Source organism: Dipteris shenzhenensis, chromosome 10, assembly GCF_047967505.1.
Source record: "Dipteris shenzhenensis isolate YYH24624 ecotype China chromosome 10, Dip_SZ_1.0, whole genome shotgun sequence".
In the NCBI taxonomy this organism is placed as follows: Eukaryota; Viridiplantae; Streptophyta; class Polypodiopsida; order Gleicheniales; family Dipteridaceae; genus Dipteris; species Dipteris shenzhenensis.
The window spans coordinates 43,867,399-43,939,487 of NC_141605.1; the positions used below are offsets into that span (position 1 = coordinate 43,867,399).

At 40.3% G+C, this 72,089-nt stretch overlaps 2 protein-coding genes across 2 annotated transcripts; one reads left to right on the forward strand and one right to left on the reverse strand.

Moving 5' to 3' along the window:
- The first annotated feature begins 14,183 nt into the window (after positions 1–14,183).
- LOC147897873 (F-box/kelch-repeat protein At3g61590-like) lies at positions 14,184–15,254 on the forward strand. The gene has a single exon (XM_087380138.1). It carries the CDS (start codon positions 14,184–14,186, stop codon positions 15,252–15,254), a length of 1,071 nt encoding a protein of 356 aa, XP_087236264.1.
- Positions 15,255–26,897: 11,643 nt separating this feature from the next.
- Positions 26,898–27,920, reverse strand: LOC147897874 (uncharacterized). The gene has a single exon (XM_087380947.1). It carries the CDS (start codon positions 27,760–27,762, stop codon positions 27,154–27,156), a length of 609 nt encoding a protein of 202 aa, XP_087237073.1. The 5' UTR covers positions 27,763–27,920; the 3' UTR covers positions 26,898–27,153.
- Positions 27,921–72,089: the final 44,169 nt, after the last annotated feature.

A 72,089-nucleotide genomic window follows, 5' to 3' on the forward strand; every position in this document is an offset into this window, starting at 1 on the left:
TGAATAATCTCACCAACCTCTTAGGGGATTGAATTTCAATAATCATAGGAATTAATCCATGAAAATTGATCCATGGCATTTGCATACACAGACTTCACCTTTCTTTGCTCTTCTATCCCTTATTTGAAGATGCATGTGGACGATGCTTCATTGAGATAACTTGACATGGCCAATGACATGAATGATCATGGAGGCATCAATAGCAAGGAAAGCTAGAACTATTCAATACCATCAAGGATAATGGAGGCTCTACTAAGCCAACTTGACCTGGTTCATGACATGAATGACCATGGAGTGGAAGCTGAATACCCATTCAACACTGGACCATTTTTAGAGGTAGCTTATTTCATTCGCAAATCATCAATCTATTGGGAGGAAAATCATATTCTACATGAGAGAGATTTCAACCCAAGCTATGTTTATGACTGAGTGGCTTCAACACTTGGGCAACATCTTTGTAGCAAATTTTGAAAGATGATAAAAATGCGGTTGGGCCCCAAGCGAAAAATGTGGCTTTCCCTCCTCTCCTTTCCCCTCTCAATTCCCCTCTCCTTTCCCTCCTCTTCTTTTTTCCTTTCCTTCTCTCCCATTTCTTATTTGTATTGTTTTGTGTTCAATTTTTTTCACCTTTCTTTCTTCTCTCCCCTTTTCTTTTCATCTTTATCTCTTCCATATTCTCTTTCTTACTCCCTCTTTTCTCCTTCAATTTGTCTCTGGGCTTTCCTCTTTTTTCTCTTCAGAATCTTTTCTTTCTCTCACCAATCATATTTCTTTGTCCCTTCTCTCTCACTCTCCCCTTTCCTATTTTGTGTTCTTCTCCTTTTATCTTCTATTCCATATCCTATTTCCCTCTTTCTCTCTTATGTCTCTCTTATTGTGTTCATAATAAGAAAAAAAATCAAAGAATACTTTAGTCCCTTCCCTAGATCTTCAAGTTATTTCTCCGTATTTTTCAATGCAGGAGTATTTTTGTTTTAGAATAACATATGTACCATACGGAATACTTTAGTCCCTCCCCTAGCTTTTTAAGTGATTTCCTAAGTAGGGGTATTTTTGTTCTACAATAACATACGTACAATATCAAATCTAGTAAGAGTTAGGGAAGTAGGAGTGATAACGATAGGCATGCCCTTATCTTTGCTCTCTTTAAGGATTATCATGGATCCAAGTGCTAATTTTAACTTCTTCATAATCTTGAGATCTTTCTTGAGGTTGCCTCTAGTTGATATGGAAGCATACTTAAATTCTCTATATTATATCTCCATAAATCATCTAGTGAGTAGAATTAGTTTACTAACTACTTAGACAAATGCTTCATCAAGGCGTAGAGAACAATAATCATTGGCATCACGTGAAACAATCTATGAAAATTGATCCATGGCATTTGCATACGCATAGTTCACATTTCTTTGCTCTTGTGTCCCTTATTTGAAGATCCCCGTGGACAATTCCCTACTAAGATAACTTGACATGGTCAATGACATCAAGGATCATGGAGGCATAACTAGCAAAGAAAGCTAGACCTATTCAATAATATAAATGAGAATGGATGCTCTACTAAGCTAACTTGAGCTGGTTAATGATATCAATGACCACTACAAGATGGGTCACTTTCTGATGCTATCTATCGATGCTTCATGGGTGGGGGTACGAAAATCATCGATACGACTGGCAGGCGAGGAAGGTGTCAGTGTGGATGATGAAATTATAGTCTGTATGAGTGTTAGTATGTATGTCAGTATATATTGACACACATATTAACGACTGACTATGGTTCCATCAATGCTTCCACCATCGCTGCTTCCGACTTTGGTTAAATTTTTCATACTGGCGTTTTTACAGAATGTCGTTTCCAAAGGACCAAATCGATTTCTGACCATAATTTTGATCATTTGAAAGATAAAACATATAAGAGTATGTACACCAAAATTGAGATGAAAACACTCGTATATTGATGGTCAACTTAACATACAATGTACAAAATGTCACTATAAAAATGCAAGGGCCAAAGACAGGAAGTCTCGTCGATGTCAAGACTATCAATAAGTAGCATTTACATCAACGACTTCATCTTGAGCCAAGTCTTGCATGCCAAATAAGTTTATCTCAAGGTTTACATACAATTGATCACCTATATCATCATCCTCTATTGGTATGTCTAAGACTTGATCCATTAGTTCACCCTCTAGTTCTCCCTCTTCTTCCCCAAAGTTGTGATCTCCACCTTCCTCCATTACAATGTCATTATTGTCACCTTCTTCCTAGACCATATCGTCATCTTCATCCTCTTCCTAGATCCATCAGCATCATTATTTGGATCTTCTATCGGCATCTCCGTATCCACATTCCTATCTTCAAAAATATGTTTGCTTCTAGGGGGAACTTGGACCACGTACCACCATCTTGGATCCGAATAATCCAGATGAAAGACCACCTACATTGAAGATGCAAATTAGATGCTAGTAATTATATTAATTTATGCTTAAGTATATTAATTATATAAAGTATAAGCCATTAATTATATTAATTTATGTTTAAGTATATAAATATATATATACGAACATCTACCAATAATTGTTTAAAAATGAAGATATTAGTTTTTAATCCATTCATTAGTATGTACCTGTTCACAATACTCTGGAAGAACAAAAGTATCACTTTCATCGGTCCAGGGTCTAGTGGAGTCAATGGCAAAGAAACCATTGCTGCCTCTCCTAACTGTAGCATTGAGACCATTATAGATAGTTCTAAACCATTTGAGATCAAGAGTGAAAATACTAAATAATCTAAAATCAACTTCGTAGATGTCACGTATGGTCCCACAATAATCTAACTGCGAGGAGAGGAGATTGGTATCAGAAGCACTTGCTCGGCTATCTTGTACAAACTTAGCCATGACTCCACAATCATTAATGACTCTTCTTGAATTGATGCGTTCCACATGAAAATGCCATCCATGTGAACATAATGCACTGTACTTTGAACATGATTAAAACAATGAGGATGCATTTTGTAGCAATTGTGAATCTAAATACCCAAATTGAGTAGAAGGGTAAGTAACTTATATGTGGCATACATTTGACCACAAGCTCCTGCTCTCGATTGGTTATGTCCTCTTCATCATCTTTGGCTTCACGAAGAGCTTCTTGTAGCCTTGGATCATGTGACTTGTCTCTAGGGAGAAGAGCAAGGTCCAATGGATATGGCACCCTTCACCTGTGCATGACTCTAAATCTTGTCCTCTCATTTATTCCTTTTGCTTTGGCCTCTTCATATCTCTCCACCCATCTTTGCATCTTGGGACTATTGAGGACACAAAACTTATTGAATTTCCTTTTTTGCTCTTCGCTCATCTTTCTTTCAACCCCTTTAGCTTGGGGAACCTTTGCAATGACATGAAACGGACTAAGTTTTTAATGGACTTGTCAAATTGCATCTTCATTGTCAAGAGAGCAGACTTCTAGAGTTCAAAGTGCAAACTGGGCGTAGGAACTCTCCACTCTTTTCCTCTCTTTCTCTCCTCTTCTTATTCTCTTCTCTTCATCTTTTCTCCTTTCCTCCATCCTTTTCTTTCATTCTCCTTTCTTCTTTTACTTATTCCCTTATTCCCTTCTTCTTATTCTCTCCTCTCTTTCTCTTATTCCTATTCTTATTCTCTTCTTATTCCTACTTTCCTCTCTTTCTCTTCTTCTTTCTCTCCTCTTTTCCTACTCTTATTCCTTTCTTATTCCTCTTTCTTTCCTACCCGTCTTTCACTTTTGCTCTCTTTCCCTCTCTTTTCTCTTTCCTCTCGCTCTCTATTTCTCTCTTCTCTTCTTCTTTCTCTCCTCTCTTCCTACTCTTATTCCCTTCTTATTGTCTTCATATTGCTACTCTCCTTTCTCTTTTTCTTCCTCCCCTCTCTTCCTACTCTTATTCCCTTCTTATTCTCTTCTTTCTTTCTCTCTTTCTCCTTTCTTATTCTACTTATTCCTCTTTCTTTCCTACCCTTCCTTCACTTTGCTCCTCCTTGCTTTTCTTTCTCTTTTTCTCCCTTTTCTCCTTTCCCTCTTTTTCTCCCTTTTCTCCTTTCCCACTTTTTCTCTCCTCTTATTTTCTTTCTTTCCTCTCTTTTCTTCTCTCTCTCCTCCTCTCCTTCATTTTCTTGCTCTTCCTCTTCGGAGCATCTTGTGCCAATCATGAGATTTCAAGCCATATAATTGCTCTACACCTCTTTTCTTGCTCTTTGTAAAGGCTCCCTTCAAACACCTCATGCATCCAGTGGGAGTATGAATTATAGTAATAGCGCACTTCACCGTTGCCATCTCTAGCTTTGATAACATCCACGGTGCACGAGGTAAAAAAACACGCCCATTTGGTCTCTCTTGAGGCCAAGCTTCACGCATCCTCCCTGTGGTACGTAGATCCTCCCTTATGCCTGCTGAATCTCGTGTCCCATTCAAATGCTCCCAAATGGTAGATGCCACATTCTTGAAGATATGCATGGGATCAAGCAGGTGATTGATCTTGAGGTGGGACCAATATGGTAAACGATAAAAGATGGTGTATCTAAACAAAATAAAGTGTTAGTGTGCAATCTTTACTTTCAGCCAATATAGCCAATCTTTACTTCCAGCCAATAGTTACAAACCCTTACTGGCTCATGCCAAGTGGTGGAGGAGTCGTGGAACTGAAATTCTCATCCAATCTCCCACGGTGAGTGATTGTGGGAGGACTTCATTCCAAGGGGCAACATATCTAGGATGATCAGGTGGGAGAAATCGATGGTGATTCTCATAGATGACCTTATTCAATGCGTCTGCCCGTGAGGCAACTAGCGAAGGACCACAAACAGGACATGCATGGTAACTCGATGTAGTGAGACCTAAACAATAGATGCAATTAAGAGTGGAAGGTGGGTTTAGGGTGCCACATCCTTTGCCTATTCCTCGGGGGGGTCACTTAGTGTAATATGTCTATATCACGTGCGTTCAAGGGTTCTTTTCTAAATCCCTATGTAACCTATTTCTAGTATTTCCTAGTATCCCCTCTGTAAATTTTGGGAAAATTTATAAATCCCCTTCTGTAAGTATATTTATTTTCCTAGAGGAATTTTAAAAGTCCTTATGTAAGTCATACACTACTACTTTTGGAGTCCCTTTAGGTAGGATGAGATATTTAGAATGCAAGATCTCTACATCACCTGCATTATTTGAATCTACACACAAAAAATTAAGGTACCAACTGCAATAATGGGCAATGCATAAGTTTAAGATGGGTTTGTGTCTTGATGATGACATAAGGCAAGAGAAACAAAGAATAAAGACATATGTGCAAAAATTAAGAGGAACAAATATCAAACAAGACAAATCATGTGTGCCGTACACCAAGAGCAAAGAATTGTGCAAAGTCACTTGAAACACGTAAAGAGCTCAAGAAACAACCTTTATAAAAATACTACATGAAAGATTGGGAGCTTTTATAAATGCTTTATATCTTTCAATTTTTTACAAAACTATATGTATGGGCGTTTCAGCTAGGAGAAGGAATGATACATTAGCCAATTTTACAAAGCATTCAATGACGATATATAATGTTTATTTCTTGCCAAATACAAACATCTAAAGCATTCTTATGTGAAAGATTAGAAACTTGTTTAAACAATGTATATCTGAGACTTAGTAATTTCTTCCATGTCTTTATTGTTAGAGAAGGAGTAGAGAAGAAAAAACTAAAACACCATGCTTTTGGCCACATTCACGATTGGCCTTGCCACTTTTTCCATGTCTTGATTGTTAGAGAAGCAAAAGATGAAAATATCATTCTTCTTTGTCACATTTATAGGAGACCTTTCCACTTTTTTTCTTCCATGAAAACCCTTACTAAGTCATATCAAACCATGGTATTAAAACCATAGAGGCTACATTCATACAACATCTTGTTGTATCCGATGCCAAAATAGCATTTTCAAACTTGCTTTATGGCATTCATATAAACAAAAGTACCCAGGCAGTTGCAAATCATCCACTTCTGTGATTCAAGATCCTGTAAAAAAATAATTTAAAAAATCCATTAAGACAAATCAGACTAAACTCAGCGCATAGTAATAATCATAATAAATCTTTTATCATATTAGAAAGATTACAAAGAAGCCCCTACCAAGTGCGTTTAATGCCCCTTTACAAAGTCATTGAATACATTCCAATCATTCTCATCTAAAGTATACTTATTGCTATTACACTCATAGGTGAGGTTTGCCAATGCAATTACGCTCTCAATATTTATCATGTCAAGGTCTGTAAGGTCCACAAAATTTGCTACGAAAGCTTCCTTAGTTATGAAGTTTCTATTCAACGTATAGTTGGCATGATGAACAATCCAAGACCTCCAAATTTGAAAGAAAAAAGAGACTTTGCCTGCAAGATAGACTCGATCCACAAGATTCAAATGTGGAGATAAGAAGATGTCGATGTAGTCTCTAGCAATTTCAAGATAAGCTTGTGTTCCTAGCATGCTCCTCTCTTTTCTATGAATTCCATTGTTTGCCAATTCTCCCAAGCACCATTGCACTTGTCTATTGCATATTCTTTGAGCTCTAGCCCAATTTTGGCAGTCATCTCGCCTAATGTCTCCCTCCCTTAGCATATGCTTGTCGATAGAAAAAGCATCATACACAATAATGACATGATTTAAGGTGATCCAAACATTGCCAATAGCCAATTGACACTTAGGCTTGTCAAGAACATTGACTAACTTTCAAAATCTTGATCATGCAGCCCAAAAACTTGATTTTCTAAAACTTTTGCTGAGAGGCCATCCATCCCATTTTATCCCAAATCTACTACCTCTTTTATCTAGATAATCGGAGATCATCAATGTTCTTCGCCGACTATCACCATCAGATAATCGAAGATTATCAATGTTCTTCGCCGACTATGATTCTTGGTAAAATCTAGCATGACATTGAAAGGGTGTAGATCACAATGTATAATGCCTTCTTGGTGTACAGTTGCTAATGCATCAACCAATGCGTGTATGATGTCTAGGGTAGCTTCCACAAATGCCTTTAATCTCGTAAGCTGTACATCACTTCGTATTGGATTTGGTTCTCTCCTAGTGACTCCATTGCCTTTCAAGCATAACACTTGCTTTCTGAAAGTCCCTTTCTCAAAGGGTAGCTGCATCATCATGTCTCCAATACTCCCTCCATTGAAGTATGGAAAAATGTTGATCCAAGGTAAGCTTCTAGTAAATCCTATGCATCTGACAATCCCTGGATGTAATATTTGCATTCCATACTCTTTGTCAAATGACTTTAAGGTGTGAGGTATGTTCCCTTTGTAGCGCTTCGCCGCATAAGTAATACTTCGAGGAAAGAAAGAGATGCCATTAAAAGTGACTTTAAAGCATACTCCAAATGAGCCAGCACCAAGATTCTCACCCTCCTCTATAGCCTCATGGGGAATACCTAACAAAATTGAACAATCACCATTCCTAAATGAATGTGCTTTGTGAGAAGCATCCCTGCGACTACCCTCAATAGCTAACCATGCCTCAGAAGTTGGATCACATGAATGTTTTGATTGCTCATATCGCACTCTCTTCGAAATAGTGAAATGTGAATCTATGTCTTTTACCCTCTTGCTTCTACCCTTCTCCTCTTTCCACTTCAAATCCCAAAAACCTAATTTTTCCATGTCAATATTAGGAGGCAAGTCATCTCGCAAGTCTTCTGCACATTTCTTCATATTTCCTATGATGCTATTGATCATGTGACGTACTCCACCTTCATTCATTTCACTCTTGGGCAACGTCTCTCCCATTGTGTTGGCTATGACCTCATTGTAGAAACACTCTGTCCGTATTGCATTGCTAGTTATGTCTGTTATTTGCTCCTTGCTCATCTTACTTATCCCTATACAAAGATGCCGCCTAATGACTTTGAGCCAATTTTTCCTTTGCTCTGCTTGCATCTTTTCGCAAAAGGATTTCTGGCAAAACATGCATTAAAAAACCAAGTTTTGAGAGAGAATCTAAAATATATTCATAGATTAAATAATCAATGAACACAAAGTTAATTACAATAAAGAACACAACGAACTCCATTCTTATGAAATTTGCATCCTTATACATAAGCAACTTTCAAAGACCCCATGGATAGGCTATAGAGAAACGATAGGGTTTGCAGTGGAGCGATAAAAAATAGACGATACTCAGACACAACTGAAGAACAGAACTCAGAAAACATAGTGCCTGTCGGTAATATGAAAAACTGAATACAAGAACCTCAAGCCGCCATGTCTCAAGGATCGTGGCTGAGGCTTATCTGAAAGATGATTCCATGTAGAGAAACGGTAGAAAAGATAGCAGCAGAGGGAGCGAAACTCAATCCTCCGTGTAGCTCGATCATGACGAAGATGATGAAGGGCTGGAGTAACACCAACATCAAAAGTCGAATAAACAACCAAGTGTTGAAGCCGAAACTATCATACAACACTGATAACCTACAACGACACTGAAAGCCAAATAAATGACCATGTGTCGAAGTTTAAACATTTGTTTTATGAAATAAGCTACGACAACACTGAAAGCCGAATAAACGACCTAGTGTCGAAGCCTACTTATTTTATAAATTATATATCTAAAAACAACACCAAAAGTCTAATAAACGACAAAGTGTTGAATCCTATTACTCTTCTAAGGTTGAGAGACGACACATACAGTCAAATGATACGACCAAGTGTCGAGCTAGTTTCAAAACAATGAGAAGGAGTCCTTGTAACGACATCAAAGGTTGAATATTACAACCAAATGTCGAAATGCAGACTTACTTACTTAACCGCACATATAATCGAGTAATACGATCCAATGCGAAAAGATAAGCACCATGCAAATGCATGGCCCAAGTAATTGACTCAAATATTACATTACAAATCAGATGATCGACGTATTATGTCGAAAGGCCAAATACGACACTACGTCAATATGTAATAGTCATGTAATATCAAGAATAAAAAGGTTATGGCATTGACATACTATATGAAAAGACGACACTACATCGAACATACGTGAAGAAGAAACCCCTCCCAAAAAAAGCTTATCAACTTATCAAAAATTTGCCAACGGATGGGTTATTGAGCAGAGAAAGAAAAGCTATCATACCTTTATTTCAATTATAGTTTTGATTTTGGATTGCTAACCAGGCACAAAGCGAACAGAGAGTCTCCTTGGTGACCTGCACAAATCCAAGGGACAATTAATAGAAATCCTCTCAGTAGAAGGCAAGCTATAAACTCCAGTTAAGTCGTTCCCAAAACTGCCTTTTCGAGATGCAGTGCCTTATGAACAAACTTATTAGAGAGCTTATGTAAGGTAAAGGGGAAGGAATAAGGTAAATAAGGAATCCTAAGCTATGGATGAGCAACCCAAACTGCGTGGAGACCGATGAAGTGCCTGTTGTTGTCGTGGTCACCACACTCATCTTGAAGTGCTGGCGGATTGCAAAATTCTCTCTCGCCATTGTCAGAGACATTACCAAATCCTGTTGCCCCTCCCAAAATGGATTCACTACTAGAGGTAACAGCAAGCTGCAGATGCACGCACCGCACTAGTCATCGTAACCGTAGTTGGAGAGAGTCACCAAAACCTGGTGCCTCTTCCAAAATTATCCCTCGCCCCACTGTTGGAGAGAGTCACCAAAACTTGCTGCCTCTCCCAAAATGGATTCACTACTCGAGGTAACAGTAGATGCACTCACCACACTAGTCACTGCAACCAAAGTCATAGTCCCTTCCGTCCGTGGCAACTCCGCAGTCCTGGCCATGACCAAGGCCACAATTTGTGTCACTCTTGTGGTGCTTACTAGCAGAGTGCTGACTGCCTTTGAGGTCTACTGCATTGAACGAGGTGGTGGCAAAGGGGGCATTGGGGACACCATGGCTGTTGGTCAAAGGAGGGGCACTCAAACTGGGCATCTCTAACTGAGAAGAGATTCCGCCCTCTTCATTCCTCTTCTACTTCTTCTATTGTGTAGGTAGCACAATCCGAGGACCGTTTGGCACCAAAGATGAGATCGCCGCTCTGAGGCACAGGGGAACCTCGAATCCCTCTACCCAAAGAGTAGGCTATGCAACTCAAAAATCCAAAGAGTTGGCTATGCCTCCATTATCCAGCAACATCTTGCCACTCCCCTTGAGGCTTTTCAAGGTCGTTTCTAGCTCTCGGCTCATTGCCTTCCGCCTTGTCCTAATTAAAAACGTTATACTATTAAATGAGCTCTATGGCAAGTTTCCTCCATGATCTTCCCCTGTTTTTGCTTTGCAATCCCATAGCCCTGGCTTTTGTGTTGCAATCCCATACATGTTAGACTTGTGTGATATTTGAAAGCCATCACTGGCGCTCAACACAGAGAGAGAGAGAGAGCAACGCACAACAAATGAGATTGTTCATACTTCGCAACTCACCTAGTTCTCCTGCTGCTGCCAACTTGTGTAGAGTCAACAACGTTGAGACAATTGGCTTGACAACCGACAGAGAGAAATATGAAGAGCAGCCCACGGACATTCTCTCCATCTTGCAAGAGCTCACGCAATCATCCATCTCAATCCACTCAGAAATCTGAGTTGTGACTATGGATGTCTACATTGAAAACCAGAAATTTTGGGCAATGTGTTACTCGCAAATAGTGCCTTACCATTGGCTGTCCACTGGAGTAGCAAGGTTGTCTGTTTGCAGGGCATCACTACGCAACCCACTGAAGCTCTAGGAGAGCATGCAGGCTGATAGAGATCGAAGGTGCTAGAAGTAGGTAGATGACAGTTGTGGGTGGTCAGAGATCCCTATCTAGGCAACACCCTGTCTGCTAGAGGGTAGCACACTGAACACATTCTATTGTTTCAGGTTTTGTCCATATTGTTTTTAGCAATCTACAAATATATGATCAACTGTTCTACTCTAGTGTTGCACTGTTCAAAGATCTAAGTCTGTATGTATCTCTCTATGCCATACACATTAAGGAAAGAAGTGGGATTTGACTGTGTGTTTTCTGGGCATACGCTTTACAATCTTCCGCTCCAGGGAGTGTTGGCTGTAGCAAGTAGTCTTGACCTCTGTTTTCCAACTTATTACCCCCCAGATTTTTTGATTTGATAAACAAAAATCCAATCCCTCAAATTCAATTACCTAGAATGCCTATGGTAGATCAACGCTATGCCCAATCTATTTCTCATGTAGTCAAGAATATGAGAAGGGTAGAGAGCTGGACTAGAAGATCTGCTCTCTGGTCATCAAGCAAAGCCAGAAGAGTAACATTAGGGTTTTTGACTTTATGTTTCCCTGGAATTAGAAGGGACAGCATGACATGTCCTTTCATCTATAAAGAGAGCCAAAATAAGGGCATGCCTACCATGATCACTCCTACTTCCATCAATCCATCGAGATTCCATATAATAAGTATGTTATTCTAGAACCAAAATACTCCCACCTAGAAAGATATGCAAAAATCACTTGAAAAGCTAGGGGGGGGACTATTCCATATGGTACATATGTTATTCTAACACAAAAATACTCCCATGGAGAAAAAGATGGAGAAATAACGTGAAAAATCTAGGGAAGGGACTAATGTATTCTTTGACTTCTTTGCTTATTATGAATACAATTAGAGAGACATAAGAGAAGGAGAAAAGAAATATGATAGGGGATAAAAGATAGGAGAAGAAGAACACAAAAGAGGAAAGGGGAGAGAAAGAGAGAAGGAAAAAAGAAATAGGATAAGGGAGAGAAGGAGAAGAAGAGAAAAAAAGAGAAAAGCCAAGAGAGAATTTGAAGGAGAAAAGAGGGAGTAATAAAGAGGATATAGAAGAGACAAAGATGAAAAGAAGAGGGGAGAGAAGAAAGAAAAGGGGGGAAAATTCAACATCATATAAGAAATGGGAGAGAAAAATAAGTGGAGGGAAAGGAGAGGGGAAAGAGGGAGAGACAAAGAGGAAAAGAAGAAGGAAGGCTAAAATCCTTCAATGCAAAACAAGAAATGGATTCTTACCTCTTTTCATTAGTGGAGGAATCCAACCCAAAGTTTTTTTATACACACCTGTTCTCTTCAAATTGGAGAGAAGGGTGAGAGGGTATTGGAGAGGGGTATGGGATGAATGGAGGGTGGTTTCAGGGGGTAGGTTGGAGCCTCCTAGTGGAGGAAAATGGATAAATGGTGCCACATCACAATGGGTATGTTTGTTATTTAGGGATAAATTAGGCATCAATAAAACAGTCACTATAAGCATAAGAATGAATCCATATGTATTGAAATTCAAGTATAGTATACCAACATTGATTGATAAATGGGTCTTGTGGTTGGATAGGAACTTTTGTAGGCCAGTGAAGGTGTCATGCCATTTGCACAAAAAATTATAAAATGTGGCTTTTGTACAAGAAAAAAAGTGTTTATCAAAATTGAATGTTAGGCATGGCACGTGCGAGGCTTTTGTGCATTGTTGTCACTCAGTTGTCATAGATTAGTGTTATTCATTTACTCAATAAAGGCATTATTTTGCAATAAGGCTAGGTGCCAAGGATTGTCAGTTCTATAAACATTGAATAGGGTGAGTTACATTATTGGGGGCATATCTCTCCTTGAATATGGCATTGATTTAATACTTCTTCTTACTGTTTAGTATAGCTCAAAGGGAGTTCCCATGTCAGCTAGAGAAACTTAGGTTAAATAGAAATGCTAAGAAGGTGATGTGTTCCCCTTGGTTGGGATAGAAACGCTAAGAAAGTGATGTGTAGTTCCCCTTAGTTGGCATGGATATTCTTCGATTGCCATAGTTGAGATGGATTTGGCACTATCACTTTGATGTTGCTAGTTTCTAGGAATTATGAACACTTGCATCTTGTTGCAAGCTACAATCTTCGTGCTTATTTTTTTGGCTTTTTTTTGCAAGGTTTGAGAGCATAAATTTCTAATTTGAGGTAGGTAGAGGTTGGGAACGCTTGCCATGAATCACATCCTTATGGTCATGGAATGGGTGTTGCTACTGTTGAGGCATGATTGTTGTCAGATAATTGGGTGTTGTTGACGCATGGTTGTCAGAGCAGTAGGGAGCTTGGCACCAAGGGGTAGTTTGTTTTGAGTTGTGAGGGTGGTGGCAAAAGGAACGTTGTAAAGAAGAAAGAGGAAAAGGGCAAGAAGGGAAAACCTTCAAAGTTGAAAAATGTAAAGATCTTTAGTGAATTTTTTACAGGTTTAAAGTAAAAGTAAACTGAAATGTCTTAAATTTTCAAAAGCCATTTACATGGCATTAAACATCAAACCTCAATTTTTCGCAATAGCATAATGAAAATGTCTTGAAGGTTGCTATTTTCAAAGTAGCACATGACATGAAACATCGAACCGCAACATGTCACAAAAGCAAAATAAAAAAGCCTTGAAGTGCAAACCGTCTATTATGCAAAATGTGCCATTCACATGACATTAAGCGGTAAACCTCAATGTGAAGTGAACACGTGGAAGGGGGGAAGAAGGTGGTGGAGCACGTGTAAGGAAGGGGGGGGCACACGTGGGAGGCGGTTGGAGGGAGGGGAGCCAAGGTGTGATGATGGGGGAGGGGAGGGGGTCGAAGCGTGTGTAAGTGTTTTATATTTATATTTGTATAGTTTCCCGCCCTATGACGTAGAAAGCGGGCAAGCTTTGCATGCATGGGTTTCTTGTCCCGCTCTTCTTCGTTCCCCCCTCAAAACAACACAACTTTTCTTCGTCTCCACCGCCACCCCACGACCAAACGGTTGCAAGATGCCCCGCTCCCCCCCCATATCCTCTTCTTCCCTCCCTTGGATTCTATCGATCCCTTATCCCCTCCCTAGTTCCCCTCCTTGAGAGAAAGCTCCATCGCCACAGTCTCCCCCCCCAGCTCACCTCATTTTAGCGGGACGCCTCACCTTTAAGTAGCTTCCCTGGTTTTATCACTACGCCTTCCTTGAGCTCCCTAGCTTCACATAGAGCTCTCAGCCTAAGCCCTGCTGTGTTTACCCTTCTTCCCCCTTAGAGTCTCTTCACGTAATTTGGGCTCTAGTGAGACTTTCCCCACTGACGCACTTACCTACTGAGAGCGTGTTCTGCTATTATTTTCATCCTTGCTTCAGTTCATGAGCATAGAGCCTTGAGACGGGACCGTGAAGAGCCGTCTTTGTCCTTCTTTATGACACCGAGAATGAAGAAACGAGTGTGGTGTAACCTGCCCGACGTTCTTCTCGAACGAATGCTACCACTGCTGCCGATTTCTTCGCTCCTAAGGTTTCGTTGCGTGTGTAAGGCTTGGAGCTCCTACATCCTCTCTTCCGATTTCCTTGCTCACTGCAAAAACGGTTCGCACGAAAATAGTTCGTACGTCCTGCTGTCAACTTGGGATAAAGACTATCCGTTGCTTGCATTCGATCCAGCATTCGAAAGATGGCATGTTCCTACTCTAGAGCTTCTCAAAGAGGATTATTCCTTGGTCGCAGCTGCTGGAGGTATCCTCTGTCTAAGCAATGGTGACAATTTCGTTATGTGCAATCCAGTGACGAAAGCGTCGAGGAAACTTGCATGCGGACCGAAGGGCCAGCACATGACAAATATCGTATTGACAAGCATGAAGTTTAACCAAGACAGTAGCAGCTTTCAGCTACTTGTTGTTGGTAGCATCGATCAATGCAGACAATTAACTTACCTATACGATTCTGTTGAGCAGGCCTGGAAGGTTAGTAGCAAGCATCAGGAGCTACTGTTTTTTGAAAGCAATGGTATCTTCCACGGGGAAAACTTTTTCGTGGTGTCCAGTTTCCCGCGGAAGCTAATGGTCTTCAATACGTCGGCTAGGAGTTGGAGCGAACATCCTACGTCCTTGCCAGAGGATTTACAAATGCCTTATGTAGTGGAATGTTGTGGTAAGATTCTCCTGCTAGGGGTTGTGGAGGGCCATTGCCGCATTGAACCGTTGGTTGGTCAGCTCAGTAGACTTCAGCTTTGGGAGCTGAACGAGGATTCGCGAGCGTGGAAAGAGTTTGCAATCATGCCGGATTTTCTTTTCCGACAGATTCTAGAGCAAAATGAAGACTTCGAAGGGTTTTCATGCGTAAGCAGAGGAAACCTTATCTACTTGGCTAGCAATCACGCTTGTGTGACTTATGATGCTACTCTGAAGATATGGTGTTGGCTCCAAGAAAGCGCCATGCTATCAAGTCTGCAGGCGTGTATCAGAGATGTGTACGCATTAGAACCTACATTGAGCTGTATTATTTAACATAGCTGTAAACGGTTTTATGTCATGTTCCGACCTGATTGAGATCGTTTAGCAGTATTCTCCAAAAAGCTCCTCGATGGAAGTCCCTTAACTGTAAACTTTAATTTTTTTTCTACGAAGCATGCACAGAGATATCTTCCGTGTAAAGGGAAGGGGTATAAAGGAGGTGTAAAGGCTAGGAGAGCTTTTTTTGGGGGTTTTTTTTGACACTGGCTTTTTTCGACTTTTTATGCTTTTCACATTCATCGTTTAATCATGATTTCTAGCCCAAGCTCTCGAATCATTTTTCTACTCGAAGAACATACATTTCTATGGCTTTACATTTTGGATTACTTTTATTGTGCCTCATGATTCTCCTACTTACTTGCTTAATGTGTAAGAACAATTCTTTATCATGTATGCATGAGAATTGTAGACTACCATGTTCGTGTCTCGTGACGTGATTAGATGATTATGAACATGGTAGTCTACAAATGTACAATTGCCATTTTGATGGTACATTTTTATAGAGTCTACAATTCATAATCATTCTTATGCAAAAGTTGAACTAAAACCCACCAAAGGCCAAAAGATAAAAATTTAACACTAATCTAAAGATGTAACTATCTAAACTAGTGATAATGCTAGACATTAATCTAAGATTTGAAAAGAATTTCAAAACCTCAACCTAACTTTTAGCCAAGCGTCTGTTCTTGAAGTCCCTTTCTATCTTCATTATGCCCTTTAGCTCCTTTCGCTATGCCCTTTCTTCTTATGCTACTGTTGCTATGCCCTTCATCTTCATGCTCTTGTTGCTACACTCAATAAGATTATTGGCCTTCAATTAAAAAAAGGACTCAATCCTTCACACAATAAGACCCAATCTTTGAGTCTATAATGTTGATTGAGATTCTCTTTGTTTTGAATTTTTTGAAGGTTCTTAATGGTGGAAAAATTGTATAAGTCACTAGTATGGGCAAAGAATTAGCTCCTTATGACAACAAATTACTCTACATATATTTAAGCAATGCTTCAAATATTTCTATTCTTGCTTACGCAGGGTTCTTGCACTATAAGAAAATAGTTTGTGCTTCTAGAAAAGCAAACATTCAAATGTCAAGAATCATTTGAAATTGGCTCCATCTATGTAGACACATTGTAATATCATCAGAGTTTTAGATCTAGTCTATCTATGCTTTCTATACTACTCTGAAATAATAGAAAAACTAGATTGAAAAGGCAAAAAAGAAATCACCTATGATTGGTTTGAGTAGTCACTAGAGCTCTCACAAGCTCTACTCTCTTGCTTATCTTACTTCTTGTCTTTATTCTATTCATTGACTTGCACCTTTTTCATTGCCATATCTCACTATACTTTAGTTCAAACCCATCAATAGCTTCATCCAAGGATGATACATCGTAGCAATTCTTACAAACACATGATGCATAATGATATGGAAATGCTTGAAAATCAAAAGGAGTAGTTTAAGCAAAAGTATGATGCAGAGTAGGTAGAAAAATAAAAATACTAGGCTACTCTAAATGAAACTAGAAAAGACTAGGCTACTCTAAATGAAACAATACTAGATGTCAAATAAAACAAAAAATGATTTGAAATTTGTAGATTTGATAAAGCTAAATTTCAAGCAAATGATTTCATGTATGGCATGTTCAAATTTTAAAATTTGAATCTTATGCATGATATCATAATTTGAATTTTGAATTCTTTTCAATGTACTTACCCTTATTGTTTAAAGTTAAAAAATCTTACTATTTGAATTCTTTTGTTCTCAAACTGGCATGAAGGTCTTAACATCTTAGAGTCCTATTTCATTGAGCCATAAGTTCTTAATAGCTTGATGCCCTTAGTTTGTTAAATTATTAAGTGCTTAAGACCTTCATGCCATAGGGGTCTAAAATCCTTAAGTTTTTAATCTCTTGGGTTCCAAGAGCTTAAGGTCTTAATGAACGGGAGCATCAAGAGCTTAAGGACTTAGGGGCTTGAAATCATTGGAACATTAAGGTCTTTTAAGTCCTTAAGATCTTGATGAACCTAGGTTGTCAAGAGCTTAAAGACTTAGTTAAGCCCTTGATAGTACCAAGGGAGTGAAGTTGTTAAGGACTTAATCCCTTAATAAGGCATGAGCTTGAGGAGCTTAGGTCATTTATACCTTGACACCAAGCACTCTTAATAGCTTAAGACCTGGATGCCCTAGGAGTGAAACATTAACATTTTAAGATCTTGGTATCATTGCTTTACCAAGAGCTTTAAGGATTGTTGTCTCTGTGCCAATATGGACTTAGATAGCACAGAATGTGTGTGTAGAGTAGTGGCAAAGCTCCACTTTTACATGCAAGTTCTACATATGAATCCTACATGCAAGTTCTACATACGATTCCTACATGCAGTTTCTACATGCAACTTCTAGATGCAAGTTCTACATGTACAGAGAGATTGTCTTACAATTCCTACATGTAGAGAGAGAAGATCTCCAACTCATATGAATACCGCATAATAGAATGAATCCCACACTCTTTGGGGCATTGTGTTGAGTTCTACTTTGGTATTCCAAGAAATTGTCTCCACATGTCCATGCTTCCTTGCAACCCACATCCAAAAGCATATCCTAATGTTGCAACTCCTCCTCCCCTCTCCTCCAACCTTGCACCCCCTCCTCTCCCTCTCCTCCTCCTCCCTCCTCCTCCTCCTCCCTTCTCCTCTACCTTGGTATTCCAAGCAATTGTCTCTAAGTGTCCATGCTTCCTTGCAATCCATGTCCAAAAGCATGTCCTAATGTTGCCACTCCTCCTCCCCTCTCCTCCAACCTTGCAACCCCTCCTCTCCCTCTCCTCCTCCCAACTCCTCCTCCTCCTAAATCCTCCTCCTCCCTCCTCCTCCTCCCTCCTCCTCCTTCTTCTCCTCCTCCCTCCTCCTCCTCCTCCCTTCTCCTCCTCCTCCCTTCTCTTCCCTCCTCCTCCTCCCTTCTCCTCCCTCTCCTCCCTCTCCTCCTCCCTTCTCCACCCTCTCCTCCTTCCTCGTGATCTTATACCTTCTTCCTCTCTCATTCCTATGCTCCTCCTAAACCCTTAGTCCCTCAACCCTTGACCTGCATGATCTATGAGGGAGATGCGTTCTCCACCATGTACTCTACCTTGAACCTTGGATCCTCCTTCTGAACCCTAAACCTGTTCTAAACCTTGGATCCTCCTCCCTTCTCCACCCTCTCTTCCTTCCCCATGCTCTTACACCTTCTTTCTCTCTCATTCCTATGCTCCTCCTAAACCCTCAGTCCCTCAACCCTTGACTTGCATGATCTACGAGGGAGACGCATTCTCCACCATGTACTTTACCCTGAACCTTCGATCCTCCTTTTGAACCCTAAACCTCTTCTAAATCTTGGAGCCTTCTTCTAAACCTTAGAACCTCCGAATCCTAAACCTCCCTCTAATCCTTAAACTCCTCCTAAACCCTTCAACCCCCAACGAAGGTGAAAGCCTTCATTACCCCAATCGTCATGATGCACTTTCCTTTCACACATGCATGCACTATGTTTGATTATCATACTTAAGCCTCTGTCTCTCATCGGAGTACGACCTAAGGTCCTAAGCTGCTACACTTATATTACAAATGAGGACACCAATATATCTGTAGGTGACAAAAAGCCTCGGAACCCTACATACTAATAATACTCCACTCTTCCTCCTGCGGAAGCCATGGGAAAGAGCAACATTTGTATGTTGTCTCTCTGCCAGCATGGACTTAGGTAGTATAGAATGTGTATGTAGAGTAGCAGCAAAGCTATGCTTGTACTTGCATAAGCCTAGGAATAATCCGTCTTAGGAATCCAACTTGCATGTTCTACATGCAAGTTCTACATACGATTCCTACATGCAGGTTCTACATGCAACTCCTACATGCATGTCTTACATGCAACTCCTACATGCATGTTCTACATGAGTTCTACATGCAAGTTCTAACTCCTACATGCAAGTTCTACATGCATGTTCTACATGCGAGTTCTATATGCAACTCCTACATGCAACATGCAACTTCCAAATCCTACATGCAACTTCTAGATGCAAGTTCTACATGTAGAGAGAGAATGTCTTACAATTCCTACATGCATAGAGAGAACATCTCCAACTTGTATAAATAGCCCATAATGGAATGCCCACACTCTTTGGGGCATTGCATTGAGTTTTACTTTGGTATTAGAAGTAATTGTCTCTAAGTGTCCATGCTTCCTAGTACTCCATATCCAAAAGCACATCCTAACCTTGCAACTCCTCCTCCCCTCTCCTCCCTCCTCCTCCTCCTCCTCCTCCTCCTCCTCCTCTTCCTTCTCCTCCTCCTTCTTCCTCCTCCCTTCTCCACCCCCTCCTCCTCCCCCATGCTCTTACACCTTCTCCCTCTCCCACTCCTATGCTCCCCCTAAACCCTTAGTCCCTTAACCCTTGACCTCCATGATCTATGAGGGAGACAAGTTCTCTGCACCATGTACTCTACCCTGAACCTTGGATCCTCCTTCTAACCTCAAACCCCTTCTGAATGCTGGAACCTCTTCTAAACCTTGGAAACTCCTTCTGAACCTTGAACCTCCCTCTAACCCTTAAAAACTCCTTCTAAACCCTTCAACCCCCAATGAAGGTGAAAGCCTTCATTACCCCAATCATGATGATGCATGTTCCTTTCACACATGCGTGCATTATGTTTGCTTATCATACTTAAGCCTACGTCTCTTACCGAAATACGGCCCGAGGTCCTAAGCTACACTTATACTACAATCAATGATAGTGATATATCTATAGATGACAAAAAGCCTCGAAACATTGCATATTTAAAATACCCTACTCTTCCTACGAAAGCCATGGCAAAGAGCCAACATTGTGTGTCGCTACTGTCTGCAGGGGGAGACTAGCATCTCAAGTACTGAGTAAACATATGCAAGTATGTGTAAAAACAAACTACTACAATACTCAAGCACAAGGAGAGTATTTAAAAAATCCAACTCTAGCCAAACATATCAATCCCAAGCATCAGCTTTTGGTTACTACCGCAAGAAATTTTCTTTATTTCTTAAAAATAAGCCACTTGAAGAACAAATCAGGCTCTCTAATGGACATCAATGTGTAGAGCTCACACATTCAAACATTTTTCCTTTTTAGAAAAGAGGGATCTGAGCTAACCATGAAAAGTTATCGATTGGGAAGAGTTTAGGGTTTAACCGTAACCCTAAACCGATTCCTATAAAAACCTGCTCCACCCCCTCATTCTTCTTCTTCCACATCTAGCCTCCATCCTCTTCCCCATTCTGAGCCCTATGCAAGACCCTCTTCCCTCTCCATCGACCACCACCCTACTCCCATCCTCATCGGTGAGTTGTTTCAAGCCCTTCTCGCAGTAGGCGACAATAACCTAGCGATCCACCCACTGTCCATTCACTATCAACAATCCTGTGCATAGTTATTTCCAAGATGCACACAACCTGTGTTTCCATTGTCATAAGTGGAGAACCATTCCCTATGGGGAGTAACATGGAATGAAGCACCAGAATCCAAAATTTAATCCTGGGAATATGCATCATCTGAAGTGCTAAGCAAGTCTACCAGGTAGACTAGACATGAAGAGAATGCCATTGTAACTATTATCAATGGATTGCATTAATCTCCTAGATATTTATTTGTCCTTTGTCCTCCTTGGGACTCTCTTCCTTCTTATTTGCACCCTAATTTGCATTCTTTTTCTTATCCTTTTGCTCTCTTTTTAGCTTATAGGAATCATTTTTCATGTGGCCCTTCTTGCCACAGTGGTAACACTCAATGTTCTGTGCCCTGGATTTGCTACGAGACTTCCCTCTTTCTTGGGACTTCCCCCTGAACTATGATCTACCCCTTTGCACATTTAAGGCTGCATTTTTCTTGTTGCCATCCATAGAATTTTGTCTAATCTCCTCAGCCAACAACTACCCACAACATCATCAAAATTTAGTACTCCACCAGGTGCAGAGTTACTAACAGCTATACGAAAGGTGTCCCATGAGGATGGCATTGTGCCATTTAAATTTTGCTGATTAATGTCATGCTAATTGGAATAGCATTAATACTCATGTTTTTGGTTGTAATAAAATCCATGAAAAGTTGTGCATCTCGCACCATCATGGGAGGGAAGTTAAGTTCTTGTCCAGTGCATGCTCCTGCTTGCCCTTCAACTCTAATGTCCTCTTCTATGCTCATGTAGAGCTCTTTTGACTTGACCAAGACCACAATCATTTAAGTCACATAAGAACTCACCCTCAATCTTAGGCCAAGTGCTCAGCTCAAATTATTCAAAAAAACAAAGCAATAGTTGACAAGAAGATTTTTGAATCTTGTATGATCCTCTCAAATTGGACTACCGACAACCTACCCCACTACCACATAGACTTCCACCTAATCTTAGGATAAAAACTACTTTAATTTATCTAATTATTCTAGAAAATCTCATCATCTGCCATCCACACAAATTCTTTTTATATTTGGGCACCATTGGATTTGTAAATAAAGACACACAAATTATCTTTAAATTTTAGGCACCAATAAAGACAATTCATAAATAAAGTAGGGCTCATCACTGAAAATTGCACATATGCTCAGGTTTAAAATTACATCTCAAAACTTGACTGGGAGGAAAACAAAGGTGATGAGTCAATATTTTTACTTTTTACACTACAACCTAGGTTGCATGTGTCTTGGTGTATAAATGTGTGCATGCACACATGCACGTGTGAAAGAGAGGGAGTTTTCTCAAAAAAAAACTTTTTTTTTGTTGTTTTGTTGTCCACATATTGTTTTGCTTGCTCTTTGTTGACCATGATGTCACCAAGATAGTGTTGTATCTCTCCTACCACCGTTGGTTTTGTTTCTCAAATTATTTTCAAGAATTGGAGGAATTCCCCATCAAGGGCATGGCATACAAAGTATTTCAGCTCCCCATAGGCGGAGCTCCCTCGATGGCGGCTCCTCCAATTCGCTTCAATGGAGCACACAGCCAATGGGCTCGACGGCCGCCTCCATCGATGGAGAAGACGACGGAATCTCAAAGATTCTGTCAGAATCTTCAAAAGATTCTAGCTTTCCATTGAGTGACATGTGGCACTTATCCACTTGCCACATCATCCAGTTGATCAAGTGACACATCACCCTTATCTGCCACATCACCATCGAAGCCACGTCATCAACCTATCCACCTGCCACATCAGCAGCCCAACTCAGCAGGACATGTCATCACCGACATTGACATGTCACCTACGACCACGTCACCAGGCCATGTCATCAGGCCACGTCACTAGGCCACATCATCAGGCCACATCATCAGGCCATAGATCTTGCACATTCTGCTTGATCAGGTGATAGGCATACTTGTCTTTCTTATCCCATTCTGCTTGAGCTCGGGCAATGGCAGGATCTGCTACTGGTGCGGAAACTGTTTGTGTAGATGTAGATCCCGTTGCTGGTGCTGTAACAACAGATGGAGTAGAGCTACTGGTGGCTGGATCGGCCAATGGTCTAGGTATAGATCCATCGACATACTCCCATTTGTCCTGAAGCACAAGAATGGTCTCCATTCGGTATTTCCATGTACCGTAATTGGAGTTGTCTAACTTAGCAGATGCCTCCAGATTGAGGTTGCTAGTCGACATGGTGCAAACAATGTACTCAAAAGTGTCCTGAAAAACTCTGTATGAATCAACTGCAAATATGCCAAGTGAAATCTCTGTACCGTCAGTGAAGATAGAACTGTAGTAAATAAGATCTGACCTGTGTTACAAGGCTTGTGGCAATGATGCCAGGAATAGCCAAGAGGCTTTACAAGGCTAAAAATGATGTGCACGATGCTGTGAGATAGCCAAATAGGCTTTACAATGGTGGCATGTGTGTGTGAAATCAAATGATATCTGCCCACTGAATCAATCTGCAATGCCTCTGAACTCTGAAGTCTGCTCACTGAACTAATGAACGTAAGGTTTCAGGTAATGTAATGATGTGAAATCGGATGTGAGCGTATGGACTGACTCCGAGTAGGTACTAGTCGGGAATTTTGGGCATGGCTTAGATTGGCAACTTGGGAAAATTCAAAGCATCCCCTCTATGGCGATCTAGTCTACTCTGATCTAGATCTAAACCAACCGTCGATCAATGAAAGAGCAGCAAATAATTCCTTTTCTTTTGTTCTTTTTAAGTGTTGGGTCAGATGCGTCGATGTAGAGACAAATGTGCATGAAGGAAGTGGTTTTGTTGGCGAGGCACAAATGTGAGTGTAACTTGCGCTGAAATGTGCACATGATGTAACGAGCGCGTAGAGCACAAAAAAACGAGTGACTTTCCTTTTTGGAGCACCCTCAAATTCTTCCTGGATCAAGAGATACGACTTGATCTAGGTGGAGGGGCAAAAGGAGTGCAAATGGTGCTCAATGATGATGTGTCACTGTGAGTCACATGCAGTGATGATGTGGCACTGTGCTTAGCAAGAGGTGTGCCAGTGAAGCTCTGTGCTGAGGTGGCAGGAGTGTGCACATGTAGTGTGTGGAGCTCCTGTGAGATATTGGAGATCACTTAGTTGAAGGAGCCTAGCTAGCTGGAGCTTGATGTAGAAGTCTCCTTGAGAGGCCTTGAAGACCGTATGAAGACGATGTCTGAGTGGAAGGACAAGGCCGAGGAGCCCTCAATCTACCTCTTTGAGAGTTGATGTGGGTTCCTTCGTGACAAAATATGAAGAGGGGAGAGGAGAAGAGTGGAGATGAGGAGAGAGGGCACAGCTAGAGAGCACACCACAAATGACTACCTGTACACTAGATTTAGTTGAAAAAATAGAATATATACAAACCCTTTTAGGGTTAGGGTTAGGGAATCTAACCCTTTCCTTTATAGCACTCTATAAGGTTAGTGCTATGCACATATGATCACATGATGTTGAGCGTGAACTCTCAACACCTTCCCTCAAGATCAACATCATGAAGTAGGCCTTCCCTCAAGATGATGATTCTGGGGAATCGAAGAAGGACTGAGCATTACATTCCATGTGGTCTCTTAGCGTAAGTGGACTCTCACAGAGAACACTCAAGAGAACTCTCGATCTCTCAATCACTCTCACACTCTCAAGGATCACAATGTCTCAGCGGAAGACAAGGATGCTCTGATACCATGACAAAATATGAAGAGGGGAGAGGAGAAGAGTGGAGATGAGGAGAGAGGGCACAGCTAGAGAGCACACCACAAATGACTAACTGTACACTAGATTTAGTTGAAAAAATAGAATATATACAAACCCTTTTAGGGTTAGGGTTAGGGGATCTAACCCTTTCCTTTATAGCACTCTATAAGGTTAGTGCTATGCACATATGATCACATGATGTTGAGCGTGAACTCTCAACACTTCGATGGCATTGTCAATGTTTACATCAACAGCAAGAGCTCACCATCTATCATCCCACACTTTCATGTGTAAATATTAACCTGCAGGTTGTAGACATTGGCATGCCAAGCATGATGAAATGAAAAGGTATGTCCATTGGATTCATCACCATGAAAGATATGGAATGTCCCTCAATACCATTGGGTTTAATGTTAGAAAATGGTTGAAAAGGCATTTATCCATAAAGAACTATCCCTTTGCTCATATTCCTATTTAAAAGAATTTATATTAAAATTTGATTTATTTTTGGGACCTGTGTGTGTGTGTGTGTGTGTGTGTGTGTGTGTGTGTGTGTGTGTGTGAGAGAGAGAGAGAGAGAGAGAGAGAGAGAGAGAGAGAGCAACATATTTGTAGCTACAATTTTTGTGACTTTTTCCATGGTAGTTTCAGAATCTTTGTTGCTTCACATCTCTTCTCCTTCACATTCTTTACATTCTCCCTTTCTTCAAATTTAAGTTCCTCGAAAAGGTTCACAAGGACTACGTCCATGTGTGGCCAATGGTAGAATCCTCAATGAATGAGAAAATCCATCTCCCATCTTACACAATTTATAGTTATGCAAAGCATGCATACAAGCAAGAGTTCATACCAATGGTAATAGAGGGAGGCTTTCTAGAATTGATATTTTTGGAAGTTGAATTGAGGCATAGTGGTCATTTAGGCCACCCTTTGCAAATAGTGGCATTGCAACTAACTATGTGCTTTGCATATAGTCTTGGTTATTTTTGCTACATGTGTAGCCTTTGGAACTCAAGCTGAGAAACATTCACAAGAATCGAAGATCTAAACAACTCCCATTAGACATCTGTATACCATCTTGGTCTATCTCAATGTGTCTTCTTGGTTTAGCATGATCACGAGTTGTAACAAGCAAGACGAGGATGCATTGGCTATGGATTTGTATGCTTGGATGTCATCAAAAGGCATCCAACAATAAAGCCTTGCATGATGGAAGAGGGGAAGCAAGTTCAAAGGAAGTTTAGGAAACAACGCTAAAGTTTTAAAGATTGGCTTTGAGTTTGATTTCTCTATGGAAACCACTTTGGTGGACACATACACAAAATGTGGGAGTATTGCATGTCTTTATTGTGCTTACATGGTATACAACGATCTTGGGGTTTGTCAAACAAGAAGAAAGTGAGAAAGCCTTTGGCTTTTATGTGTGAATGCAAGAGCAAGGTCTGTTGCCAAGTAGCTTTACCTTTGTTGCCATCTTGAAAGCATGTAGCTACACAACTTTGGATACCATTCTCAAATTAGCAAGGTTGCTTTTGAGGTCCCATGTTGAGACCTAACGGAGCAAGTCTCTAGTAGACAGGTCAAGTTACTCATCTAGGTTTATAGGAATATCATTGTAAGCCACAATGGAATATAAACTATGCACACGAAAGAAAGTGGAAACAAATATGGACTCAACCACAAGATCCAAGCATTTGATGAAGCTATAGTAGATCAACAGATTGACATCAAACTACACCTTTTTGCCTTTGCGTGTCACAAGCCCACACAATTTGCTAATCAATAACTGCCTCACCATCCTTGGTTGAACTAGTAAATGATACGAGACCTACAATGTTGCCATCTTCCTTGATCTCAAGGATCGACCGTAGTTCAAGATCACATGAAAAACAATCGATACAATCTGCAATACTTTAACTTTCTATAAAATTTGAAAGTTCAATCAATTTATAAAGGGCGAATTTCTAAGGAGTTTTTTTGGTGATTATCATATAGAACCAATTATCATATAAAACACTTACTACTTCTAAGCTTCCTAAGCCTCAATTTTCAGGCCATATCCATGTTTCCAACGAAGCGAACATTTCTAAAAGATTTGTAAAAGCTTCTGTTGTAGGCTTTAGTGGAGTAAGGAAGTCGAATAGACCCGAACACGAAATTTGGAGGCCTCGCAGACGCATGCCCTTGCTGTTGATTGCTTTGGGTCGATCGATCCCCAACCAGCTCGGCAAAATCGTTTATAGGATACGTTACCTTGCGAATTGATCTATGCAGCAATGCCTATCGGTCGATCATGAAAGAGTTTAAACAAGCTGAGAGATGCAAACATCAAAGGCAACAGCGCAGTACTCGGCATACTGGAGTTTAGCACAGCTCAACCATTATGCTACTGTACACCTCACACGCACACATATTTTTCTTGCTTGTGCCTTCAATTGGTACTATAATTACACGAATAGATCGACAGTGTTCCGGTTGCAGAACTGCCCAAAAGCCAGAAAATAATGGACATTTCGCAACTATTTCCATCCAAAATCGCACCACGAGCTCCATCACATTGCAGCTCATCGAGTGCTCGTAGAGAGGAAGCCAGCATGATTCATAGGACCACACTTGCAAAAATTGTACAGGGACCAACATTCTCATCAGGACCACTTTACTCAAATTTGCGTGCCATGAAACAAAAAGTAGCCCCTAAAATGAACGCCCGCTTCGCGCCCCCGCCGCTTCTTAACCATCAAGAGAATAACTTTTCTGGCAAGTGTAAGATTCAATGCCTCTGACACTCAAGGAAATATTCACGTCGCACTTGGAAACGACATCAGAGCTATGAGAAAATATATGAAGGGTCTTGACATTGCCAAGGATCGTCACTGTAGTGCTGACCTGTAGTACGCCTTCAGCCACGTCAGTGCTCAAAGAGGGTCCCTGAAGAGGGGTCAACCCCTGCACAGTTAAGCCCACAGAAACATTGGAAAATGACTGCGAGGAGATGGAGCCGGGAGGAACAGCAGCGAACCCCACCTGAGTCCCATAATAGTACAAGCAAGCTGTGCTGCCATCTATCATATAGAAGGTCGCCCTGTTTGGATTATACATAGAGACTTGCATATTGAGACTGAGATTGACGGACGTAACCGCCAAGGGATATCCTGCAGGATAAAGCGATAACAGCTGCATTGTGGAGACTTGAACTTTGGGATCTTTGGGCTTGAACAAAGCGAAATACAAAACTGCGAGAGCGATGATGATCATGACCAAGACGACGGTGCAAGCGATGCAAACCAGCTGCTTCTGCTCGCGGCGACGTTGGCGGTGTCCCTTGGCTCCCTTGCCCATGATAGGAGAGGAGAGGAAGGAGGCAAAGTCGGTTTGAGCTAATGGTTAAGAAGGAGGAATGTATCCCGGAGAGACGAAGGAGAGATGGAGCTGGGAGAGGATGCAATGAAGGAGTAGCTATGGAGTGGGCAGTATTGCAATGAAGGACTAGAGATGGAGAGGGCAGTCTGGAGGAGTGTGAGAGAAGCAAGGTGAGAAGCAAAGTTGGTGAACTTGCATTGGAGCTCGGGGATATGGGCAGTGTGCAGTGTGCAGAAGGTGCAGTGTGCGGAGTATGTCAAAATGAATGAGCCTTGCCTTGGAGGCAGTGTTCACATACATACACACACATTACTTGGAAATTGGACATTTCCAAAAACCCCTCCAAACTCTTCAACTTGAACATTGAATTATAAATTGGGAGGTTTTCACACAATTTGTAACTATAACGTGCAGGTTTGGAGCTCAGCTGCCCCTCCCTACCAACACTCTCTCCCCTGTGTGTTCGACCCCCTCCTGCGTCCGTGGAGCGTAGGTACTGGGTATGGTGCCTCGCGATCGGACCATGGGTGGGTTAGTGGTGGTGGGTGAGTTTTTCCTTCTTCTTTTTTAAGTGCAAGGTTTTGTGACCTCCAATTTTTGTTTTCTTCATGTCAAAATCAAATATCTCTCGTTCACTTGGCACCAAACTCCTCTGATTAGTTCTTGGAAAATGGAAATTCATGGGCATGGATGATGACTCAGTGAATGAGAGTCTTGCATTCCTATGTAGTAAACCCCCAAAAAAAGGAAGAAACCAACCAACACATTTTTGGGGTTCAGTTCGTGTCCCATTGGCAAGCAAGAATTTTAAATTGATCACAACACAAACAATCTCGTAACTTTAGGTCTCAACCACATGCCCTTCGCCTCATCGAAAATGTGCTCTGCAAGCAATTAAGAGACCTCCACCACCATCACTCTCATTTCTTACCTCCTTTGACACTTCTGCCTTAAGCAATGAATCCAGAAGGCCCCTTACCCTTATGCAAAAGTTACCATATGCTTATGATAGAAATCCACTCCCTTTTTTTCCTTTTTTCAAATTAATTGCTGAATATATTAGGGGGTGGTCAGCCCGCAAAAAGGGGGGGACTGAGGATACAAAATTTGGTCTTAGAAGGGCTACCCGCCCTGGACCTATGCTGGATGTAACTAACACCCTCTAGCCTGATCTCATGGCTGACTGCAAACTTATCAGCACTTCACTAACTAGTGGTCCTTTTCTACGACGACATGGCTAAATTCTGACTGGCGTGGTGGAGGAAGCGGTTCGCGTCTATCTAGAAGAGCTTCCCAGTGGGCAAGGCAAGGTTTCTTCTATGGAAGTTGATGAATTGATGGCTCTCGGTGAGGGGGAAGCTCACTAAGTGCCTCCCTATGAACCCGATGTGTGGTCTATGTGGCGCTGAGCTAGAGTTCATAAGACACCTCTTCTATAGCTGCCCGGTAATGTGGGAAGTTTGGTGGAAGGTAGAGCAAGCTGTAAGAAGCACAAGGCTAATGGCCCACTTTAGAATAGGGCCTAGATGGAAAGCAGCCCTGCTAGGAGATGCTTTTAGGCTTCGGTCCACCTTGGTAACAAGCTGGAGGCCATGGTCATCCTTGCGATTTGGGAGACCAAGAACTAAGCCGTATTCCAGTCCCTATGTCAAAAAGGGTAGAAAGCCTCACGCATTGTTGCAGGAGTCGCGGCGTCCCTGAAATCCACTCCCTTTGAGACCACATGATGTACCATTGTATGAAGGTAGATGTGTGGACGTCAACGAGTTAGTTTTAGCACTGGTTTGGTAGCATAACATGACATAAAAGTGCCCTTTTAAGGTTTTGGCAAAAAATCACAACTTGTTGTAGATGTGTTTTTTGGTGATTTCCTCTCTTGAGCTTAAGGTAGACTCATAGGACTATTATCTAAAAATATAAGGAGCACAAAAAACTCTTACATGTGACGCTAACAAATGTATGGTAACATAGTCTTTGACCCAGACAGTACTCAGATTTGACACTTTATCTAGCATGACTAAAAATAAAATTGATTTCAAGGAGCTAGCATTTATTACAATGTGTTTATAAGTATATCAAACACCTAAGAGTGACAAAACTTTGTTTAAAAATCATTTTGGTAAGATAGATTTATCAATTAACAAGAGTGGTTAGCCTAGCCTAGTTGCATTATAAGTCGCATTTCGTAAATAAGCATCTTTATATACCACACATAATAGCTACAAAGTGTCATATCTTAACTATAACAATATTATATCATAAGGAAAGTCACCACATTAAGTGCTCCTAATATTAACTACCAAAATATGTTCTCTATTTTAAATCTCACTTTTATAGTTTTGAATTATCACGTATATGAGTGTTTTGCATATAAGTTTTTTTAATTGGTGTCACTCATTCATGATTGGAGGCACTCTATAAGTATAATTCAAACATATGAAGGTTCTTATGATATCCTTTAACCCTTGTATCTTGAATTTAGCATGAATTACAGCATAAGGAACAATCAATATACGATTTGAATTTGGTGTTCTACATGATATTAGGTCCCCTAAAAACTCACGCTACTCCATAATATCCTATTGAAGACATATACAAAGTATGTTTGAGTTTGGAACTTGTTAGACATGTCAAAGAATTTGCAAAAGATTAAATTTTGCAAATTTCTAGCCATGCTTGACCCTTCTTGAAATTGAAAGAGCTTTTAGCCTTTTCCTTTATTATGAATTTCGTGGTGGTGAAAGAGAGGATCTCATGTGTTTGCTTCAGCTTGTCATAGCTCTCTCTAGCCAAGATGTGCACTTTGACCACTATGCACTTGTTCTTTGGCCTAAGTTCTCTCATATTGACATGCACTAGGGGTTGCTCTCTAGCAAAGTCAAAAGCTTGAACCACTATCAAAAGTTCAAAACCAGTATCAAGTTTAACCTTCAGACAAAAGGATTTAGATTTGAAAGTATTTGAAAAGATGTCTCACACATGTTCGTAAGAATCTATGTATGCCTTAGTTTGACCTTTCAGCTAAAGTGATAGAATGTTTTTTGCAAAACGTGAAAAGTATCAAAATAACCATGGAAATCCGCATTGATAAGGAAGTATCCATCTATATAGACATTGATATTTTAATATATTATAACGGGTCATTCGATTTTAAAAAATTGTAACTAAAAAACTACATGTAATTTTGACATACAATCAATTGGAGATTGAAGGTAATTTTGCAAACAAAATTCAAGCTCCCCTCTGTGCCTCATCTTCATCTTGGCCCAGTAGACCCCATTGTTGGGCACCCTTGCTTTCCTTACTTTTGCATGAAAGTAGTGGAAACAATAGAGCCCAAAAGTAGGTAATCAAAGGCAAGGAACAAAGATCCATCAAATACTTTATACACATCATGTGTTGGTGCCTTTAATCTCCCTCTCCCTCACTTTGTCTCTCTGTCCCTCTCCCCTCTTCAGCCCACTGACCCTCCCCTCTCTCCCTCTCCATCCTTTCCCTTCATCAATCAGTAGACCCCCTCTCTCCCTCCTAGCAGCCACTCTCTCCCTCTCCATCTCTACCTCCACATCAATCAATAGACCCCCTCTCTCCCTCCCCAGTAGCCAGCATGCTACGATTTTGCAACCTTAGTGCTCTCGCAAGCTGAAAGGTAGCTAAGACTGAGCGAATAGCAAGCATGGAGGGCATGAGGCTAAAAGACGGAGCGGCATAGAGGGGAAAAAATAAGGGTAGGGGAGCAGCATATGGGCAAGCTGAGCGAGCATGAAGAGGAGACGAATAGCACAAAATAACATCAAGAGTTTTGTTGACATTATAAAGGGAGACTCGAAGCACATTCTACAAATTTCTAGGATATCCCATTAATCAAGATTATCCTTAGGTTAATTTTCATTCTTGCGACACTACTAATACAAATACCTATTTTTTGAACATCATGGGGTTCTATGATGTTCATTGGTCATATTGACTTTCCTACTACTAAATGAAATCTGAATGACTTTCGATGGTTAGATTAATAGACAAATTGCCAAACAAAGAAAAGGTAGATTGGGGCTAAAGTAGCATCAATCTACCCTAAAAATCATGTGTGCATGCGTGTGTTTAGATTAAAAAGACCCATCAATAATTGAGCCATACAACAATTAAATCCATCAATTGGATAAAAAGTAAAAGAAGGAAAACATATAAGGAAAAAATGTTTGAGACATCTAAGTTGAAAAATGTAACAACTAGAGTTTGCAAAAATCAAAATTAAGGGTTTTTAATAATATTGATTTTGATAAACATAATATTGAGTTTGATAAACATAGTAGTGAAAAAAGATGTCGAATCCTCAGGAAATCTTGGTTCCAAGGTCAAGGTCCACTTACCTGCCACCATCCAAGCAGACTAGGTCTTAGAACATCATAGTTACATTTGGGTAGACAGGTAATCCCTATTTTCCTCGGCTTGTTATCGCTTTACCTAGGAATATATACAACCATATGGATTCTTAGATTTAAAAAAATTAAGCCACAAGTGAAGTTTAAGTCACAAGTGGAGAAGGAGCGAATGAGTGCATGGGTTGAGACAGGGTTGGGATTAGAGGAGGTATGGGATGATTAGTGGGCTAGGTGTGTGGGGTGGTTAAAAAGAGAGTTTAAAGGGGAGATTCACGGGGTAAATGAAAGAATAATTCATAGTTGCAGAAGTATACATGTGTGTGTGTGTGTGTATGTGTGTGTGTGTGTGTGTGTGTGTGTGTGTAAAGAAGTAAGTGTTTATGTGTGTAAGATACATTTACTAATCAAATTTTTGTGTGTGTGTGTGTGTGTGTGGCCCACCCCCAACCTAGAGGGTAAGACCACATGGTGGGGAGTAAGCCCACCATGTGGAACTTACTCCCCACCTACTGACAATAAGTGAATAATAGTGGATCTGTATGATAAGTGTCAAAATGAAAATATGATGCCAATAGTAAATGTGTAAACGAATTCTGCAAAATAGATATAAAAGTTAGTAAAAAATAAGGTGGATCACAAAATGATTAGGGATTATCCATGCTAAAGAATTATCGAGTGGATGTGAACTAACTATATGGCACTAGCTCGACCAAAGGCTAGTTGGGAAATCAAAGCGTGTGTTTAGATTAAAAATTCCCATCAATAATTGAGCCATACAGTTAATTCCATCAATTGGATAAAAGGGAAACATATAAGGAAAAAATGTTTGAGACATCTAAGTTGAAAACTGCAACAACTAGAGTTTGCAAAAATTTTGATCAAAATTAAGAATTTTTAATAATATTGAGTTTGATAAACATAATATTGAAAAAAGATGTCGAATCCTTAGGCAATCCAGATTCCAAGGTTGGGCTCCACTTACCTGCCACCATCCAAACAAACTAGGTGTTAGAACATGATAGTTACGTTTGGGTAGACAGGTAATCCCTATTTTCCTCGGTGTTATCGCTTTACCTAGGAATATAGACAACCTTATGGATTCTTAGATTATAAAAATTTAATCCACAAGTGAAGTTTAAGTCATAAGTAGAGAAGGAGCGAATGAGTGCATGGGTTGAGACAATTTGAGATGGGATTAGAGGAGGTATGGGATGATTAGTGGGCTAGATGTGTGGGGTGCTTAAAAAGAGAGTGTAAAGGGGGGTAAATGAAAGAATAATTCATAGTTGGGGAAGTATACATGTGTGTGTGTGTGTGTGTGTGTGTGTGTGTGATATATTACTAATCAAATTTGTGTGTGTGTGTGTGCGCACGCACGCATGCGCTTTACCTACCTATTAACTAACCTATAAGTGCATGAAGTGCTTTGAATTCAAAATATCAATAACTTTGAGAACTCATTGTCATATCAAACCACAAACCATAGCCATTTCTGTATACTTGCCATATGGAAGAACCCAATTCTGTTAATGCAAGTAGCATAGCTTTTGAGCAAGTATCACCATACATTAAGATAATATCATCAAGTGTCCAAAATTTGTTATCCCTTATTTTCTTTAGTACCAAATATTCCTAGGAACTCTTTATCATATATTATCTATCTGTCATTCCAAGGTTCAAAGGTAAGAGTACAAAACATTGCCTCCCTCATCTAATCAACATCATGGACAGTAATGATTCTCTATTGCTATTTACAAGACTCTCCTTTTTCTTGTAATAGTTCTTCAACAAAAAAGCCTCCTACTATAAGGGTTCATCCTATTGCGTCAATACAAACAAAGATGCAGTCTTCATTCTCACTCAACTATCCAAAACAGTAGCACTTTTGGTTTTTCCATAAATTCTGATGACTTCAAACAAACTTAGTCAGATAAAGTTATTGCTCTTATATATATTTGCAAAAAACTATACATCATTACTAAGATAGATCAATTCAATGCAGATTTGTCTATTGTCCCAAAATTCCAGATAGTGTATCAAAAAAAGGCCCAATAATAGGTGCCATCCTAGAGATGGAAAATGAATTCATCCACAAGCTTATTGAATGTCCTCATTGCAGTAGAGAAAATGGATGTGCTGAAAGACTTCAAACTAACAACCTAGGAGTGAAATGAGCTTGCTCACTTGTCACCATCCCACATAGACAATAGCAAGTTAGTCTGTGAGCGATAGGGCTAGAGCTTCTAGCTCATAGTTGTTATCCATGTTGCATCTCAAGACATTCATTAATCCATCATCAGCATCTCTTTCTTGGTTTAAGCAATAAGAAAAAATAACAATAACCAAGTGGGGTGATGGGGAGTAGCTCAAAATGGACAAGTCATGACCTCCATTTCAAACCAAAAGTAACCATTGTATATTGTTGTCCATCACCATAAAGAAACTATTGTTGCAACAAATGTCCCATATTCGTATATAAAAATAGTACAAAAAGTGTCATTGCTCCCTCCAATAGACTAATAAGGCCTGATCATTTATAACCACCAAGATGCAAGATCATGGATAGAAGTGGAGGTTTTTCATATCTTGGACTAGGAACCTTATTCACGCTCCTAAGGAACCACTCCATTGTATCTTCATGGTCGTGATTTTATGATCAGCATGAGCTCCATGCAAGACTGAGAAAGAATGGCTACAAACTAATAGCAGAGTATACCATCATTGTTATCTTCGTCTGTCCTTGCCAGGATACCATAACATCTAGAGCAACAAATGAGTATTTTGTGCTCATTATCGCATGCTATTATGCACAAATCAAGTAGAATTGTGCCAAACATGTCAAGATAAAATCAATGCAATGCATATTTGGAGGAAGAATATCATTCCTAACGTAGTGAGAAATGCTATCAGACTCAATTCTAACATTTCTTTGTTATTAATGGTGTCAATATTCAACCACTACTCAGAATAGAGTGTGAACCAGTAAAAATCTGGCAGTCTAATGCGACTATGAAAGGGTATTAAAATATCCCCGGTCATAATTGAATCTATAGCTATTCTTCTACTAATGCTTTTTAAATTTGGATGCAACTATAGTTCCAATCATACTGTGAAAACAATTACTTCCAGTATTGGTTGTATACATTTCATTTATCCTTACCAATATTTGTCAGCTATTTAGAGCAATCCCAGCATTTAAAATAAAAAATGTAGAGTCAATCCTATATCCAACGTTCTGCAACTGGTATAGAAACTTGACTATGAGCTCCCTCATCAACCTTGGGGCCGTTCAGCAGATACATGTTCATTTTTTATAAAAAGGGAGCTCTAGAAGACAAGCTTGTTGGAATGATGTGTCCCACTACCATTGCCCACAGTCTTTCTTTATTCCATATCCCGACCAGTAAAAGCAGTTTTCTTCATGGCATACTTCAGAATGTAGGGAGCAGATAGTATGCATAGTAGGAAGATGATCATTTAAGAATTAGATGAAAGATGAGCTCGTTTTGACTGATAACGTTCCAAGCCATATTCAAATACAATGCTCTACGGATGCACAAGAAATATACTAAATCCAAGGAGTCGTAGCATGACAACAGTGAACAAATGCATAGTTATCACACTGCCGAGATTACAGTCTCAACCTATAGGCTCAAGCTCATCCTTGTGCACAGACTTGCACTCATAAGTCTCATTGCTCGAGGGGTGAGATGTGGAGGAGAAAGAGTGAGAAAGGGCTTTGAGTTCATATTGAGAGGAGGGGACTCAGGAAGTGGAGTGTATGGAATGAAATAAAACTTATTTGAGACTCCTTACTTCCTAAAGACTTGAATTCAGAGGCAACGCTATATATCAACATATGTCCCAAGGCACTGTCTCCATTCCCCAAGTGGTTTGTTTAGCAGATCCTCGAGCCCCATAATACAGTAGTCAATGCCTCATTTTACTCAGCTTGCTCAAATGTTGTGTCTTGAGCTCTCCATCTTGCTCCATTCTCTTGTCCAGCTCGCTCCTCAACTGCTATATGCAATGAATAGGCAAAGCATCCAAGTTGAAGTTTGGGCGGGGAACCGGGGAACCATGTATATGTAAAGGATTGAGATGTGATGTTTCATGCCAGTTCCCCATGCCATTAAATCCTGCCACTACTAGGCTCATGGGGCATAACTGCATCAAGGGTGTCACATGGCGCCAATCCATGCTAGTCATTAAATCCTTATGGATTTGCTACCGTTACTCTACCCTTGCCTATGTTAAGCATATGTAAGGCTATTATTAGTCATTCACAAGCTTAAAATATGATTTGTAGATTACCTTGGTAAGGAGAAATATATTATTGGCACATCCATTTTTGCTACTTCTGACATGCTAGGCTAGACGTTGTTGGTTGGGCAGTTGATAACCATGACCATAGTCTCAACTATCTTATGGTCATTCCGTTTGTTGTTTTATCCACAGACAGATCAAAAGGGCAAAGTGTCCAACACCTTTCCAACAGCTTATATGCTAGGCTCACTGGTCCAAATAATTTGTAGTATGTAAAATTGCCAAAACAGTGATGCCCAACACTGTAAGAATGTCTAAACAAGTGAACACAAAGCCTTGGTAAAGCTTCTATAGTACGGGTACAATGATATTTCATTAGAGTAATATCCACACCATGATTCTTTTCTTGTGTAGGCATATTAATAATTTTTCTAAATTCTCTCTTTCTCATGGAATGAAAGAGAAACAATACATATGCATCCCCTTGACCATACCCTACAATGCATAGGGAGGAGTGTGTGGGTGTGTGTGTGCATGCGTGCGTGCGCGTTTGAGTGTGTGCATGCATGCATGCGCACGCGTGTGCACGCGTGTGTGTGTGTGTGTGTGTTGAGGGTTAACTCCACCAACCTACTAAGCCACTACTTCCATGAATAGAATATAGTTTGTAATTGAAAAACGGTTATTACTGTTTCCAAGCACTCTCTTGAATTTTATCTCTACAATGATGTATGCAGTTGCGACAGTTATCAGCAGCAAGCTGACTGAGGTTTTAGTCTATTTTTGGCTCAAGCTAAGCTAAGTTGTTCAAGAAAATAACAAGAAGAGAGACTTTTGTGTTCATCTCTCCTATACTTGTGAATGTTTGGAAATCTATCTGTAGTCTTCTTTTGAGTTATCCGCTCTTCTTTTGATTGTGCACTATTCTTTGAAATTGTATTTCTTCCAGTTAGAGTTAGTCAAGTATTTTTCATTGTGAATGAACCAGGAACACATTTGGCAATCGTACTCAACGTTCAAACTCAAAACTTGAGAAGACTGGTGCGAAAAGGTGATAGATGACAATTGGACAATATTCCAATTCAACACAGAGTGAGATGACCAATAGATAGCTTCATCATGAAAAAGAGACGAGAACGACAAACTACAGACTACAACAACTCAAGAGCAACAAAGATATGACTTTGATCCACCGCACAAAGAGTCACAAATTATCTAAAGAGCAACACGACTCAAGAAGCGGACGAGTCAATAATCAATTAAAGGAAAGATCCGACAAGGAGTCAGATAGTAGTCGGCACTATCAGCAAATGAGCAAAGACTCCAAGCCACTAAAAGAAACAAGCACGAAGCTGACAAAACTTGCTGCAACATTTCCAAAGCACTATGGACAAGCTGAAATAGGTGCGAAGGTGTTACAAAATGTGTTGAGCAACTATCTCAAGCAACAATCTGCAACCGAGTGGAATAATGTCTAACTAGACAATAGTCACCAACGATAGAGCACAAGCTCTAAGCAAGAAAAGATGCTAAGTCAAGAAGGTTGGTGACCATCAGCACCAACAAATCACTATAAAGGCCACACAACAACACTGCCATTGTCATCTCAACCGATGAAAGGCAAAGTCATTCTGGCTTCTATATAGTTCATGGAGGCACTCCTAGTGAATGTTGGAAGAAATTGAAGACCCACCATCATCGGAGGCATCTACTTCACAAGGAATAGAGCTAGAGCTGAGGACAGTCAACTAGATCAAGACCTTGACAGCATGTTCCATGATCCTAACTATATCCCAAGTGGGGAGAGTTCCTCAACAAATTCGGTTCACAACTCAAATATTCAAGAAGTTGTAGAGCTAAATTTGAGGTGTTGCCTATTTCAACACCTAGTGAGACATTCCTTAAAACCATCATGGGAACACATCTAGCGCTTTATTCATTGTAGAGCTAGAAGACAAATCAACTTCAATCCCTTGCCACCTCAGCCAAAAAAAAAGGCACTTATTCTCCAAGCTATCAAGATGCAGAACCCATTAGTCAAAGCAGCAAAGTTTGAGGGGAAGAAAGGACAAGATTCAAATTAGTCATATTAGACAGTTCGAGACCCATTGGACAACTAGCAGATTTGGAGCTCTACCTATTGAGAGTTCATGCTCAACATCATGTGATCATGTGTGCATAGCACCATCACGTGATCATATGTGCATAGCACTAACCTTATACAGTGCTATAAAGGAAAGGGGTAGATCCCCTAACCCTAACCCTAAATGGGTTTGTATATATTCTATTTTTTCAACTAAATCTAGTGTACAGTTAGTCATTTGTGGTGTGCTCTCTAGCTGTGCCCTCTCTCCTCATCTCCACTCTTCTCCTCTCCCCTTTTCATATTTTGTCATGGTATTAGAGCTCCCTTGCCTTCCGCTAAGGCATTGCGATCCTTGAGAGCGTGAGAGTGATCGAGAGACTGAGAGATTCAGATACTGAGTGTTCTTTCACTTTCATTGAGTGAAAGAGAAAATTCCGTCCATTGAGTTGAAGATTTCCGTTCACTTGTTCTGTGAGAGATGTAGTTCTTGAGAGACAGATAGTACTCTGAGAGAGAGATTTAGGGAGAGATCGTACATTTCATGAGAGTTCTATTGAAAGAGAGTCTCTATTCTTTCTGTGAGAATTGAGAGAGGACCTTTGTAGAGAGAAAGAGAAAGATTCCAACTGCTCCAACCCACTTGACCTGCAGGCAACAGCTTGACTTGCCTCCACTTCTATTAAAGAGCTTCCATCTTGGATGTCCTAGTTGACTCCTATCTATAGCGCTTTTGCAGCACATCAACGAGCAAGCGATTGCTTCTCTTACAAATTGCATACAAGGAAGATCTCTAGTCATGAGCTCCTTCTCACATGTAGCCTCTTTAACTACTAGTAGCTCTAACGACTCGAGCTCCTGCCAACGCTAACGACTTCATCGGCCAACTCTCTACTCCAGCACAGCACTCAAGTGCACACAGCAGCTTCTACACTCAGCCGTCAAATTTAGCGACCTCCGAGTCCTCTAGTGACTCCCCCGATGCTCCAAACGCCTAAGCTAGTTCTCTACAAAACCAATAGGCCATGCTCCTTCAACAACCAGCACCTTCGAAGCTCCTCCATATGGCCCACCTCATGTCAAGCGATGAAGCTCCTTCAAAGCTCTCCATACCCATTCCAAAGTTCCCGTCTAAGCCTCTGCACAACCAATCTCCACAGTTCTCTACGAGCCTCCAGGCGACTAGAGGTTGCCCATCTACAAACAACAACCAAGGATGGCTCTTACAGTTGTGCAACAACCCTGAGTGACTCTTTAGTGAGCGACGACTCTCTTGTGCCAGTGGCTACGAAAGTAAATAGCGACCTGCACCATGAGAAAAGCAACAACGTCGACCTCCAACACAACTTTTGCAATGACAGCAAAACTCTACGTAGTTGCAATGATGAGCACAGCTACCATCGAACACCAACGATCTTCAGCAAATCATCAATTTTCGTCGATAGTAACAGAGAAGACGACGGAATCTCGAACATTTCATTAGCATCTCCGAGCTTCTGTCAACCACATCATCATTTTGTCCATGCCATGTGTCATTCTATCTACCACATCAGTAGCCCTTGCCTTAGGCCATGTCATCTTATCCTCGTGCCACATGTCATCACACCTTACCTACCACATGTCACCCCTATCCTTGTGCCACATCAGCAAACCCTATCATGTTGCCACATCAGCATCTTATCTACCACGTCATCAGTGCCACATCATCAATGCCATGTCATCAGAGACACATCACTTGCCATGTCATCAGGGACACATCGCCTACCATGTCATCTACCAAATCAGCATTGCCACATCATTTGCTGACATCATCATTTATGCCACCTCAGCATAGGCCTCCACTGGCACACCTCTTGCTCAACACAGTGCCACATCATCACTACATGTGACCCACAGTGACACATCATCATTGAGTACCATTTGCACTCCTTTTCCCCCTCCACCTAGATCAAGTCGTATCTCTTGATCTAGAAGAATTTGAGGGCACTCCAAAAAAGAAAGTCGCTCATTTTTTCATGCTCTACGTGCTCATCACATCACGTGCACATTTCAACACAAGTTACACTCACATTTGAGCCTCGCCATCGACGACAAAACCACTTCCTTCATGCACATTCGCCTCTACATCGACACATTTGACCCAACACTTAAAAAGAACAAAAAAAAAGAATTATTTGCTGTTCTTTCATCGATCGATGGTTGGTATAAATCTAGATCAGAGTAGACTAGATCACCATAAAGGGGACGCTTTGAATTTCCCCAAGTTGCCAATCTAAGCCATGCCTGAAATTCCTGACTAGTACCTACTAGGAGTCAGTCCATATGCTCACATATGGTTTCACATCATTACATTACCTGAAACCTTACGTTCATCAGTTCAGTGAGCAGACTTCAGAGAGTACACAGGCATTGAGATTGTTTCAGTGGTAGATAGCATTTGATTTCACACACATGCCACCATTGTAAAGGCTATTCGGCTATCTCATGGCATCGTGCACATCATTTCAGCCTTGTAAAGCCTCTTGGCTATTCCTGGCATCATTGCCACAAGCCTTGTAATACAGATCAGATTTTATATATTGCAGTTCTATCTTCACCGACAGTTCAGAGATTTCACTTAGCACAGTCAGTGTATTTGCACTTGATTCATACAGAGATTTTCATGACTTTTGAGTTCATTTCTTGCACCATGTCTACGACTAGCAACCTCGATCTGGAGGCATCTGCTAAGTTAGACAACTCCAATTACGATACATGGAAATACCGAATGGATACCATTCTTGTACTTCCGGACAAATGGGAGTATGTCGATGGGTCTACACCTAGACCATTAGATGATCCAGCCACCAATAGCTCTACTCCACCTATTGTCACAACACCAATAGGATCTACAACTACACAAATAGTTTTTGCACTAGTAGCAGATCTTGCCATTGCTCGAGCTCAGGCAGAATGGGATAAGAAAGACAAGTACGCCTATCATTTGATCAAGTAAAATGTGCAAGATGTCATGCTAGGACAGCTCAACACAGTCAAGACATCGAAAGAAGCATGGGATATGTTTGCAACTCTCTACGAGTCCAAGAACACATCTAGGATTCTCAACCTAAGAAACTAAATCAACCAGAGTTTCCGCAATAGTAGTGAAACTAATCATGCTTATGTACTCCACATCAAAGGCTACAACAATCAACTTGTAGCAGCAAGAGAGACTATGAACCCCATAGAAATGGTTTGTCATCTTGAATGGACTAGGAGAGGGATACGAGAATCTAGTCCAGAGTATTGCCATCCAATGGCAAATTCTGACATTGGAAGAACTTCAGTCAGTCCTACTTAGTGAAGAACTCAGGACTCAAGCTATTCAAGCACAAAAAGGTCATTCTAATGATCAAGCATTCACAGCTTCAGATAGAAGCAGAGGTAGAGGCATAGGTAGATCATATCAGAGAAGTAGCAACAAAATCAAAGTCAGCATCAACATCAGCATTAGCATCATCCTCAGTAGCATCAAAATTAGCAAAGAGGAAATCATTCCAATCGAGAAAGATTTCAAGGACAAGGGAATGTTGGGATATCTCAAGGTGTATGCCTCAGGCACACCTTATGTTTCTATGTGTGAGTGCTAGAGGCACAGTTAGGTGCCCACAAGCACAGTTAGGTGGTGGAAAAGCCACATAGGATGATTGAGTGAATCTAGGAGCAGATTGAGGAGATGATTGTGGAGCTTTGAGGTCATCAGTGATGTCAGTGACCTTGTATGAGGTGCCTACTTAAGGACCTCTTTCTTCTTCATTCTATAAGCAAGTATTCTGAGTTTGTGTCCACTCTACTCTTTCTTTTCAGTATTCCAACATGGTATCAGAGCCCTTTGATCCCCCTTGAGCCCATTTCTGCCACATCATCATCTTCTTCTTCATCTTCTTCTTCTCCATTTTCCTCTTTCTTCCCAAAATCTTTGAGAGCTTGGTTCTCCATCTACAAACAGCCATTGCCCAAACCCTCTGAGCTGGAAACTCCTCTAGTATGGGCGAACTTCCACCTGCAAGCAATTGAAGAAAAAACGTCTGTGGTGGCTGCCATTCTCCAAACAGCGAATTTCTTCTGTTGCTCAATACTCCCTGCATACTCCGCCATTGCCTAAGCCCTCTTAGGAGTAGATGGGCGACCTCAAGACGAAGATTTTGAGCCATTTTTCAAGTCATTTGGTTCAGTAATGAGGGAGAAATCGTCAAAACTCAGTTTCAGACTGTAGCAACTCTCCCGGGCAAAAGTGCGCACCATTTCGTCCAACCTCTATGCTGGACCTTCTCTGGTATATGAGCTTTCTTTTGCTCCAGAAAGCCCTCTTTTCCTTGCTTTGAAGAGTGAGCTACAAGCCCTCCAAGTTCAGCTTTTTAGTTTTGACAGTTTTGGACAAGTTTTTGAAGATGATGCTACATAAAATGCTACTCTAGCATTTCTGGTTTTTTGAAGCTTTCAATAACTTCAGTACAAGTGTGGATTCAGTTTTGTTTTGACTTGCTAGACCTGGTTTTGATTGGAAAATGTTTATTTCATCCACTTCTATGAAGCATGTAAGAAGAAGCATCATTGTTTGAAAACTAGTCACTACTATTTGCTACAACAAGTGGCTATACTTTGGAAGTATTTCAGTTCTTTTTGCCTTGTAAGAGAGAAGACACTACCCAATACTTGGGTTAGAGCCTCTCATGGCTTGCTTATGCCAAATATGTGAAAAGCCAAAACATAAAGCAATGTCTTGTTATGCTACAAAGGATGAAAATGCCAACCTGACTTCCTTATTGAAGATTGCCAAAACAATGGTTGCCAAAAAGGAAGCAAATACAGAGATCTACACTCTCATGGCATTTTTATTTGACTCCAAGTACAAGAAAAAGATGAAGGTCAGACACCTAAGATATGCTTCTCTACACAACTATGGAGATGACAAGATAATTGTTCTCATGAAGGATATGACTTTCAGATCCACTTGTTCTATCATAGTACCATCTTATAAGGCACTAGACACTGCCCATGTGGTAAGACCTTGCCTTGACATGGATATTTTGCCTCCACAAGATGAGGCATCCCATGAAGATTATGCATTTTAAACTCATCTCTATGTATGCTCCAGATCACTCTTTTTATGTCAAGGTACTCAGCCTGGATAGTCCTCCAAAATGAATGAAAATAAACTATTGTGTTGTGTGTGTTTGTAAACACCTCTGGTCACCTTATGATGTAGGCCATGTGTATGTTTTGTTCCATGGTACCTCCTACAGACATTGTGTGCATGTACATGTAGGGGAGATAACCATTGGAAGGTCTGTTTGTATCCCTTTCTGTTTACCTTACACCCAAGGAAACCCTTGCTAGCATGAGAACCTAGCCATAGATTTATCCTTGACCACCATGAGATGGCATGAGAAACTATGAGACTAGATGTATCCTTGACATAGCCTGAGGCATCTCCTTGAGGGGGGGTTTGTTGGGATATCTCAAGGTGTATGCCTCAGGCACACCTTATGTTTCTATGTGTGAGTGCTAGAGGCACAGTTAGGTGCCCACAAGCACAGTTAGGTGGTGGAAAAGCCACATAGGATGATTGAGTGAATCTAGGAGCAGATTGAGGAGATGATTGTGGAGCTTTGAGGTCATCAGTGATGTCAGTGACCTTGTATGAGGTGCCTACTTAAGGACCTCTTTCTTCTTCATTCTATAAGCAAGTATTCTGAGTTTGTGTCCACTCTACTCTTTCTTTTCAGTATTCCAACAGGGAATGCATCCACCTACGTGTCAAACATTTAGTGCAACTACTGTTACAAGTTTGGACACTATGAACGAGATTGCCACAAGAAGCAGTACGACCAAGGCAGTCAATCCAGTAGCAATTAAGGGAATTTTTGAGGCAGATGAAATCATCGTGGTGGACATTCTAGTCATAGTCATTTTGCAAATGAACATGGAAATATGTTTCTGGCAAGCAAGGAAATGCATCAAACTGATATAGTGTACCTAGACTCTGATTTCAATCCCAAAGAGGATTACAGCTATCAAGTCGACCAAGTGGAACAGGATCCTTGGTACATTGACAGCGGTGCATCATCTCACATGACAAATCATCATGAATGGTTCACAGAAATGAAGCCATTAATAGGACAGAAAAATGTCATCTACACAGTAGACAATACACCGAATCCAGTTCAAGGGACAAGTGTTATCCCTATGAACGATTTTACTGGTACGAAAGGATTGGTGAAAGATATGCTTTATGTTCCGAAGCTCAGCAAGAACCTCTTGTCAGTAGGTCAAATAACGGAACACAATTATCGAGTGACCTTCGACGGTGATGAATGCACTATCATATATCAATCCAAAAGATGTCAACTAGTAGCAAAACGTGTCAAGGAAGGACACTTATACAGAATGCTAGCTACACTAGCAGATAAGCATGCCATGTCAACTCAACCGCAACAGATGCCACTATCTGCAAAATGGCACAAGAGATATGGTAATGTTAATTTCAAGTATTGGTTAGATCTCAAGAATCAGAATATGGCAATTGGGATTCTGAAGCTATAGTTTCTTGGAAAAGTTTGTGAAGCTTGCTGCTTCAGCAAACAAAAGTGAATCAACTTTGTCAGAAATACCTCTCGTGCATGAGGTATTCTTGATTTGATACATACAGATGTATGGGGTTATGCCCAGAACCGCAGCGTCAATGGTTCACTTTACTACTTGACTTTCATCGACAACTACATCAGATATTGTTGGGTCTACTTTCTGAAAGAGAAATCTAAAGTGTTTTCCAGATTTCAAGAATTCAAAGCCATGGTAGAAAACCAGACAGGAAGAAAGATCAAGGTCATGAGATTAGATAGAGGAGGTGAATACATGTCTTGCATTCATGAACTTTTGCAGAAGTCACGACATACAAAGATAATTCACATGTGCAGATACTCCTCATCAGAATGCAAGAGCTGAAAGGAAGAATGGGACTTTAGCAGACAGTGCTAGAGCAATGCTTAGTGAAATGCATCTTCCGAATCAGTATTGGGCAGAAGCAATAGCCATTGCAAACTATTTGCTTAATCGACTTCCTACCAAACTGATACAAGGTATGACTCCTTATGAAGCATTCACTGGACACAAGCCACACATTGGGCATCTCCGGATATTTGGTTGCATAGCATATGCCCACATACATGATGATCATCGTGGGAAATTGGATGCGAAGTCATGAAAATGCATCATGGTTGGCTACAGTGAAGAAAGCAAAGCATACAAGTTGTATGATCCCATTAACCGCAAAGTCATTATCTCTAGAGATGTAATCTTTGATGAGGAATTAGAATGGAAAACCTCGCCTACACAGGAGATGGAAGCATCGACTTCACAACCATCTATAGAACAAGTTGATAAAGAAGAGTAAGAATTGCCATCAACACCCCAAGCAAAGCCACAGCAGCTCAGACAGTCTACTAGGGAAAGCAGACCTCCAGCCGAATTGACATATGCTCAGAAAGGCAAAGCAATTCAGGTGGAAACCAACAACTATGCTCTTATGACTACCATCATGGCTATAGAAGAGCCAGTGTACTTCGAAGACATAGTAGGACAAGCCAGAATGGCACACTACTATGAAAGAAGAAATGGATGCTTTGTATAAGAATAATACTTGGAAATTATGCGACCTTCCACCAAGAAAGAAAGCCATAGCAAACAAATGGGTATACAAAGTGAAGTACAATCCAGATGGAAGTATTCAAAGATACAAAGCCAGCCTAGTTGTTGCAAAAGGATTTGCATAGCAATATGGTCAAGATTATGATGACACTTATGCTCTAGTAGCAAAGATGGATTCCATACGGTTCTTGATATCACTAGCGACACTCAGCAGATGGAATGTGTACCAGCTCGATGTCAAGGATGCATTTCTCAATGGTTACCTAGACGAGGAAGTCTACATGCAACAACCAATAGGTTATGTTGGACCAAGAAAGGAGAATAAGGTTTGCCATCTGTGATACCAAAAATTGATATTTTTAATTTGGCATTGGTATTGTTTTTCTCGATGTTTGATAAGAGTTTGAGTATCAAGTGATAGCCTAGCGACTCTCAATTATTTCTATTTGCTAAGATATTGTATGGAATTGAGAAGATGAGTGGAATGGATCATTGTGAATACCATAGGTAAGAATTATAAATACCTTGGTATGGGGTGAGAGTTATTTGTGTATGGGATATTATGGGGTTTTTTGAAAATAGGAAGAGAGTCATATAAAGAGGTGGGCTCATGTCCATGTGTTCCAATAATATAAGAGAGATTACATGCCAAGCATGTGGAAGCCATGTGGAGGAGTGTGGAGTCAAGAGGAATCCTTCTAGAATTCCTATGTGAAATAAGGAGGATGTGGACATATGGAAAAGAGAGGGTCCCTATGGGCTGCATGTGGGGAGACTCTTGAATTTCTTAATATTTTAAGAGTCTTGAGCATCTTTTGATGGGACACATGGCAAGAGTAGCCAAAAAGGACATGGATGGTGACATACGGGCTTATGTGATTGATGGGGAAAGGAATCTACATGCAGCAATTGTAAATGGGTGAAGGAGGGTGACAAAATCTCTATAAAAGGAGCCCTCCTCTCCCTTGTTCATCATCTCTTGCACCATTAGGACTCATGTTGCTGTAGCTATAGTCTCCTCAAGCCTCTTCCATGATCCTTCTCTCCCTCTTGTCGATATTCTCTTATGTAGACTCTTGAGTCGATCTCTCTCTAGTTTATTCTCTCTCTATGAGTAGTCTTGGAGCTTCCGCTCCCTCTTGTATGTATGAAACCTTTTCTTCTCCCTTGTGTTTGTAGTATTTTGAGTGTATTTGAGTGGAGTCTTACTCTCATGGTAATGAAAGTCACTTTTTATCATTTTCCTTGAGTCTCCAGTCCTTTTCTCCATTCCTATGTTCTTTTCTCTCTCTATTCAAGTCTCTAAAGTAGTTCTTGTTCGGCCACTCACTGTGCACACATGGTCCATCCATTTCCTGAGCCACCATGCAAGCTTCTTCCTCTCTTTTAGGCAAATTCTAGGGGTTTTGGATCGTTGATAACTGTGGAGCCTTGAGAGAGTAGTTTGCTTAGGCAAAATCTGCATGGGCAGATGGTAGTTAATATAGCAGCTAGACCCCCTATCAGTATTTGGCATATAAATTTCTTCTCAATGATCGGATTTCAATGAAACTTATATCAGTGCAAATCTCTCTTTAAGGCTCTCCCTCCCATGTAATTAGTTTCTTACATTGTATTTAAAACAAGAAGTTATGAGTCTCTGTGTATGATTGTTTATTTCTATGGTAGTTTTTACCCCCTTTAAGTAAATTGTCCATATCTCTTCAAACCAGTTATTTGTTTTCAATGAAACTTATATCAGTGCAAAGATCTCTTTAAGATATCCCTCCTATGTAATTAGTTTCTTACATTGGGTCAAAGACAAGAAGTTATGAGTCTCTGTGTATGACTATTTATTTCTATGGCAGTTTTTACCCCCTTTCAATAAACTATCCATATCTCTTCAATAGTTATCTGTTTTCAACAAAACTTATATCAATACGAAGCTCACTTCAAGGCACATCCCTATATGTACTTTAATTTTTTATATCATTTTTTTGATGGACATTATAGACCTCTGTGTTTTCTAGCAGTTTGTAGAATGATTTTGAGCCATTTCTAGAGGATTCTGTGAAGGAGGTTCCATGTTTCCTCGGAATTTACCCATCTAGCTAAATCAGCCCCTTCAAGACCCTAGATATATATTAGTTCATGTCATGTTGAGCCGAAAGATCTTCTTCCAAGAATGCATCACTCTTCTCTTTGGCACTGACCAGCTTGGTGAGATAATGGCCTCTGTAGATCCTTTTCTTCTCCTAATGCTAGACTAGAACGTCACTTGGGATGTTACCATATTCATTCTCCTCTAAGGGAAGCAAGGAGAAAGGTATGTTGTGGTTTTCTTTGCATGAAAATATTTTCTTCATCTCTCTTTGCAAGTGATAAGGGTCTCTATTATTAAGATTGGGAAGAGTAGGAAGCTAAGAGGTGCATGAAGTTTCATTACCCCCAACTTCATGTCACATCTTTTTGGTGGAGACGCCGGGTATGTTTGGTATTGGATTCATCCCACCTTACTAAACAGCAGTATCAAGTGTACTTGATTGCATGTTATGCCTAGTATAGGCATGTGTTTTCTGATGTGATAAAGAAGATGCCTGGAAGCACTCCGTTAGAAGAGATTGCATCCCATTTAAGAGAACTAGAATATTGTGAACGTGATGCTGAAGCTATTTTCATGGTCAGCATTATCATATCCTTTATGTTTGAACTCTTGAATATGTTGGTGAATCAACAATGCCGGCAGTAGGTACAATGATAGATTGGGGATTGTTTCATGCACTAGTAGCTTGGTGTGAAGAAGAGTTGAGTCTTTGAGTAGTTTTTGACTATAAGAGTGGAGTGGTGATTCTCAATGCTTTCAACTTCTTTTGCTATGCAAGTGATGAAGAGTACAATATCTTGAAGCTATTATGTGCACTTCCAATTGTGAGAAGGGTGAATCTTGAATGCATGTATACACAATGTTTTCATGGTGTTGGTTGGTTACTTATTTTTGAAGATTTTGTTGAGGATCACAGTGTGGAGGGTTTTCAACAAGTGGTTATGCATAATAAGTTGGTCTTGGTATACTAAGGCTCAATGGGATCTTGTTTGGATCTTGTTTGGGATATTAGTTGGATCTTGGTGTTTCCTTTTTGTGTTTCATCATGGTGAAGATTCCAATGTTTCGAGGGACCCAAGGGGAAGACCCAGAGTCTTATCTTAGGGATTTTGTTCGAGGATGCCGGCTTTCTGGATGGTCCATGAAGGATCGGGTGGAGATTTTGCTTGATTTTCTTGAAAGTGTAGCCTTGAATTGGCATGAGGCCTTGCCGCACTCTACCAGGGAGGATTGGGACCAAGTGGTGGCCAGCAATGAAGCAAAGATTTGGGGAGTGGAGTCGCCAAATGCTTTGATGTTGCAGTTGGACCGGTTCTATGAAGAAGAGGGTGAGATGATCTCCGCGTTGGCAATCTAATATGAAACTTTATGGACAAAGTATGAAAGGGCAGCTTTGCGAGCTGTGGAATTTGCATCATCGGCCCCTCAAAGTCTCTCAGGGATGGAGCACTTAAAGATGGGCAAATTTGTTATGTCCTTAGAGCCTCATCTTCGCTCAAAAGTAATGAGTAAAGATTCAACAACATACATGGAGGCACTTCGCATTGCGACCAAGAAAGAAGCTTCTCTAAAGATCGAATCCTCTTTTGTGTCTTCAACAGTTTCAACTTCTAAGGTGGAGGTAATGGGCACTCCTCAGGTACCAAAGTCCTCTAAGTGAGATCATAATATCTCCTAATTGATGGCAAAGTTTGCTGATTTAAAATTTTATTTGGTTAATGCACGACAACCTAGAGCACCAAAGAGTGAAGATAGGCCTTGAGATAAGAGTGGGGTCACTTGCTATGAATGTAATAAAAAAGGTCACTATCGCCCTGAGTGTCCTAGATTGAGAAAGAAAGAAGAAAAACAAGTATCCTTGTTAGAAGCTTCTTCAAGGGATGAGAAAAGAGAGGTAATGATGGCTAAACGGGGGCATGGCCAAGCAAAAGAATAAGAAAAAAGAAAGGAAGAAGTAGATGAGGAACATCAAGAACAGAAATGCCGTATTAAGAAAAAGAGGGCATCTAGAAAGAGAATCAGCCATTCAAACTTTCCTTAGGACAAGGCATTGGAAGCTATGACTTGTTGTTCGACCTTAAAGAAAAGGAAGCTCATATCAACTTTGGTCAATTACTTGCTTTGTCTCCAAAACTACGGAAGGAAGGGGTAAGTCAAAACATCGAGCGACTGCGTTCGAGTGAGCCCAAAGTTCAAGTGACACTTATGAGGAACTTTGTCTAACCTGTAGGAGCAATAAATTTTTAGTAAAAATGGTTGAATCTACATGACACTATTACAGATTGTTTTAAATTATTTTTTATATGATTCTTGGCAACTTACAAAGATTAAACTTACTATTGGATAACTCATAAATCCATGCAAGTCAGCAATCATTTAATGAATACCAAAGAGAAAATTCTTGGCAACATACAAAGAGAAAACCTATTATTCGATAAATAATAAATACATGCAAGTTAGCAATCATTCAATAGATACAAAAGGAAAAATGTTGCAATTTCTACACCTCGAGGCGATCACTCAAAATCATGTAAGGTAGCACGTGAGTTGAATAGGTTTCTTTATTTTATGGAGTTACATACATGGCAACAATAGTCCCACCGATGATTTAGAAGCTCCTCCTAGCAAAATCTCTCATAAACAACTATTTGTAGCTCATCGAATTTTATGCTACCAACATGATTTGATCCATTTTGTACACGAAATGATCACATGAATAAAATGTTTAAACTATGAAACTAATAAATTATTGATCACCTTATGACCATGATGATGCTAACTAAATATGGATCACCTTCATATGTACTTGACATGTATACACCTCTAGGATGGAGGGAGGAAACCAAGGACCTGGACTCTATATGAGAAAAATCCATGGTCATAATTAAATATAGAGTTTGATAAGGTCCGACTCTCATGAAACAAAGATAAGTATAAACTTTCTAAAGATCTAGGATTTTGAATCTTTAACGTGATAAATGTATTCATTCATATTATTCCGATCGTGACTACTTTTCAGGTGATCCCTACCAAGCCAAATGCACGTGCCTATCCATTGATTTTGGGAAGGCCTTGGCTACGCAAGGTGAAGTCTGTTCAAAAATGGAATATTGGAGAATTGATTTTGCAGGGAAATGATAAGAAGGTGCGCTACAACATCAGAAGTCACAAAAAGGAAGTTGTCAAGGAGGAGTCTTCAACATCAGAGAGTTCCAGCTCTAACTTAACCGATGAAGAAGAAGAGATAGGGTGTAGCTCCGAGGAGTCCAGCTCAAAGAGTGAGATGGAAGGAGTGGCCTTTAGTCCTTGTCTTAGTGTTGATCGGGATGAGTCAGGAGGGAACAAGGTGGTAGTGCAAGAAGATCCTGTAGAGACACTTCATTTGGAGGATGTGGAGCACACTAAACAATGCCAACACAATGAAGAGCTTCTTGGTGATTCTCTATTAAGTAGTGAGAAGCTCCAGTACTTGGATATGTTAGATGATTTTCCATGTCTCTTTGCAACAAGCTATTCACAGGTTTGACTAGTCTCTCTTGTGGAGCACAAGATTGAGTTTAAGACAGAAAGCAAGCCAATTGTGCAATGCTTAAGGCGATTGGGGGTGATCCAAGCTGAGGCACTAAAGAAAGAGGTAACACAACTACTTGAGGCAAAATTCATCTTTCTTGTTGATGATTCAGAATGGATATCTCATGTAGTTGTCACACCAAAGAAAGGAGTAAGTGGTGAGTTTGTGTGGACTTTTGTCCTTTGAATGCATGCACTAAGAGGGATCATTTTCCTTTGCCATTCCAAGATGAAATACTAGACCAAGTAGCAGGGCATGAGATGTATTCTGTATGTGATGGGAATTCTGGGTACTTTCAAATTTGTATTCGGGAGGAAGATCAAAAGAAAACATCATTTGTCACACCTTGGGGAGTTTTAGCTTACAAAGTGATGCCTTTTGGGTTGACCAATGCACCAGCTACATTTCAAAGGTTCATGAGTCAAGTGCTCGAGCCTTACTTGGGAAAGTTCATAAGGGTGTTTTTGGATGATTTTTGCATTTATTCTCGGTGCATAGATGACATGGAGAAGTTAAAGATGGCCTTAGCTAGTTGATGAAGCAAAAGGGTGTCTAAATCCTAGCAAGTGTTATTTGGCTCAAACAAAAGTAGTCTTGCTGGGGCATATTGTGTCTGAAGAAGGCCTACAAATGGATCCTGACAAGGTTCAAGCAATCATGGCATTGCCAAGTCCTAAGAGTGTCACTGGTGTTCGTAGAATTCTAGGAAAGAGCAAGTATTATCAATGCTTTTGTGATGATTTCACAAAAATAGTGCATCCCATGAACTTGTTGACAAGAAAAGGAGTTTCTTTCCAATGGGGTGTGGAGCAACAAGAGTCTTTTCAACAACTTAAGGAGGCCATGAGTAAGGGCCCAACATTGAAGCCCCTTGATTGGTCTCAAGACTTTTATGTAAATCCAAGTGTATCTTTGCATTCAATTGGTGCTGTATTGCTATAAAAAGGAGAGGCAGGTAGAATGCAACCCATCTATTATGCCAGCCCATAGCTTACAGAGGTGGAAACAAGGTATGAAGAAATGGAGCAGCAAGCTCTCTCTTTGTTGTTTTCAGTCAGAAAGTTTCACTCCTATTTATTACCTCGACCATTTTTCTTCCTTACCTCTCAATTGTATTAGCATATCTAGTTTGCAAGCCTAATCCTGGGGGGAGATTTACAAAATGGTTGTCAGAGCTTCAAGAGTTCTCTTTCTCTTTTGTTACTGAAAATACCACTAGGCTCACAGGATGGGAGGATCTAGGAGAAGAAAAGAAATGTAAGGAGAACATTAAAGATGAAAGGGATACACCACCAACAGCTCTTGTTTTGTATTTTGATGGGGCTTTTAATCCTTCACTCCAACAAGGAGCCGAGGGGATAGTCTTGATGAATTTTGAAGGTCAAGAGGTGTGGGCAAGAGGACAAGAGCTTCCAGGTATCACAACTAATAATGCAGTTGAGTATAATGCTTTGATTCTTGGTTTGGAGGGTTGTCTTCAAAGTCAACTTAAAGAATTAAAAGTAAGAGAAGATTCTCAGCTTATTATAAAGCAAACGCAAGGGTATTACAAGACAAGAAGTCCTCATTTGAAGGAGCTTAATAAAAAGGCTATGGCACTATCTAGTCAATTTGATTTTTGCAAGTTTGTTCATGAAAATCAAAGGACAGATGAGTTAGCTACTATAGCCATTGTAGTACAAGACCAAGGGGTGGTTTCTTTGGTAGACATTAGATTGCCAGAATTGCAATATGTTCAGCAATATGTGGAAGAAGGCATGTTTCCTCAAGGTTTGACTCCACAACAAAAGCAGAGATTGGTTATTTTTGGCCATGCCTCCATAAGGATGTATATGAATGTCACCAATGGAACCTATTAGCTTGAGGATGTTGACGGCATGGTGATACCTGGATGCACCAATGAGTATCACCTTAAATTATTCTATGCTGGACCACCTTAAGGGCCAGCAGACCTTCTCTATCACTAGAGAGGATCTGCTAGGGGGGAAAAGATGTGATGCCAAATTTTGATATTTTTAATTTGGCATTGGTATTGTTTATCTCTATGTTTGATAAGACTTTGAGTATCAAGTGATAGCCTAGTGGCTCTCACTTATTTCTATGTGGTAAGATATTGTATGGGATTGAGAGGATGAGTGGAATGGATCATTGTAAATACCATAGGTATGAACTATAAATACCTTGGTATGGGGTGAGAGTTATTTGTTTATGGGATATTATGGGGTTTTTAGAAAATAGGAAGAGTGAGTCATATAAAGAGGTGGGCTCATGTCCATGTATTCCAATAATATAAGAGAGATCATATGCCAAGCGTGTGGAAGACATGTGGAGGAGTGTGGAGTCAAGAGGAATCCTTCTAGAATTCCTATGTGGAATAAGGAGGATGTGGACATATGGAAAAGAGAGGGTCCCTATGGGATCCATGTGGGGAGACTCTTGACTTTCTTAATATTTTAAGAGTCTTGAGCATCTTTTGATGGGACACATGGCAAGAGTAGCCAAAAAGGACATGGATGGTGACATACGGGCTTATGTGATTGATGGGGAAAGGAATCTATATGCAGCAATTGTAAATGGTTGAAGGAGGGTGACAAAATCTCTATAAAAGGAGCCCTCCTCTCCCTTGTTCATCATCTCTTCCACCATTAGGCCTCATGTTTCTGTATTTCTAGTCTCCTCAAGCCTCTTCCATGATCCTTCTCTCCCTCTTGTAAATATTCTCTTATATAGACTCTTGAGTCCATCTCTCTCTAGTTTATTCTCTCTCTATGAGTAGTCTTGGAGCTTTCGCTCCCTCTTCTTCTCCCTTGTGTTTGTAGTATTTTGAGTGTATTTGAGTAGAGTCTTACTCTCATGGCAATGAAAGTCGCTTGTTATCATTTTTCTTGAGTCTCCATTCCTATGTTCTTTTCTCTCTCTATTCAAGTCTCTAAAGTAGTTCTTGTTCGGCCATTCACTGTGCACACATGGTCCATCCATTTCTCGAGTCACCATGCAAGCTTCTTTCTCTCTTTTAGGAGGAAAATTCTAGGGATATTGTATCGTTGATAATTGTGGAGCCTTGAGGGAGTAGTTTGCTTAGGCAAAATCTGCATGGGCAGATGGTAGTTAATATAGCAATTAGACCCCCTCTCAGTATTTGGCCTATAACTTTCTCCTCGGTGGTCTGATTTTAGTGAAACTTATATTACCACAAAGCTCTCTTTAAGGTCTTTGTCCCATGTAATTAGTTTCTTGCATTGGATCCAGGACAAGAAGTTATGAGTCATTGTGTATGGTTGTTTATTTCTATGGTAGTTTTTACCCCCTTTCAATAAACTATCCATATCTCTTCAACCGTTTATCTTTTTTCAATGAAACTTATATCAACATAAATCTCTCTTTAATTTCTCCCTTCCATATAACTAATTTCTTGAATTGGGTCAAAGATAAGAAGTTATGAGTCTCTATGTATGACTGTTTATTTCTATGGTAGTTTCTACCCCCTTTCAGAAAATTGTCCATACCTCTTCAACCAGTTATTTGTTTTCAACGAAACTTATATAACTATGAAGTCCTTTAAGGCACATCTCTATATGTACTTTAACTTTTAGTATCAGTTTTTTGGTGGAAGTTATAGACCTCTGTGTTTTCTAGTAGTTTGTAGAATGATTTTGAGCCATTTCTAGAGGCTTCTGTGAAGGAGGTGCCATGTTTCCCAGAAATTTACCCTCCAGCTAAATCAGCCCCTTCAAGCCCCTAGATATATATTAGTTCATGTCATGTTGGCCAAAATATCTTCTTCCAACAATGTATCACTCTTCTCTTTGGCATCGACCAGCTTGGTGAGATAATCGCCTCTATGAATCCTTTTCTTCTCCCAATGCTGGACTACAATGGCACTTGGGATGTTACCATATTCATTATCCTCTAAGGGAAGCAAGGAGAAAGATATGTTGTGGTTTTCTTTGAATGAAAATATTTTCTTCATCTCTCTTTGCAAGTGATAAGGATCTCTATTATTAAGATTGGGAAGAGCAGGAAGCTAAGAGGTGCATGAAGTTTCATTACCCCCAACTTTATGTCATACCATCTCAAGAAAAGTCTCTATGGATTAAAGCAAGCACCTAGAAGTTGGTACATCAGAATTGATAAGTATTTTGCTAATCTATGATACATGAAATCCAATGCATATCATACTCTCTACTACAAAGTTTAAGGGGAAGACATTACTATTGTACTCTTGTACGTAGATGATCTAATTGTGACAGGAAGCAAGGATAGCTTCATCAGAAAACTAAAACAAGACTTATCTGCAGAGTTTGACATGAAAGATCTTGGACTTATGTACTATTTTCTTGGAATTGATTTCTGGAGAGATTTAGATAGCACATTCATGAGTCAACTCAAGTATGTTGAAAGTCTCCTAAAGAAGTTTCATATGGCAGATTGCAAGATTGCAGCCACTCCCATGGTACAGATTTTGAAAATTACTAAAGATTCAAAAAAGCCTACAGTCAATGACAGATTCTACAGGCAGCTCATTGGATCTCTGATATATCTGACTATCACTCGGCCAGATATTTGTTATGCAATAAGCTCACTAGCACAATTTATGGCAAATCCAAAATAGTCTCATTGGAATGCAGCCAAAAGAGTCTTGAGATACATCTGAGGTACAAGACAGTTTCGGATAGAATACAAAGGAATTCATCCATGGTTGCATGGATACTATGACAGTGACTATGCCGAAGATCATGAGACCAGAAGATCGACACAGGGATATGCATTTTTCCTTGGTCAAGGTGCTATATCATGGTTGTCAAACAAACAGCCAATTGTTTCTTTGTCTTCAACTGAAGTAGAATATAGAGCACTCACTACAGGTGCATGTGAGGCTATATGGCTCAGAAGACTATTGTGAGAAATAGATTACTTTGATGAGTCAAAACCAACAACAATATACTGTGATAATCAATCGGCTCAAGCATTGGCCAAGAATCCAGTATATCACTCCAGAACAAAGCACATTGATGTCAGAGAGCACTTAATTAGAGAAAGAGTGTTACTTGGTGACATCACACTACAACATTGTGATAGCAAAGAGAATGTTGCAGACATCTTTACCAAACCACTCGGTAAAGAGCTATTTGAGAAACATCGACTAGCTCTTGGTTTGCACAGAGGAAGGACATTCCCATTAAAGGGGTGTGATGGAATGTAATGCTCAGTCCTTCTTTGATTCCATAGAATCATCATCTTGAGGGAAGGCCTACTTCATGATGTTGATCTTGAGGGAAGGTGTTGAGAGTTCATGCTCAACATCATGTGATCATGTCTGCATAGCACCATCACATGATCATATGTGCATAGCACTAACCTTATAGAGTGCTATAAAGGAAAGGGTTAGATCCCCTAACCCTAACTTTAATGGGTTTGTATATATTCTATTTTTTCAAACTAAATCTAGTATACAGTTAGTCATTTGTGGTGTGCTCTCTAGTTGTGCCCTCTCTCCTCATCTCCACTCTTCTCCTCTCCCCTCTTCATATTTTGTCGATCTTGAGGGAAGGTGTTGAGAGTTCATGCTCATCATGTGATCATGTGTGCATAACACCATCACGTGATCATATGTGCATATCATTAACCTTATAGAGTGCTATAAAGGAAAGGGTTAGAACCCCTAACCCTAACCCTAAATGGGTTTGTATATATTCTATTTTTTTAACTAAATCTAGTGTACAGTTAGTCATTTGTGGTGTGCTCTCTAGCTGTGCCCTCTCTCCTCGTCTCCACTCTTCTGCTATCCCCTCTTCGTATTTTGTCACTACCTAATGAAGTAAAAATACAGTGATTTGCATAGCTACTCGTAGATTTAGAAAAGAAAAAACACAATAAGCAGCTCTAAAGAAGCTTCAGAATATCAAACAAAAAGGCCTATTGGTGGAGGACTATGCACAAAAATTCAGGAATCTAAATCAAAGGCTAGCTGCACTACAAAGGCTTATAGATGAACAACTTGGTGACTATTTTTACAAAGGACTCACCAAGCAATTGAGAACTATAGTAGCAGGAAGAGATCAATTAGGAGGAGCAAATGGCTTCAATAACATGGTTGAAGCAGCTCAAAGAGCAGAAAGAAGGCTTGGGTATAAATCAAAGTCAAAGAAAGGAAAGAAGAAACGAGCATCTGGCTCTGACACAGATTTAGACATAGAAGATGACTCCATTGCAAAGGAGGATGACAATGATACATCAAACTCCAACGGCTCCGATGAAGAGGAAGAACTCAGCAAAGTAAAGAGGAAGAGAAAGGACGAGAAGGCAAAAACCAAGGTTAAGGCAAAAGCTAAAAAGAAAGAAGAAAAGAGCTCAAAAGTAGAGTCCAAGCTAGAATAATTGATAAAAGAACAGTTTCAAAATTGAAGGTTGTCACCACAACTCAGGCAAAGATTGCATGTGAATTCTATGGAAAAGATAACCATGATAAAGACAAATGCTGGTATAACCCGAATTTTAGGAGAATAGTGCCAGCTCACATTCAAGTAGCCCACAATAAAACTCCACTGGTAGTAGCTAATCAGATGCAGTGCAAGGACAGAGACAACAAAGATTCAACAGTGTTGCCCCAAGGAGGTAGAATAACCAGAACTGGGGAGGTTAACAACAACCAAACATGAATCAAGAATGCAATTACTATGGGGAAGATGGCCGTAGAGAAGGTACACAATGTGAGCTATGGTGCAAAGATAGAGAAGAAAGAGAAATCCCAATTATACAATTCAATGCAAGGGGAAACCCAAATCCTCCAGAACAACCACTAGCACAGCAGGTGTAAACATGGTCAGTCCAACCAATTATTGAAGAGCACAAGGGGAGTTTACATCAAAAAGATGTTTAGAAGCAAAAAATAGTACATATTACCAAGCAAAACACATTATTTCCGAGAGTACAAAGTAATTGCATATTGGGAAGCAACATAGCTCGAGATAAAAGAACCTAAGGTAGCTGTAGAGACAATGGTAATCACAAGGTCAAAGGGAGAAAAACCCCTGGCAGGACTGGGAGAAACCCCAAAAAATACAATCAAACCAATTAATTGGGTCGAGAAAGAAAAAGTGAGAAACCAAGCTCTAGAACAAGCACTAGAAATTAATGCAGCAAAGGAGGCAAAAGAGGCACAATTACATAGAAAAGGCAAAGCAAAATTAGTTTCAACTATGCCAGGACAACATTTCGACTACAAGTAGAAAGATGTGTGGCATTCCGACTGTAAGCAAAAATATGTGTGGTAAAGAAATACAGAAATCACAATGGAGCACACGACACATTTGATGCACCAAAAGAAAGCGAGAGCCCATCCAAGACAACATATCCTCCTCAGGTAGATAGTAAAATTCTAGTCAGAATCCAATCGGATACCATCCAACAACCAAAATGTAGTAGTAGCAATGAGCAACTACATCATGATGAGAAAGAAGATATCTCTAATGTGAATAAAGGCACTCTACTCCAGAGGAAAAAACACCATCTAAAATGCAAAAGGCATGGTGAAGGCTGATAATTTCTTCAAAGAGCTATTACACTCCAAAAAGCAAATCACATTGGACCAACTATTAAATCTTGTTCCAGCATTCAAAGAACAATTGTTTCAAGGTTTGGAAGCAGACAACCAACCCAGGCACCTATGGCTATGATAGAATAAGATGAAGAGGAGTCTCCAAATATATATACATCTGTTGAGATATGGTGCCATGAGCACATAATTAGAGGCTAAGGTATGGTGTAGGAAAGAATTAAAGTAGCACCCTAGGATGTGGACTACATGATGTGAGGATGTGGATCAAGGATATCCACAAGGAGATATGTGGATTAGAGGATCCCACGGATGTTGACTATTCAAAGGGCACTCTCTATATAAGAGGCCTATCATGTATTGTTGACAACAGTACACACATTTGGAATAGATTGAGTATTGCCTACCGTATGTCTCTCATGGAGTTTCTTCTATGCTTTGATCCCCCTTGATCTTTTGCTAATTCCATGTTGCACTAGGAGAGGACGATCCACACTTTCACATAGTATCAGAGCTCTATTGCCTTCCAGTGAGGCATTGCGATCTATATGCGAGAGTATGAGAGAGTGTGATAGTTTAAGAGATTGAGAGATCGAGTTTTCTCTTCTATGAGAGAAAAATTATGTTGAGTGATAGAGAAATTTCCATTCATTGAAAGGATTTATGTTCATGTGAGAGAGAGAGAGATATGCTCCTTCATTTCATTTAGAGATTCTAGCTTGGTGTGTGAGAGAGATGTCCATTTCCTGTCCAAAGAAAGAGGAAGAGAGTTCTTGAGATTGCTTTACGAGACTCAAAAGCATAGGGACTTCCAATCTCCTAGCTAAGGTAAGAAAAGGCTTGTGGAAACAACAAGCTCAGCTCGGCTCAGCTCGGCTCAGCTCAAGCAAGACCAGCCTCCATCACAACAAGCAACTTGAAAGGGAGATGGTATAGCTTGAAAGGTAGCAGTAGTCTTTTTACAGGCCAAATTCTCTCGTAGACGTGACCCTCCAACAACAAACCAAAGGCTACAGATGGTGGCTCTTCAGCCTCTCCGAAACTACAATGTTTTAGTGACCATTTACCTAGCCCAAATGATCTACGAGCTCCATGATTACTTGGCTCTCCATAGCTCTGCATCCACCTCCCAAGCTACCTCAACACAACGCCAAGGTACCTCCATCTAACTAAGGCTCTAGCTTCAAGCTCTGAGAGCTAACTATACCAGCTCTATGTAAGGCTCATTAACTCTCCAACAACCTTCAATGACCTAGCCTCCATGGATAGCGGTAGTGCTAGCGCAATGCTCAAGCTTTAATAGCACACGACTACCTCTCAACATACGACGCTGCCCAGTAGCTACCATCAATAACTTGCCTCCACACCTGAGCAGATAGCTAGCCCTAATAGCCTCACCAAAGACATCCAGCCAAAGCCTCTACAACAGTGGTTCCTGCAAGCCTCTCCATACAATGGTGCTAGCGACCTGACAAACCAAGCTCCTACAACAAAGCAGACGAGATGGCTCCAGACGTCTCCATCAATCTAAGCCTCTATGGTTGCCCCTCGCCAGTTCTTCTACGGTAACACAGATTGCAATCCATCAATGACACGATTATTGAAGAAGAAAACCATGTCATCACCATTTTACTGTGTAGACCTTCCCATACCAAGGTCTCAAACCTTATAAAATGCCACGTGGCAATGGGTGGGCCATTATCTAACTGTGGTTAAGTCTTGATATGTTGGTCAGTAGAATGACACATGGCAAATAAGACCTGACTTTGGTAAGGTCACCCACTAAGCCATGGTTAGCGTTGGTTAATATTCCACCTAAGCACATAACCCCTTGTTAAGCACAGTTTGAATGCTACATGTGAATCCCTATGCCACATCATTAAGGGCCATTTCTCGATCAAAACTTTGACAAGCCGTAACTTCCAATCCATGAAGAATTCGCACATGCTCCTAAAAGGAAAAGTGATTGTCTTTTTGATCTATAAGCACTTGTTAAGTCAGAATCATTGTTAGCAATTAGGCACTGCCATTGCAGCAAAACAAAGCTCATGGTAAGATCTTTGCGAGACAAATGGGAAACCAACGCATGCCAAACGCACAAGTGTATGAGATGACCATAGAACACAACATGGCATCCACACATAAAGCATTAAGGCACATGGAAGAACAAATCATTAAGGCACATGGAAGAACAAAGCAAAGAAGTGAACGCCATTGACAACATGTATTGAGAAGCAAAAACCTTGCCATCTTTAGCCCACACATTTGTAAATCAAACCTAACCACCTGCAAGTAGCCATGAAAGAACTCAGGGGAGTTATTAACATGTAAATTCCACACTTGACCACCTTATGTAGCAAGGTATGCACTAAGGGGAGGTGATGGAATGTAAACTCACATCTGACCACCTTGCAATAGCCAATGGATCATGGCACCAAGGGGAGGTGTTGAGATATGGTGCCATGAGCACATAATTAGAGGCTAAGGTATGGTGTAGGAAAGAATTAAAGTAGCCACCCTAGGATGTGGACTACATGATGTGAGGATGTGGATCAAGGATATCCGCAAGGAGAGATGTGGATCAGAGGATCCCATAGATGTTGACTATTCAAAGGGCACTCTCTATATAAGAGGCCTATCATGTATTGTTGAGTACACACATTTGGAATAGATTGAGTATTGTCTACCATGTGTCTCTCATGGAGTTTCTTCTATGGTTTGATCCCCCTTGATCTTTTGCTAATTCCACATTGCACTAGGAGAGCACGATCTACACTTTCACAACATTAACCATAGAAGAGGTGGATTGCAAAGTTCCCATAATTAATATTGAATACAAAAGGCAAAGCATACCAAATGTCTTGATTAATGAAGGATCGGGTCTTACTATAATTTGGGGATTGAGTTTCAATGTTACATTTATTGTACTCAAGATGGAATAAAAGGACAGTTCTTAGTCCATGTTACTAGGTAGACCTTGGTTGAGAGCTGCAAGAGTGAAACAAGATTGGGGAGCTAAGAGAATCACAATCAAAAAAGATAAGAAAAAGCTCAAAATTGCGTAACATCTAAAATAAGTTTCCCTCAGCATATGCAGCCATTGGAAGAAGAAGGTGTAAACATGGTGGTTGAACTCGAGGAGGATGAGGAAGAAAGATTCCTAAGAAAAAACCCATCTATAATACCTATATTTGAGGTATGAGTGGCCAAGATAGTCAAACAATACATTACTCCAGAGAAAAAATCACAAGCTAGACAAGTGGAGGAGTTAGACAACAACCTTGGACCATGTTACATGGTTATATCCCTAATTGTCATTGTACCCAAAAAGAATGGTAAACTCAGAATATGTGTGGACTATAGGAAATTGAATGCTTCCACAATCCCTGGTCCTTTTCCACTCCCAGTTTGTGACTCATTACTAGATGATGTTGTAGGCCATGAACTTTATAGTTTCCTTGATGGATTTTGTGGCTACAATCAGATAAGAACGGCTCCTGAGGACAAATAAAAACAACGTTTGTAACTCAATGGGGAGTATTTGCATCAAATGTGATGACATTTAGACTAAAAAATGCACCACCTACTTTCTAGAAATTCATCCAAAATGTATTTGCAGAATACTTAACATCTTTTATGCGAGTATTTCTGGATGACTTTTCAATGTTTGGAAAGAGGAATGAACACCTTCATCACTTAAGACTATGCTTTCAAAAATGCAAGGTTAGCTAGGCTCTGCCTTAACCCTACAAAATGTGCATTTACTGTGAGAAGAGGAGTCCTACTGGGACACATTATATCAGAGGAGGGAATGGAAATTGATCCTAAGGAGGTCTTTGCTATTTAGAAAGAAAATCCACCAAAGAATGTAAAACAATTACAAAGGTTTGTTGGGCAAGTCAACTGGTATTGCAAATTTTTGAGATACTTGGCTGAGATATGCTATCTACTTACAAAGCTCACTAGAGAAACAAAGCCATATGTATGGGGAGAAGAACAAGATGAAGCTTTCACTATCCTTAAAAAGATGATGGACATAGCACCCATATTGCAACTTCCTGATTGAAGTTTACCATTTGAAGTCTTTATAGATCATCAGACACAGCTGTTGGTGCAATATTAATGCAGCAAAGGAAAAACAAATGGTTCAAACTAGTGTACTATGCAAGCAAGATACTCACAAAGCATGAAAGAAACTATGTTGTCATGGAAAGAGAGGCACTTGGGATGGTATATGCACTACGTAAATTCAAACATTACTTGCTGGTGGGTAACAAAACTAATTTTCATGTGGACCACCAAGCACTCATATATTTGGTGAATAAACCACAACTCACAAGAAGACTAGCTAGATGGATGCTCCTACTCTAGGAATTTGACTATACAATTGTACATAGACTAGGGAAACAGCATGCTTTTGTAGATTATCTTAGCAGATTGACATCTAGAGAAGATCCGACTGGTGTTCTAAATGATCTACTTGATGCTGGCATATTTATTATCAAACTAGAAGATCCTCTAAATTGGTATGACAAAATGCTATTCTTACTAATGGTTTCATCCCTGAGTAGAAGATCCGACTAGTGTTCTAGATGATCTACTTGATGCTAGCATATTTATGATCAAACTAGAAGATCCTCTAAATCAGTATGACAAAATGCTATTCTTACTAATGGTCTCATCAAAGAAAGAAGCTTGCCCTACAAAGCAAGCCCTTCCTAGTAACTGCTAGAGTTATATACAGAAGAGGGATAGACCAAGTTATCAAGAGATGTGTCCAAACTCATGAGCAAAAAGATGTTCTAGCAGAGGCACATGGAGGATCAATAGTAGGAGGATACCTTTTAGGGGAAATCACAGGTAGAAAAATATTGCAAGTAGGCCTGTTGTGGCCCACTTTCCTAAAAGTTACTCATAACTATGCAAAATCTTGCTTACCCTACCAAAGAGATGATAGGCCACTGGATGCTAACAAGATGCCACATCAACCCATCCTAGCATTAGAACCTTTTCAAAAGTGGGGGCTAGACTTTGTAGGCCCTATCAAACCAGCAACAAAATATACAGGCAACTAGTACATACTTGGTGCAACTGGTTATTGCACAAAATGGGTGGAAGTAGTAGCCCTCAAGGATAACAAGGCAAGAACTATTGCATACCTCTTATATCATAATATCATCACAAGGTTTGGTGTGCCTATTGAGATATTATCAGACAGAGGGACACACTTCATCAACAAAACAATGAGGAAAATGACAAAGCTCCACATGATGCTACACAAAAAGTCAATAACTAATCACCCTCAAGGTAATGGTCAGGCTGAAAGTACCAACAAAATTATGAAGAAGATATTCAGGAGGACAATAGCAGAGAATCCCACTGATTGGGATTAGAAACTAGACTTAGTTATATGGGCATTAAGAACAGCCTACAAAGTAGCCACATGTCTGATACCATTTTGATTGGTCTATGGTTGTGAGGCTATAGTTCCAATGGAGTTTGTTGCAAGAAGCCTAAGAGTGGTTGTAGAGCACAGGCTTTCACCAGAAGAATCAGTAAATTTTAAACTATAGCAATTATTGCAATTAGATGAAGACAGACTTCAGATATCATACATTGTAGACATCATTCAAAAGACAAGAGCTGCTTGGAGATCAACAGAAATATCAAATTCAAATTGTTTCGGAGAGGTGATTTAGTTTTGATGCTTAACACAAAGCTAGGGAAAAAATCAAGAAAAGTCAAGCTAAGATATGATGAACCTTTCAAGGTCATGGAAGTTTTTTATTAAGGCACTTTCAGCCTAGCTAATATTCATGGCAATGTTTTTGACAAGCCGGTCAATGGATTTCGGCTCAAACCATATGTGGGTCCTAATCCATAAAAAACAAAGACTAATCTTGTATGTATTCAAGCCTATTCTAATATTTATCAAGTTGTCAGTATATCAATATGATATAGGTAACTGCAACTACATTGGACAACAATCCAACATGCTCAAAGAGCAGACAGATGCACAAAGTTCACAGTGTATGCCACTTGAGTGCCAGTCGATTCCTGAATTTCAGAATATGACTAGCTTTGTAATGCCAACTAACAAAATCTAGTCAACACAAATCAATGCAATGGCAAATTATAAGTATAATGCCCTAACAAATCCAAAGTATAAGGAGCCAAAAGAAAGAATGACAACAGAATTCACAAAAGCAGCTCTAGCAATAGAAGCTCATGATGACATGGAGACACAAGCAAGAATAGTGAAATTTTGGAAAAGACAACAAGAGTTGCCTCTCACAGAAAATAATATGACTGCTCTTCAAATCCTGATCCAACCTGATAGACAGGAGGAACAAAGATATTCTGACCAATTCCCAAATCAGCCGCAATGCCAACTATGCTTTGCCATCAACCCCGACACTTCCAAGAGTTGACCAAGAAAAATGGGAGTGCAGTCTCATGTGCTATGGAGCATGAGCACCGTGACAATTGGTCTACAAGCATTGGCCCATTCACAAAGTCGGAGTAACAGGCACACTCTAGAAGCAATGTAGAAATACATCTGTGACCATGCACTTTCCTCAGGGTAAAGGAACCACACCGTTTGCATGATAAGACCCGCAGGCCCAATGCTATGCAATTTGGTCCCAATATGGCATACAATGCTAACAGGGAGTTTCGACTATCCACAAAGTCCTCTTTAGTAGCTTCCGCCACCAATAAGTACAATAAACTACACAGGATCCGTCTGCCCAATTCTGGTCCGCCGACTCCACAAGGCACTAAACGAAAAAGGCTTTCCAATGCTGACCCGACCTACACCGAGAATTTTGGAAGTACATCTAACACCACTTTGCCCAATCCAATTAGATAGATCCGACCCCACTCCACCATTGCTATGCCCACACACCATTGACATTTCTAACCACAAGCACCCAGCAACATCCATCATGCCATAAGCCAGTCGTATGGGATCCCATCTGACTTACCCTCGACAAGGTCTCTCATGCATTCTGGGTGCTTATGTCCAACACTCTGTTGCATCCCGACTCCTCATTCACAGTAATCATTCACTCTACTTGACATTCATTGGCTACTTCCAACAATCACAAGTGCCAACCGTTCATTACAAGCAGCATGCGCACTTCAGCATAGATCACAATCTGTGATCTCGAGTCATGGACGACACCTTACTCGCACTTCAAAGATACATTGCTCATCTATATGGCCCCAAAACTATCCCTCACTCTTGTCAATGCTCCAGCAAATGCAGGATCCAGCTTGTAGTTGACATGGAGGACCCCGAATCGATTAGTATGGTTCTTCCAAACGAAGACAAATCAGACGAAGAATAGATCATATGCCCTGCAAAGAAGCAAATTATGCAGATCAGTTTCAAGGCGTTTTGTGTGTCCCTCGACTCGACACATCACAAAAAGTGGCTACAGAAAGTCGACCTCTTATATTATGCTACTTTGCCTTGGAACACATGGAAATCATAGCCAAATGCTATGAAGCTGAATGAACACTTCCAGTAGACTGGGGGTGTGATCAAACCTATGCTTATGGCAATGCCGACTGTAATCTCGCATGTCTTCAATCTTCCCCTCACACAGAAAGAAGAGACATACGAAAAGAATGTAGAGGTTGACATGCGAAAAGAATTCGGGACTCCAGAAATGGCAAAGAATTGTTTCTTTGTCAACAAAGTCCAAGACCCTGCTCGATGCCAGTAGCTTGAATGGTACTTAGAAAGGGTTCAATTGCTTGTCAAAACAAACACTATGAGTCATAAGAGCTATGCAATCATCAAAGCAGCAGAAAAAGGCATAAAAATTTCATGGGCAAATGTTCTCCATTCTTGATTGATGGCTGAGGTGTTCAGAAAAGACCTTAGCAACACGAACAAGCACTCTAAGGTAACCTTTTTCATTATTGCTCTAGTCAAATTTGCAAACAAATCTTCACCCCATCCTTGGGAGATTGTTGTGCAATACAGGGAAGAAAGAACCAAGGGAGGTCACGATCCACACGAAGACCCCAAAGGGAAGGCCATAGCAGTGCAGTAGCAATCGATCAATGCAAACTACAGTATAGAAGAAGCAAATCAAATGATCTATGGGAAGCCCCTCACCGACACTCTCTGGGATAATCCAATCAAAGGAGAAGAATTGTTGGCTTGACTCTCTGATGCAAAGAAAGCTAAGAAGACATCTTACAACATGTAAGATACTAGTTCCCAAGCCCATAGTGTAGATCAAAGACACTCAAGAGGACATTGAAATAGTCATGCTAACACCTCCGAAGCATACAATAGATAGTCTAGTGACTCTGACATTTATGAAGCAGAGAACCTCAGTTGGCACATTGGGAAAAATTTTGAATTCGGAGGAGGTTGAGCATGCAATGACCATTCTCATGTGGTTCCATGACTAGCAGCACAGTGTTCATCTTGACTTGACAAGACAGGTTCACGACTTTCAAAAGGAGAGAGATGCACTCATGCACCAACTCAACATGTAGCAGGAGTAGCAAAACAAATTGTAGGAAACTCAAGAGGAGTTGGAAAGACTCAAGGAGTAATATTCACAACACAAGGACTCCCAAGAACAACAAGTATACAAGCTACATGCTCAAGTGAAAATTCAAAAGGAATGTCTACCAACCATTACAAAATGGTTAGATGAAATGAAGGAGGAGTTTTTTTATCAACTAGAGAGACTTTCAGAAAACAACACAGATCAAAAGATTGAGAATACTTTGCTCAAAGAGAGAATTAAAGCACTAGAAGGAGCAAAATAGAGTCCCTAAAAGAAATGGTTGAAGAGATAAATGGTATTTTCATGTCTTCTATGGAGCTGGCCGACCTAAAGCTCCATTTGATTGAAACATCTTAGGCCCTATGGGCAAATGTAAAAACCCGGTTACATGTCATTGCCAGAATGCCATAGGCCTTTGCTTCTGTAGCTAATGCCTATGAAGCCATGGCCCAAGAGATGGAGTGCATGCGAGCCAAGCTAAGATAGATGCCACAACATGACACATAGATGGATGAAGTTGAATTCAAAAACAGCCCCCAAACAAATTTTTTAAACTCTAAGGTTGATATTTTGATTGAGGCTGCAATAGAAGTGAAACTAGAAAGAAGAACCTATGCTTGTTGCTAAAGAATGCACAGAGCTCGGTTCTAAACCTTGAGATGAACACAGTAGTGGTGGCAAGGGTAGCTATTACTGATACCAGTGAATCTAATTTGGCAAATGAGCCTATTGAAGGCAAACCTACAAGTCAAAGCATGGTACCCACTTGGGAGCAACCTCTCTTTGGCATGAAAGAGAGTGTTGACATCAAATGTAGCAAAACTATCAATTTTTAGTACAGCAAGGAGTATTTCCAATAGGGTAAGGGTCTAAGTCTACATCTCTTTATCCCAAAAAGATTAACCCACTTGGGAGTTCCAGGTGTTGAGGGTTAACTCTACCACCCCACTAAGTCACTACTTCTAGGAATAGAATATAGTATGTAACTAAAAAATGGTTATAACTGTTTCCAAGCGCTCTCTTGGATTTTGTCTCTACAATGATGTATGTAGCTGACAGTTATCCTAACTGAGGTTTTAGTCTATTTTTGGTTCCTCAAGCTAAGCTTAGTTGTTGTTCAAGAAAATATCAAGAAGAGAGATTTTTGTGTTTAGCTCTCCTATACTTGTGAATGTCTATAAATCTATCTATAGTCTTCTTTTGAGTTATCCACTCTACATCTGACTATGTACTATTCTTTGAAATTTTATTGCAGGAAGTCTACATGCAACAACTAGTAGGTTATGTTGAACCTGGAAGAATAAGGTTTTCCATCTCAAGAAAAGTCTCTATAGCTTAAAGCAAGCACCCAGAAGTTGGTACAGCAGAATTGATAAGTATTTTGCTAATCTAGGATACATGAAATCCAATGTAGATCATACTCTCTACTACAAAGTTTAAGGGGAAGACATTAATATTGCACTTTTGTACGTCGATGATCTGATTGTGACATGAATCAAGGATAGCTTCATCAGAAAACTAAAACAAGACTTATTTGCAGACTTATTCTTATACAAAGCATCCATTTCTTCATTCATAGTAGTTTGCCATTCTAGCTTCTCTACTATATATTCAAAGTACATTGTCTCTTCTGTAACCATGATGAAAGTCATAAGAGCATAGTTGGTGGTTTCATCTTGAATTTCTTTTCCTTTCTGAGCATATATCAATCTGGTTGGTGGTTTGCTTTCCCTAGTAGACCGTTTGAGCTGCTTTCAGTTGAGCAAAAGTTGTCGAAGGGGTGGTTGTTGTATTCTCCTCCGTTGTCAAAATAGAATCGTTTGATTTTGCACCCAATTTGATTTTCAACTAGGACTTTGTACTTGCAGAATTTGGCAAAAGCTTCATCTTTGCGTGTAAGGAAATAAATAAATGTATATCTGGAAAAGTCATTGATGAATGTAATGTAGTACCTAGATCCACCAAGTGAGGGTGTTGGAAGGGGTCCACAGATGTCACTGTGGATGAGGTCGAGGAGACCAAAAGCGTGATTTCCCACATGTCGTTGGAATGGTTCCTTGTGGTATTTGCCATAGACACACCACACCCTTCATAGAGTTGAAGTGTGGTTCTAATTTTGTAGGAGAATCCATTGGCGAGGGTGTGCTTGGCCATGGTGTCAAGTTTCTTTGTGCTTATATGCCCGAATCATCTGTACCAAAGTGGGTCATGTTGTGCAGTTGTGCAATAGCAACAAGGGCGACTGCTTGGGGTTTACTGGGCAATTTTTGCTCTTCTTCATCAACCATTTTTGTACATGACTGTGAAATCGGTACTTCTATCTCCTGTGTGTTTGAGGTTTTCCATTCTGATTCCTCATCAAAGATTACATCTCTGGAGATAATGACCTTGCAATTGATGGGACCATACAACTTGTATGCTTTGCTTTCTTCACTATAGCCAACCATGATGTATTTACATGATGACTTTGCATCCAATTTCCTGCGATTATCATCATGTATGTGGGCATATGCTATGCAACCAAATATGCGGAGATGCCCAATGTGTGGCTTATGTCCAGTGAATGCTTCATAAGTTGTCATACCCTGTATCGGTTCTATCAGAAGCCCATTAAGCAAATAGTTTGCAGTGGCTATTGCTTCTGCCCAATACTAATTCGAAAGATGCTTCTCACTAAGCATTGCTCTAGCACTGTTTGCTAAAGTCCCATTCTTCCTTTCAGCTCTTGCATTTTTATGAGGAGTATCTGCACAAGTGAATTGTCTTCGAATGCCGTGACTTCTACAAAAGTTCATGAATGCTAAAGACATGTATTCACCTCCTCTGTCTGATCTCATGACGTTGATCTTTCTGCCTGTCTAGTTTTCTACCATGGCTTTAAATTCTTGAAATGTGGAAAAGACTTCAGATTTCTCTTTCAGAAAGTAGACCCAACAATATCTGTTGTAGTCGTTGATGAAAGTCAAGTAGTAAAGTGAACCATTGATGTTGTGGGTCTGGGCATAACCCCATGCATCTGTATGTATCAAGTCAAGAATACCTCTTGCTCGAGAGGTGCTTCTGCCAAAGTTGGTTTGCTTTTGTTTTCCGAAGCAACGTGCTTCACAAACTTTTCCAAGAAACTATAGCTTTGGAATCCCAATCGCCATATTTTGATTCCTATGATCTAACAAGGTCTTGAAATTAACATGACCAGATCTCTTGTGCCATTTTGCAAGATAGTGGCATCTGTTGTGGTTGAGGTGACATGGCATGCATATCTGGTAGTGTAGATAGCAGTTTGTACAAGCATCCTTCCTTGACTCCTTTTCCTACTAGCTAAAATCTTCTGGATTTGTCTCTGATACTACATTCATCTCTGTCGAAGATGACTCGATAGTTGTGTTTCATCATTTGACCTACTAACAATAGGCTCTTACTAAGCTTCGAAACATAGAGTACATCTTTCACCAATCGTTTCGTAGCAATGAAATTGTTCATAGAGATAATGCATGTCCCTTGAACTAGATTTGGTGTATGACATTCTTTGACCGTCTAATGGTTTCAACTCTGTGAACCATTCCTAATGATTTGTCATGTGAGATGATGATGGAATCACTATGCAATGTTAGTACACCTATATCAATCCCCCAATCTCCCACTAGCTGATCAAGCCATATAGCCTCCTTGAAACCCTCTGTGGCTCCAACATACTCAGCCTCTATGGTAGACAAAGCAACGCACTTTTGTGTGCAAGACATCCATGACACTGCACCACCTACAAGGGTGAACACATAACCAGAAGTGGATCTCCTACTATCCACATGCCCTACATAGTTTGAATCTGTGTATCCAAGTACACGCATGTCTCCTCTACCAAAGCAGATGCACATCTCCTTGGTACCCTTCATGTACCTCATGATGCACTTAACTGCCTCCCAATGCCTCTTTTTAGGATTAGCCATATACCAGCTAACAACTCCCAATGCAAATGCAATGTCTGGTCTAGTAGCTATCATCGCATACATAAGACTCCCAACTGCTGATGCATAAGGAACCTTGGCCATCATGGCCCTCTCCTCATCTAATTTGGGACTATCTGTATGACTCAGTTTCACATATGGAGGCAATGGAGTACTCACTACCTTCCCCCCCTCCATA

Bases quoted from the DNA above. Each gene is read 5' to 3' on its own strand.
- LOC147897873 (XM_087380138.1), top strand. From the start codon at position 14,184: ATGAAGAAACGAGTGTGGTGTAACCTGCCCGACGTTCTTCTCGAACGA.
- LOC147897874 (XM_087380947.1), bottom strand. From the start codon at position 27,762: ATGGGCAAGGGAGCCAAGGGACACCGCCAACGTCGCCGCGAGCAGAAG.